At 54.2% G+C, this 70,309-nt stretch overlaps 1 protein-coding gene across 1 annotated transcript; it reads left to right on the forward strand.

Annotated features, from left to right (window-relative positions):
• The first annotated feature begins 544 nt into the window (after positions 1-544).
• CAPN8 (calpain 8) lies at positions 545-43,216 on the forward strand. The gene is made up of 21 exons (XM_036277519.1): positions 545-781; positions 3,847-3,916; positions 14,730-14,848; positions 15,258-15,391; positions 15,886-16,054; positions 16,966-17,049; positions 18,658-18,743; positions 21,046-21,120; positions 21,843-22,003; positions 24,671-24,846; positions 28,087-28,098; positions 31,176-31,387; positions 32,270-32,306; positions 33,108-33,176; positions 35,533-35,590; positions 37,018-37,082; positions 40,080-40,148; positions 40,557-40,635; positions 41,136-41,252; positions 42,132-42,190; positions 43,193-43,216. Exons 1-21 carry the CDS (start codon positions 545-547, stop codon positions 43,214-43,216), a joined length of 2,112 nt encoding a protein of 703 aa, XP_036133412.1.
• The last annotated feature ends 27,093 nt before the right edge of the window (positions 43,217-70,309 follow it).

The following is a 70,309-nucleotide window of genomic DNA, read 5'->3' on the forward strand; positions in this document are numbered from 1 at the left end:
AGGCTTCATGCAGAGTTGGAATGATGTCCAGCCCGGCTCACTCTGATCCCCTCTGTGAGTCGCTCCTTTCTGACATTTTTATCCATCTATCAAATACGGAGCCCCGCTTTTCTGGCGAGAAAGGAGACCCACCGAACCCCGTGCCCTCGTCTTGCTCAGAGCCCTGGTGGACTCTAACCTCAAGCTGCAAAGCAGTTTCCGGTCTCAGCCCAGGGGCTGGAGGCAAACAGGCCTTGCAGAGAGGTGGGGACGTCTGAGATCCTAATGAATCCCGGGTTGGTGACCTGGGAAGGGCCTTGGAAGGTTCCCAGCCTCCACAGCGCCTGCTGAAAGGCAGACAGGGAAGGTGGGGCATAGTCATTGGCACCTTGGTACACATTTGCTCCTGGCCATGACTCACTTCCCTCGGGAGCAGGGCCTCGGGTGAGGTGTTTACCAGCTCCACCTCCCCTCCGAGCTGCCTTATAGCTCCCTCCCGGCGGGGCAGACACAGAGAGCACAGAGCAGTCCTCCCTCCTGCACCTCACGGAGCCCACCCACGGCCATGGCAGCCCTGGCGGCCGCGGTCTCCAAGCAGCGGGCAGCAGCTGAAGGTCTGGGCTCCAACCAGAAAGCTGTGAAGTACTTGGGCCAGGACTTCGAGACCCTCAGGCAGCAGTGTTTGGACTCAGGGGTTCTGTTTAAGGACCCAGAGTTCCCAGCGAGCCCATCAGCCTTGGGCTACAAGGACCTTGGACCATACTCTCCCCAGACTCAAGGCATTGTCTGGAGGCGGCCCCCGGTAAGGAGTGGGCTTCAGGATGGAGGGCCCTCGCTTCTTCAGAAGTAGCGGAGGGAGAAGGCATGGCTCTGGAGCCTAAATTCCTAGGCCCCCAATTCCTAAACACCTCTCTCCCTTTAAACATCTTTGTCAGAGGTGGTGAAGTTAGAGGGAAGAACACGCGTGGTCTTTGGGACCAGACTGGTCAGATATGAATCCTGGCTCTGCCTGTGTGGTCTTGGGCAGATAACCTCTGTGAGCCTCAGTTTTGTCATCTGTAAAATGGTGCTCCTGGCACCTTGTTCTTCAGGGTTGGTATGAGGAGTAGAGATGAAGCTCAGAGCATAGTGCCTGTCCCATCGCAGGCACAGACTGCACGGTGGTCATTGCTAGGACCCCTGGGCCGAAGCACAGATGAACAAGTCAACCGTTGCTAGACGTAGCCATTGATGAGGGGTAAATGGTGACATCACTGCTGAAAGGTGCCGGGTTGCTTAAGGTCAGGACTGTGTCATTGTTCCATCAGGGCTGGGGAGTGGAGAGGTGGGGGTTGTGGGGCTTGAATGCAGATGGGACTCAGGGGCTCCTGGATGCTGCCACCGGTACGACCTCCCAACTCGAAGGCAGAGAATGGAGAACCATCCTCCCAGAACCCATGCCCACGGCCTACAGCTCTGTGACCCTCGCGGAGTGATTTAACCGCAGGCGTAGGAGGCCGCTCCGCAGAGTGGCTGTGGAATTGAGGCTCTGTTCCTGTGGCGACCACGTCACAGGCCTCCTAAGAAAGCACGTGCAGTGGCTTTGGGCCGGGGAGCCTTTGTCTTCTAGACCATGACGGGAAAAGCAAGTCATGGTACCTATTATCTTGGTCATGGTTGACCAAGGAGGATAAACAGATAATTCTCTGGATGGTCAAACCATCACTTAACTCCTTACTACCTCTACTCCTTCATGTTCATTCGGTCAGTTTTGCCCACAGTGTCTGCCTCCCTCCTGCCCACTCAGGTCCATCTTCCTGCCCCTCTTGAAACGTGGCATTTTTCTGGGATGTTGGCAAACTCAAGGTTGGGGATCATGGTTTTGTATTCTAATCTCAAGAGCTGACAGAGACATGTCATTTCAATGAACAGTTTTTTAAGCCTCTGTTTTTTTTTTTTTTTCATTTTTCTTTATTGATTTCAGAGGGAGAGGAAGGGAAAGAGATAGAAACATCGATGAGAGAGAACATCGATTGGCCGCCTCCTGCGTGCCCCCCACTGGGGATTCGGCCCACAAGCTGGGCATGTGCCCTGACCGGGAATTGAACCGGTGACCTCTTGGTGCAGGGGTCGGCGCTCAACCTCTGAGCCACACCGGCTGGGCTAGGCCTCTGTTTTTGGGCCCAGTACTGGTTGTGCACTGTTGGGGAGGTGTTTGGGGCGGGTTAACTAGGCAGACATTCGAGCTGGGGTGGTGGAGGAAGATCACGACAGACGAACGGCGCAGGTGTGAGCAGAGGCCTGCGCCGTGGAAGTGGGCTCAGAGCAGGACACCCGGAGAAGGGCAGTCGTAGTCCCTGCAACTGGAGAACAGTGAACACGTGGGAAACAGAGACGAGGCCGAAAATGTCAAACGGGGCTAGACCCGAGGGGGACGGGTGCCGGGCTGTGTGTGGCCACGCCGACGGGGATGTTGACAAAGACGGTGGCATCTCTGGGTTTCCTGAATGTGCACAGCCAGAGCCCTGGAAATGCCAAACATGACTGTCAGCTACGGTCTAATGCCCTGGGAGCAATGTTTCCAAGTTGCCACTGTCACTGAGAATATGCAGTGGAAGTCCCTCCGGCCTGGGATGCCTTGCTGGTGCCCATGTCTCCCTGGGACCGATTCATCAGAGGCTGATACGAGCAAGGCTTGAGCGATTGTGCTATGGAGTGTGTTGAGATCCTTACCTGAATAACACTCAGCATTACTACTGAAAAGCTACGACTCCCTGCTGGTGTGGCTCAGTGGCTGAGCATCGACCCATGCACCAAGAGGTCGCCGGTTCTATTCCCGGTCAGGGCACATGCCCAGGTTGTGGGCCTGATCCCCAGTGGGGGACATGCAGGAGGCGGCCAGTCGATGTTCTCTCTCATTGATGTTTCTACCTCTCTCTTCCTCTCCCTTCCTCTCTCTCTAAAATCAATAAAGAAAAAAAAAAGATATGACTGTTATTCAGGAAGAAAAAGATAGTGTCCCCAGTGGGGGTGGGGGTGGGGCTGCTGACCTCTTTCCAATCACTCTGTGTGTCTGATCTGAGTGCCAGTAGAAAGTTAGCCATGGAGAGAAGACTTCGGGAATGTTCTTCAGGCATGTGCTGAGATACCACCTCCTTACACATCCGAGGACATCCTGGGGCCCCTGAAAGAGTCATAACGTATTAGTCACGGTGTTTCCTGGTTGTTTCTTCCCCTGGGGGGGCATTTTGAATTATGCTCAGAAAAACATGTAGTAAAAGGAACGTTCCGTCTACTTTACTCCCCTCAGCACCGTTCTGGTGATGACATTTTAACTCGTCCCTGGCTTTTCCAGACTACTGTCTTCTGAACCAAACTCAAAAGTTCAGCCGAACTCGGTAGACTTACTGGAGATGAATCAAATGAGCTTCCGTCCCACAAGCTGTGTGGCATGGTAATTGGCTCTCCAGCTCAGGGGAATGATTTGGGAAGTGTCAGCATATTCCTGAGGTAGGAGTTGAAGCCAGGGTTTGGGCGATGTCACCGGGAGAGAATGCTTAGGGCTGTCTAATGCTGTGTGACATGGGATTACTGCAGAGAGCGGGGGCCTGGCCCAGGGGTTCCCTGATTCCTAGGGTTGAGCCGAGCAGAAGAACCCTTGAAGGAGATTGATAAGGCTGTTTAGAGAAGTGAGGAGAAAGTCAAGAGCGAGGAAGGATACAGGAGAGGAGAGAGGAGAGTTTTCAGCAGTAAAATGAGGGGTGTACAGTAGACAATGTCTTAGGTTGCTTTGAGGTCTGAATTCAATGTCTCTAAAGTCATCTTTACCCTTCTTGCCACCATCCCTGGGTATCTTATGACTTGTGTTTTGTCCCAAATTGCCTTCAGGAATTGTGTCCCAGCCCTCAGTTTATCATCGGTGGAGCCACACGCACAGACATTTGTCAAGGTGGTCTGGGTGAGTAACTGGACAGTCCTATTTGTTCTGGGGCAGGGCAGGTGTGTTTGTGTAATGAGTAACATCAGATGAAGCTGTTACACTTGACCGACGTAGTTACCTTTAAGGGGAAATAATTTGCCCTATTAAACGGCCATATTTATGCAATTAGGAACTGTCAAAATAGATGCTTTTAGAATTAGTAGAAAACAAAGACCCTGTCTTTCTAGCCAAGCTTTCTTTCACGGGGCCGGGATCCTAGGATGAAGAAGAACCTTCCCCTCTCAACCTTCACATTCCCTCCAATCTGGTGCAGTTAAGCTTTGGAAATAATTTATTTTGTTCGGTTTGGTAAGTTCTAGCCTCAGGTGTCAGAAACCCAGGTTCTCAGGCCTAGTGGATTAATGCTCTTGACCCCCAAGCCCTCCTGATCCCGGGTCTCATACTTGAACTGGGCAACACTGGCACTTTAGGGCTAGCAGGGCTCCGAATTGATTTCACCGCCATCCAGTGGCAGCTGCAAAATGCGGAACTAACGAAAGGAAAGCAAATGGGGAGACAAAGCCTACTTGGTGAAAATCACTAAAACAAACAGAATCTCAGCATCTGTACAGACCTCATAACCTTTATCTTTCGGGAGGGCCCCCCTTCCCCTTCCCTCCTCCCCTTCCCCCCTTGTTCTAGCCAGAAAAACGTTTTCACCCTGCTGGAAAACATTACGATTTTGAAAATCACAGGGCACTTTATTTTAAATGCTTCCAATGTTCTCTCCGCTAATGAGTACAACAAATACCCCCTGAGCCAGGGCTCACCGAGGCTGAGCACAGAGCAGAGAAAATGAGTCAGGGTGGTGCCATTCCTTCAGACCTCAGCCCTTTCTTGTCCTGGGTGAGTGTGGTGGGCCTTTTATTTCCCGAAAAACGATTCTCCTAATTCCCCGTGTGTCGTGCGGACGCGCAGCGCCCCATCTATGCTTTTAGCAGCTCCTTGTTAGCGCTGTTCTAACTTTGGACAAGGTATTTAATAAGTGTCCTTTAATTGATCGACTTGGATGGAGCTTCCTTTGAACAGTTTGAAGCAAGGAGAAAAGAGGGTTTCCGAAGAGAGGCCCGAGCGTTACCATGGTGAGTGTGCGTGGCCGATGGATGGGCCGGTGCTGCAAGTGTAGGAAATGAACCCAAACCAACTCTCAGAGTCCAGCTCCCACCAGGCCATGGCGCCGCCCTGAGGTGGTGGTTTTCTCTTTGTTGTTGTTCTAAAAAAAAATCAGTATCGTTATAACCTCTTTTTAAATTTATTTATTTATTAAAAAATGTTCACCCTGGCCTGTTTGGCTCAGTGGTTAGAGCGACAGCCTGTGGACCAAAGAGCCATGGGTTCGAATCCCGTCAAGGGCACCTACCTCGGTTGCAGGTTTGATCCCCTGCCTCAGTCAGGGTCATGTGGGGAGCAACGAATCAATGTGTCTCTCTCACATCAACGTTTCTCTCTTTCTCTCCCTTTTCTTCCTTCCACTCTCTGAAAATCAATGGGAAAATATCCTCGAGAGGATTAGTAACAACAGTAAAAGCATTCAACTACAGTTGCTATTCAACATTATATGAGTTTTAGGTGTTCAGCATAGTGGTCAGACATTTGTGTAACTTACAGAATGATCCCTGACATGTCCAGTACCGTCTGGCACCGTCCGTCGGTATCACAGTGTTATTGACAATGCGCCCTGTGCTGTGTTCCGAGCTGGTGGTTTTCAACGAACAGCAGGGGAAGGGCTGTTGAGTCCGACTTCCTGAGGGGGCCAGGCTCTTGGGACGGGCTCCAAGGGCCCGTCGACCAGAGGAGCCTGAGCAAGTACAAAGTGGGTGCCTCGGCATGCCAGGGTGCAAGCCCGTGGCTGGGTCCAACCACCTGCGTGGCTGTCGGATCTGAGCCAGGACCGGCTCTGACCCATGTGGGTTGTGGCGAGATTAGGAGGCGAGATTCCCCACCCAAGAAGAAGGCGGCGGCGGTGTTTGTCTAATCAGGGCGTGACATGGATCAGTGTTGGTTCGCAGCTTTGCTGGCTTTTCAGAGTGGAGTGCTGTGCAGTGGTTACAACAATGAGTGTTACGATTTTTTTTTTAATCCTCACCCAAGGACATTTTTCCATTTTTTGTTCAGATAGAGTGGGAGGAAGAGAGAGAGAGAGAGAAACATCGCCGTGAAAGGGACACATGGAGTGGCTGCCACCCGCACGACCCAACCAGGGCCGGGGACAAACTGCAACCGAGGTACATGCCCTTAGCGGGAACCAAACCCGGGTCTCTCTGGACCTCAGGCCGATGCTCCAACCGCTGAGCCAAACGGGCCAGGGCAGTATTGCTATTTTTTAACAGTTGACCTATATAATGAAAGGGACACCGTTTTTATGGAGTTTTATGCTACCATATTTTATTATTATTCTGAATACACACTGTTTAAAATGAAATTAACTGGAAGTTCACAGTGAGAATCTGCTCCATCGCTTGCTGCCCTGCGGCCACTTAAAAAATTCTTTCCAGCCCTGGCCGGTTTGGCTCAGCGGTTAGAGCGTCGGCCTGCGGTCCAGAGAGACCCGGGTTCGGTTCCCGCGAAGGGCACGTACCTCGGTTGTAGTTTGTCCCCACCCTGGTTGGGTCGTGCGGGTGGTAGCCACTCGATGTGTCCCTTTCACATCGATGTTTCTCTCTCTCTCTCTCCCCTTCCCACTAGATCTGAACAAAATATGGAAAAATGTCCTCAGGTGAGGATTAAAAAAAAAAAAATTATTTCCATGTTTTTATGCAGTCAAGCCAATCTAAATACACATTCTAATTTTTTAAATCCTTACCCAAGAATATGTTTTTAGTGATTTCAGAGAGAGAGGAGGGGGGTGGGGGGGAGGAAAATCGATCAGTTGCCTCTTGTACGTGCCCCGATGGGGATTGAACCCACAACCTTTCTGTGTACAGGATGACGCTCCAACCAACTGAGTCACCCGGCCAGGGACATATTCTAATTTTTATCCCTTTAAAAAAATGTTGTTATTGATATTTTTAGAGAGAGAGAGGAAGGGAGAGAGAGATAGAAACATCAGTGTGAGAGAGAAACATGGATCGGCTGCCTCGTCCACACCCCATAGGGGATTGAACCTGCAACTTGGGCATCTGCCCTGACCGGGAATCGAGCCAGCAACCTCTTGGTGCAGGGTCAATGCTAAGCTACTGAGCCACACCAGCTGGATTTTGTTGAGGATTTTAGCACCTATGTTTCTCAGGGATATTGACCTATAATTTTCTTTCTTTGTAGTGTCTTTATCACAAGTCATTGAATGGATATTTTTTGATGTAATCGTCCCCAAACCAAAGCACCCCTCGGGTCCCCAGGCCTGGCTCTCTTCCCCTGGCACACTGAGGGGCAGTGTCCCGAGCAACCCGGCTTTCCACCCTCTGTCTTCTTGGTAAAGCCCATATTCACCAGGTCTAGCAAGGGTCACATACACAGTGTCCCACTAGGGCCGCCCCATATGGTGGTGGAATAAATGATGTGTGACCCCCTGCAGGACACCCCTGTGGGGGCCCATTTCCAATGTGTGCTCATGGTTGGCACATCACTCAGGAAACTGCAGAGACCTCCCTGGTCCCTCGACTGCTGCTTCCAGCACATTCTGTCTCCCTTGCACACTGGCTCATGCGTGTCCCCAAACTCCTCGAGGCCTCTGTGGCCAGTGAAACAGACCCTGTCCTGTGCATGAAATGCACACGTCTCTGGCTCCGTGCAGCCCACACAGTAAGCCACACCGTTGATCCATCCACCTGCGGGGAGACACCAAGCCCGGTATCAGTCCTGCCTCTGGCTGCAAAACTGCATCCGGACTGGAAGCCACTGTAGGTGTAAATGGGCCTAAAGGATGTCACTGTCCAACCATACCAGACCCTGGTCTCTGAAAAATGAATGTCAACGCTTGCTGCTTGCTGCTTGCAGGAAGAGGGAGCAGATTTTCTTCTTGAACAAACGAGCAACAGAGCCTTCCAGAATCTAGACAGAGATGAGAGGGCTTTCTGAATAACAAATGCCCATTGTTTATCCTGACTTCTGATCTAGTGGTGGTTCATTTTCCACGCTGAGCGGGGTCAGCAGGGAGGTGAGATTTCCCGTGAACGGCGTGGGGAGCGCTGGGCTTTCTCTCTCCAGCCGCCTCCGCTCTCCCTGTCTTATTGTGTCTGCTCACCTCCTCTCCTCTCTGTCCCGACCTGCTTTCTCTCTTCACCCCTGTGACTGGACGCGTCCTCACCTTGGTTGCCGTCAGTGAATAGAGTTTCGTATTCTGTATTCTTGTTTTGAAAAGGGAACAAAGGGCCCATTTTACTCGTCTCTGAGGACGGCACTGACAGAAGGACTTAAATTCAGGTGACCTCTGTGTTCACGCTGCTTCTCCTGCATACGTCAGCATCCCCTCCGAGGGGCCCACCGCCCAGCCCCATGGGCGGCGCGCAGGCTCGGGCAGCGAGACTGCTGTCAGCATCTTTCAAAGCACTCTTCCAGAACCGTCTGATCTGGGGCCTCCTCCAAGGGCAGTGTGGAGTAGATCCGTTCACTAGGACTGAAGGTTACTCTGAGTGAGCAATCAGGGCACGTCGGAGCACGGACAGGACCAAACCCGCTGTTGGCATCTGGACGGCGCAGGGTCGCACCTCCGGGAAGCAGAAAGGCAGCAGATGACTGTTCTGTGCCGGCCAGTCATGTGGAGCGTTTGCTTTTGCTAACAGGGTCTTATCCAACCTTTGGGGTTCTCCTCCTTTGTGGCATCTCTTGTCCCTCTGTCTTATTCCTAGTGCTCAGTGTCCTCAGGGTCAACCCCTCTGCCACCCTGTCCTGTCTACTATGAGGAAAGGGCCTAGACAGCCTGGCCCCTTGGCCTTCACCTGCTGAGGCCACAGGGTCCAGGGAGCCGGGTAGTGTCTCTGGCCTCCGGGGCCACCACCTTATTTCTGCGGAGGTGCCGGGCCGTGCGGAGCCTCTCTCCAAGGTAGGGCCTTTCAGGTCACTTCTGACAATTTCATACCAATGTGATTTTAAAAACTCCTTTCTTTCGGTTAATCCATACCTGAGTATAGTTTCCCATTGATTTTTAGAGAAAATGGAAGGGAGTGAGGGAGAGAAAAAGAGAGAGAGAAACATGGAAGTGAGAGAGACACATCGATTGGTTGACTCCCAGAGGACCCCAACCAGGGCCGGGATCAAATCTGCCACCCAGGTACATGCCCTTGACTGGGACTCGAACCTGAGACCCTTTGGGTCGCAGGCCAATGCTCTAACCACTAAGCCAAATCGGCCAGGGCCCAAAGTCTTTTTCTTTTTATTAAAATTTTTTTTTCTTTATTAATTTTAGAGAGAGGAATCTGGAGAGAGAGAGAAAGAAACATCGATGAGAAAGAACATCGACTGGCCACCTCCTGCACGCCCCCCCACTGGGGATCAGGCCCACAACCTGGGCATGTGCCCTGACCGGGAATCGAACTGGCGACCTCTTGGTGCAGGGGTCGATGCTCAACCACTGAGCCACACCGGCTGGCCCAAGGTGTTTTTATTATGTAAGCATTTTCTGCAGGGGCCCATGGAAAGTACAAGCCCATTGCCCTCCTCCAGCGAGCTTCGTTCAGCCAGGGAGGTGGGACTTGTCAGCAAAGCAAAAACAGCCGCAAGAGTGTGTGAGCGTGTGATGTATCGAAAGGAGGAACGAAATGCGGGGGGCTGGAAAGCACGTCGGAGGGGCTGCGGAGAGGGAGGGTGGCTGGATGGCTGGGCACTAATGTGCGGAGCTGAAACAGCGCCTGTGCCTCAACCCGGCAGCAGCCTCACAGCGAAGCGCAGGTGAAGGATGTCTCGGCTGCAACCGCATATGGAAGATGGATGTTCACGCAACAACCTCCTAGTAGCAAGGTCAAAGTCTTTGCGTTACACTCAGACGTGCCATCGGCAAAGCATTCTTTACTCTCCGAGACCATGCGCAGCTGGCTGGGAGCCCCGATCGACGGTCGACTAGCCAACTGAAGGTGTTCTGGCCTCTGCCTGTTTTGGATAAATGTTCCTCAGTCACTCCGTTTGATGGTTTCTTGCTTCTTAAAGGTCCCTCTATGGCCTCCCCAAGAGAGCGCCTGGATACAAGGAAGGGCACGTGTCCTTGGGGCTATGGGAAAGGGTCCTTGTGTGACCGGTGATGCCCCCTGGGTCCTGGCTGGTCTCCTGGAGATGTGATTGGAGTATCTGGAGTATTGTGTGGTCTGTCCTGGTACTATCAGGACCCAGCGGCCCTCTCCTGGCTGACTCAGGCCCACCTCAGTGTACAGGGACACGTCATGTCCTCCATCCAGTCCCTGACCTCCCTCCCCTCCCAGAGTCACCACAGCAGTGAGACCTGCCTTTTCGTCCTTACCCTCTGTGTTCACCATCTGATAGCGGAGGGAACACTAGGGGGCGCTCCTCGCCACCGTCTTTCACCTTCTATCTGCTGCAATTTTTATTCTGCTCCCAGAGTCCCCAGTGGGAAGCAGAACAAAAGTCCTTTCTGCTCTGGCTTCTTCTTGGGGTTGAAAACTATTGTTCCCCCTTTAGCCATTGTTTGAGGTGGGGCCGGGGTTCCAATATCTACAACTTCTCTTTTCTTCCCTCCTCTCTGTAGCCCAGAAGCTTCTCCGCCGTCTCCCTCGGTGCTCAGGTATTCCCTTCAGTTACAGCCTGAGTCCTTGCTACCTGGGCCTATAACAACAGTAGGTTTTCAGATGGCCACACTTTGATTGTAGCATCTAAAGGGAATTTTGTTTCGTTACTCCTCACCCAAGAATATTTCCCCATTGATTTCTTGGAGTGGAAGGGAGGGGGAGAGAGAGAAACATCGATGTGAGAGGGACGCATTGATTGGTTGCCTCCTGCACGACTCCGACTGGGGTCGGGGATCGAACCTGCATCCAGGTACATGCCCTTGACGAGGAATCAAACCCATGCCCCTTCCATGGCCAATGCTCTAACCACTGAGCACACTGGCCAGGGCTAAAGGGGATTTTTGAGCTGAGAGATTCTGTTGCTGTCAAAGCCTGGCTCAGGATTATTATTTCTTGGTTGACTTACCGCTTTCCTTGAGCGAGGACTTCATCGTTATGGTCAGGGTGTTCTGTTTTCTGGAAGCCCTCAAGCTACTGATGCAATGGGTGGGGGTCCCAGGGGATAAAATCATATATCACTTCATTATTTTAACAAATAGGAAACCCATCACATATATAACCTAGTCAAGGAGCAGGAAGCACAAAGCTCAGGGGTTCCCAAATTCCCATGGGGTCAGTGACCCAGGAGACTCCACCTTCGCTCCCTGATGGGACAGATCTGTCGCGGGGGAGGGACTTGTCTGTCAAGATTATTTCTCAGCTTTTTTATCCACGTTATTTACCACTCACCTTGGATCCAAAGGCATCTTGTCTGCTTTTGAAACTTTAAACTGTGTGCAAAGATCAAAGCCGTGTCCCCACTGAGAAGCACCCCAGCAGTGTGCCGCGGGCTCCCAGGCGGGTCCCCCAGACAAGCTCCTGAAATAGTTCAAGCCACAGAATAAATGTTTATTCTCCCAAGGGGACCCTTTGAAGGGGAACACACTCATTTGGACACATTGCCTACAAAAAGCATATTTGTCACGACGGTCTGTTCGCACCTTACGCCGTCACTGGCAGGGATCCAAGCGCCCGCGCCCGCCGCTTCTCCCTGGAGCCGCGCTTGCTGAGAGAGCCAGGTGGGCCCCGTGAGAGTCAGGACCCAGGCAGATGAAGAGAAAATGAAACTGTCCTCCAGCTGGGCAGCCCCATTTCGCATCAGCAGCCGAGGGACATTCTGTTTGCGTGCCGTGCATTGTAATGTCTAAGGAGTGTTCTGGGTGAGCTGAGAGCAAGAATGTCTGGATCAGAAGAGAGACAGGCTGTGCCCCGTCACCAGGGCCGTGTGGCTGCTCTGACCTCTGTGTGAGGCCACCTGCCTCGGAGAGGGTCGCAGAGGAGTGGCCCCTCCATCCCCAGCAGCCTGTGCCTCTGTCTTCCCTTGTTAGCCCTCTGCTTTGGAGGCAAAGGCCCTGCTGGTGGCGGAGGTGGAATCTGCCAGGTTCACGCGTGTCCTGGCTGGGCTCACGTCTCTGACACCAGCGAGATTCAGGGGCACACCTACGTCAGGTGCTGTTGGGAGTCGCACAGGAACAAAAGATGCTTCATTGATTTATTGGGTCATCTGCTTATTTATTTTCATTCATCGGACATTCATGGAGCCCCTACTGTGTGTCAGCATCTGCTGAGATGAATGGATGAAAGGGCTCACACCCTTGCTGCAGGAAGCGATCATGGGGTGGAGACAAGTCATGTCAGGTGGCTCAGGAAGGTGCTGGGGCTCCGAGAAGGGAGCCTATGGGGAGCCGTGCAGGCCAGGGATGGGCTCAGGGAAGTTTCTGATGCATAAATGGAGTTTTGAGTCCAATCTGGCTGATGACCATGAACCGAGGCAGCTTGTGATCTCTGCGCAGAGAAGTACAGCTAAGGTCTCCAGGAAGCACAAAGCAAAAGGGGTGACTGGTGGCTGGAGAGTGGGCGGCATCAGGGAAGGCTTCGTGGAGGAGGAGGGAGATCCGGCAGGTGCTGTTGCAGGGAGGACTCTGCAAACAGAGGGTGCAAATGAGCAACAGCACCCCAGAGTGGGAAAGACGGGGCGTGCTTCCTGATACCCAAGTCCGACGGGGATCAGCTGCACGTGGATTACGATGGGAGGAAGGCTGGAGAAATGGGCGGAGCCATACTGTGAAGGGCCTTCACATCCTGTTAGTTTTTATTTCAAATCCCAGGCAGTGGAGGAAGTTGAAGGTTTTGAGCAGAGCAATGCGCGATCACAGGTGCTAACGGGAAGGACACCGGAGGACGACGACATTCTGTTCCTTTACTTACTCTTTGGAAGTTGCCTGTTAATGTGATACTGCCCCCACCCTTGGTTCTTCTTTAGCGAGAGGCGACAAAACCCATGACTGCCTGTGCCAACCCCTTCTCCCCCGGCCGCCAGGTCTGGTCTCACCAGGGACCTGCTGCCATCGGAGGATGACATTTGTCAGTAAGGTGGAGCCTGGTGAGAGAGGGGGTGAGGGGCAGGGTTGCCTTCTAGATTGTGTGTTGGAGAGAGAGAGAGAGGAGAGAGAGAGAGAGAGAGAGAGAGAGAGAGAGAGAGAAAAGGAGAAAGAGTAAGGGTTTGGTTGGGGAAAGGAGTTAATTTGTGCCCAAATCATGAACCTCTTTGTTGGGAGAAGGGCAGACAGAGCGAACGGCTTTCCAAGATGACCTGGTGATGGAGTCGTTCCGAGCAGATGACGTCCTCCGAGGTGGGTTCATGGGCCCCAGCGTCCTTCCTGCTGGCTCAGGCAACCCGAGTGCTCACAACCTGAACTCTGGGTGCGACTTCGGCCAAAGTGCTAGAGCAGAGGTGGTGCTGGACCAGGTCCTCGAAGGGGCTCTGAAAGGTGGAAGGCGCTTCCGTCTGAAGGGTGTTGTGGGATTCAGAGTTTTATAATATGGAAGAGGTGATGGCCGAGACACACAGGTAGTGTTGGAGCCGTTTGGATGGAACGAGGGGGAGAAACTTGTTCACCAAACCCTAGGCTCCCAGAGGCGGAGCTTTGGAAAGAGGCAGCTGTAGGGCCAGAAGGAGGAAATACTCCTTCACACAACGAGAGGCACAGGCGAGTGCCCTGAGATCTCAGAGCTGGTGTAGAGCGTAAGCATGGGCGAGAGAAGGGTTGTCGTCAGTTCCAGGACGATAGATCCATTCTAGGGTGTGGAGGCAAGAAAGGGGTGTCTGGGCTTGTGCTAATCGCTCGATGTCAACCCCAGGGGGGACAATGATGCCTTCCAAGGAAGCCCCACTCTGTGGCACAGGTCTGGAGGCCCCACCTTGCAAAGAAAGGAGTTTTCTGTTTTCTTCTCTGTAGTGACCAGGATGAAACCTAGAATTTTAACCTCTAGACTTTTATTTCTTCTGCCTCTGTTATGATGATGTCATGCTAATCAATATCTCCAGGCTGTTATAAGCCATGAGGCATCAACGCTGTCAAGGTGAGCTCTGAACACAAAAGGGAAAGCCAACTTTCTGTCAAGTAACATCACGCGGGTCCAGGAACACACACAGTCACCCCCCCTCCCCCCGCCACGGTCACTCACACATCCTGGGCTGGCAAGTAGATTTGATGTTCCCCCCAACAAATGTTTTATCCGGTTGCTAATAAGGAACCCAATAGACTGATTTTTTTTTTTTTTTTTTTATCCTCACCCAAGGACGTTTTTCCATTTTTTGTTCAGGTAGAGTGGGAGGGAGAGAGAGAACCAGAGAGAGAGAGAGAAACATCGATGTGAAAGGGATACATCGAGTGGCTGCCACCCGCACGACTGACCAGAGCCGGGGACAAACCGCAACCGAGGTACGCGCCCTTAGCGGGAACCGAACCCGGGTCTCTCAGGACCGCAGGCCGATGCTCTAACCACTGAGCCAAACCGGCCAGGGTGATTTTTTTTTTAAAAATTTCCATCATCTCCCACTGGCCGAGTGCTTTGGAGATGTGAGGTGGTCAGCATTCAGGGGCGATAGGGAGGCCTGTAGAATCTCGACCCGAGGACACGACTTCCGATGAGGCAGCAGGAGCTGACTGCTGCCCGCGACCTTGAGACACGGAGAAAGAGAGACTGACCACTGACTTAGAAGGGAGTGTGGAGGGTCAGAGACAGCTGGGACCCTGCAGGCCTGGCCTGACCAGTGTGTCCCCGACCCCGCGCAGGTGACTGCTGGCTTCTGGCGGCCATCGCCTCCCTGACCTTGAACGAGGAGCTGCTCTACCGGGTGGTGCCCAGGGACCAGACTTTCCAGGAGAACTACGCGGGGATCTTTCATTTCCAGGTATTGTGACCTGCTCAAGCCCTCGACTCTGTTTTCTATGCAGCCAGATTCCACTCAGTCTGAACAGTCCCTCCGGGTGGTCCCGACGCGCGCCTGAGCGTGGGGCCACCGCTTCAACACATCCGTCCAGTCTCACATCGGCCCCGCGTGTCCCCAGGCCTCACGGGGAGCGAGTGTCGGGAGATGTGGGTCCCAGTCACACTGTCACCACACACTCAGACACGGGACTTGGTGCTTCCTGACTTCCTTAGCGTCTCCTCTGTGCACGGATAAGTAAGACCCTGATCCTGCCCTTGAGCTTGGAATTCCCTAAAGGTCCAAGGCTTGAACACTGGGCATCCCAGAGGCTCCTCCGGGTGACGAGACCACTCCACCCGCCCCTGGTTCCCTGAGCAGCGCTGTCCCCCAGTTCTGGCAGTACGGCGAGTGGGTGGAGGTGGTGGTGGACGACCGGCTGCCCACCCGGGACGGGAGGCTGCTCTTTCTGCACTCGGAGGACGGCAGCGAGTTCTGGAGCGCGCTCCTGGAGAAGGCCTATGCCAAGTGAGTGGGGGTGGTTAGGGGCCAGGGGACCCCGCAGTCTTCCTGGAGGGTCTCACTTGCCCCTCCCCCCAGCTCCAAGTGTCACGCCCAAGTCCTTCCCAGCACCTGGACCCCCACACGCTGTGTCCCTCGGTGACTAAGAGAACAGACATTTGGGCCGGGGGCGTCGGAAGCTCAGCTCCGTCCCACCTGGATGTGTGAATGGGGACAAGCCCCTCGGCCACCTAGCCACTTAGCTTTCTCCCCTTTGAAACCCCAAGGGCAGTTTGTGAATGTTGAAAAGAGTGATAATGAAGAGGAAGAAAACAAATGCACCCAGATACCAAACTCCTCTTTCACCTTTCAGACCACACCGAGTCCTAGCACTGTCCTTGCCCCCCCAACAAGGTCCGCTCCCTGGAGTCCTGGCACCGCCCTTCCCAACCCCCACCCACGAGGTCCGCTCCTGGGCTGCTTAGGGCTGTGGACGGCGCATGTCTTCTTTCTTTCAACAGGCTCAACGGTTCCTACGAGGCTCTCTCTGGAGGGTCCACAGTGGAGGGCTTTGAGGATTTCACGGGTGGCATCTCTGAATTTTTTGACCTGAAGAAGCCACCAACCAGCCTGTATCAGATCATCCGGAAGGCCCTCCGCGTGGGGTCTCTGCTGGCCTGCTCCATTGATGTGAGTCCCCTTCCTCGGTGTGGTAGGAGGGGACTGGACGGGGCCAGAGCACAGCCTGGGGCATAGTGGCAAATCCAGTGACTCGTCAGTCCCAGCACATGGGAGCTGGTTAAAACCTAATTAGTGGGTAGGAACTGGGGTTGGTCTCATTGTAGGAGCCCTGATTTCTCCTACTGATAGGGCCCCTTTGGTAGTGTGGACAGTGTCCTAAGAACAGAGCCTTGACCCCTGCATCCCAGCCCTACTTCTGCAAGTTGGAAAACAAATTGACGAGTGACAATACTTGATGGACTTTGAAAAAGCAAGAGGTTCTGAAATCAGGGGTCACACCCTGTCGGGGATGGTTGGCTGTATGGAGGACCAAGGTGGTGTGAAGACTGGAGCTTGGAGCCCCCCAGCCCTGTTCTGTTATCACCTGCTCTTTCTCCTTCTCCTCCCTTTACCTGGTGACCGCAGACCTGTGAATGACACGCCCCTATGAAAGTCCTAGCCGGCAAAGTGTGTTTTTGGTGGAAGAGTGACATGAGCCACGGGGGGTGGGAGGGCTGTGGAACAGGAAGGATGATTGGGGAGCTCCATCTGTGAACTTGTCATGGATAATTAGTCTCCTTCGGGCAGCATGAGGTCACTCTTGGAGAATAAATGACTTCCCAGTTTCCCGTGACATTTTAAAGGCTGGTGCTCATCTTCCAGGCTTGGCCGCCTCACAGCCCCAGCCTAGAACTGCAGGGCTCATGAAAGAGGGGTTCAATGGAGAGGCTCCATGTACCTGAGTTCATTGTGGCACCTGCACCCCCTGGCCCATGCTGAGGTCCCCGTGGCTGTGTTCGTGGAAAGCGTTCTAGGACCAGCCCAGACAAGGTCAGGGTCAGCCACCTGAGTGGACTTGATTCTCTTTATTCTCAACCCAGGTCTCCAGCGCAGCTGAAACCGAAGCTGTCACCAGCCAGAAGCTGGTTAAGAGTCACGCGTACTCTGTCACTGGAGTCGAGGAGGTAAGATCGGGCAGGGGAATGCGAGGGTGATAAGTCATGATGGAACCAGAAGTCCAGGGCATCCCTGGGAGGAAGAGAGGGGCTGCCCTGGCTGAGGTCTCTCTCGGGCTGCACAGGACCCCGGGTACCACACAGGCGCGGCCACCCTTGTTCCCGGGCCCGTCTGACTCAGCCACTCAGAGGCGGGGACTATAACCTCTGAGCTACAGCTTGGTGGGCTCTAGTGAAATGCAGGCTCTCCCCTGACATGTGGCCGGGAAAAGGGAGAAGCATCTACAGCAGTGGTTCTCAACCTGGGGGTCGTGACCCCTTTGGGGGTCGAACAGCCCTTTTACAGGGGTCACCTAAGACATAACAGTAGCAAAATTAGTTATGAAATAGCAACGAAAATAATTTATGGTCGGGGGTCCCCACAACATGAGGACCTGTATTAAAGGGTCAGGGCGTTAGGAAGGTTGAGAACCACGGCTTCAGAGGAAAGTGTGGACACTGTCAGTCGGATTCTACACTCGTCCCAAGAAGCACGTTTGTGCAGGTCAAGCTGTGGAAACCCACAGGCGCCCCACAGAGAAAAAGGCCGTGGAAGCTGCCCCGACTGTCAGGGTGGGCACAACAACAAGAAATGCAGGTGTTCCTCGCTCTCTACAGTTGTCATTATTTTTACTTACTGTATTCCACCAACACCCAAAAGGGGCTGGATGGGGTTTACAATGAACGGCACACCCACAGTAAGACCCTACAACTACAGTAAACTACACTGGACAATCTGGGCTAAAATCTAACGCAATGACTGAGAAATTAATTTTGCTTTGGGTTTCCCGATGGCCAAGGCGAAAAGGGAAGGGAGTCGGTGTCTCACCCGGTTACTTATTACAGTGACACGGTATTCGTTACAGGTATTTGTGTTTCATGAATATGTTCTTTAATGAAGTAAATTCCAAATATGAGCGTGTGTAACCACTGGGCTAGGGCGTGATGGAAGGTAGTAAAGGGAAGTAAGACCATGAAGACCCCACAATTCATGGCGTTTGTCTGAGGCTCACGGTGACTGTTCAGTAAACAACAGTGGAAGACGGTGTGCATGGATTTATGGGTATGGACTTTGGGTGCCCAGCCTCTGTTTACCTCTTAGTAGCTAGGTAGTCATGGATTAACCTCTGTGAGTCAGATTTTTGAGCTGCAAAATGAAGATAATAGCAGACCCAGCTCACAGGATTGTTTCAATGAGGGAGGAAGGCATTTGCAATGCTCAGCGCCCTGCCTGGGTCACAGCGCATGCCCGTGGAGGCCGGCCGCTGTGCTCTGAGCACGTGCTGGGAAGGCATCTATTATCATGCGGCCTCATATGAAGAATCGAGTCAATCCTAAAGTCTAAACCCAGGTTAAAGCAGACATAAACTAGTTTTTGTGCTGGATTCACTATTTACTCAACCAAATTGTGAAAAATGGAGCCGTTAGCCGAGGCCCGAAGACACGGGTTCAAGGCAAATAAAAGTGCGATTGGGGACATTTGAAGAATGGATTTGGTGAGCGAGTCTGAGGTGCAGACAGGAGTGCAGGGCAGCAGGAGCCCACGGTGCCATCGCTTTGTGTGTGTGACCCTTGCAGGTGGATTTCCGCGGCCGTCCAGAGAGGCTGATCAGACTCCGGAATCCGTGGGGCGAAGTGGAGTGGACAGGAGCCTGGAGTGACGAGTAGGTGCTGCCCTGTGTCCCCCAGCCCTTGCCTCCCTGGGCGGGAAGGCACCCCGCAAAAACACAAGCACGATGTGGCGGACGGTGTGGTGAGCTCCGCACTGCTTTCTGTCCTCAGAGCACACAGCCTGTCCAGAAAAGGGTGGTAGACCATCCCAGGCTGGGAAAAGCAAAACAAACCCACCGGGCGGGAGTCTTTGATTCTGGGTCTCGGCCTGGCATTTGCAAGTTTCGCAGCTCTGTTGGATTTGGCTTCGAGCTGCAGGGTTTGTCTGTTGTCTGACCGCCACACTGTGGTGATCCGGAGGTGAGATCGATCAGTCACCACTGGATTCTTTCCACTTCGCAAACCCTGGTCACTCTGACAAAGGCCATAGCCCTCAGCGCCAACAGGAAATGACCACTTAGAAAGGGGAACTCTCTCCTGGGAGCCAACCGGCCGCAGCCGGCAGTGATGAATGGGGTGGCGTGTGCTCTCCCCAGGAGCTCCCGACAGGTGGATATTGATCTTTCCCGCAAAGTCATTAATGACCAGAGAGGATGCCCTGACCGGTTTTTCTCAGTGGTTAGAGCACCGGCCCAAGGACTGAATGGTCTCAGGTCCGATTCCCGGTCAGGGACACCTGGGTTGTAGGTTGGATCCCCGGCCTGGTCAGGGTTGTGTGGGAGGGAACCAGTCGATGTGTCTCTCTCACATCCATGTTTCTCTCTCTCTCCCCTCCTACTCCCTGCCACTCTATCTAAAAATCAATGGAAAAATATCCTTGGGTGAGGATTAAAAAGAAAAGGACCAGAGAGGCTCTTCTTAGGCAGGTCTCTCCTCTGGGGAGGAGAAGCCCACGGGAGATGGTCCCAGGACTGCGGTGCCCTGGAATCCAGGTCCCGGAGGATGGTGAACGCATGGAACTGTTTCCTTCAGGTCACCCGGCTGGCATGGCGGTGGCAGGTTGTCACCGGGAAAGGAACTAGAACTCACCAGTGTCACTGATGAAGAGCCACCAGCAACGGGATTAATAGCACCCCCCTCCCAATGCATCCTTAAACCTGCGTGTACCCCATGTGCTGTCCTTAACACCATGATGCTACTAGGGTTTTTGGAGGGAACTTGATCACATTTAAAAAACAAATTTTTTTTCTTGAATTAAGGGAGAGGGAGAGAGAGATAGAAATATCGATGAGAAAGAACATCAGTTGGCTGCCTCCTGCATGCCCCCCACTGGAGATCTGGCCCACAACCTGGGCATGTGCCCTGACTGGAATTGAACCAGTGACCTCTTAGTGCATGGGTCAATGCTCAGCCACTGAGCCACACCAACCAAGCTAAATTGAATAACTTTTTCATCAAAAAGCCAACTGGGAGATTTAGATCAGATCTAGAGTTTCCCAACTTGTCCCTCAATCTTTGTTTATAACAAGCACCTTCTGACAGGTGGTTCTGATCTGATTAATGTTTGATGGATTAAAGAGGCCCTGGAGCTCTCCTGCCTGACCCCTTGGGGCTCTCAGAGGCTGCCGTTGGGTGCGCCCCAGGTTTCATACAGGGAAGGGGGTGTGCTCACGTTTTGCTGACAACACTCAGGAAAGAGATTTTAAGAAGGTGGATCTTGATATCACTCCGTTATTTAGACATTGCATGCATATTTCAGGAAAACCCACCTTGTAAAGGTCGGGTAGCTGGAGATGGCATTTGAACAAAGCTTGTGGATATTGCCATGGAAAGGCCACCAGCAGGCAGCCCCACAGGGTGACGTTACTTCAGGGAAATTGCCGTAAAACCATCTGGTCGTCATTCCCGCAGGCTCAGGAAGTGGGCCACGGCCACGTGCCCAGAGGTGGTCGGACCCTCCCGCAGTCTCTTCACTCCAGACCTGTAGGGCCAGAACCACGGCTCACTCATGGACACGGGCGGGCCTGCCTCTCTGGGACGCGTTCTCGCGTCTCCCCTCTCGGACGTCCCCGGGTCTGAGTCCTAGTGAGAAATGTAAAGCTTAGCTGGAGACTGAGACGCAGGCAGGGTCGGGCATCATGATCCAGCCAAGTGTCTGGGGTCATCCTGCTGGTGCTCATGGAGTTCATGTCTGCAGCCTGTACCCCCTCCCCAAACAGTGCGCTCCCTCACACCGTCTGTCCCGCCTGTCCCCCAGGTGTGCGTGTGCGCGTGTGTGTGCATGCACGTGTTCCATTTCTCATCTTTCGGGCGACGTTTAGCTGCAGTAAACAGTTTGCATGGCAACAATCCCTTCAGGAATGGCCTCTGCTTCATTTAAACATTAAAAAATTTCATTTACTGTCCCCCCCGCAGTGCCCCAGAGTGGAACGACATAGATCCCAGGCAGAAAGAAGAGCTGGACATAAAGGCGGAGGACGGGGAGTTCTGGTGAGCGAGTTGTCTGCAGGAGGGCTGGCTAAAGCGGTGGGTTCACTCCTGTTCGCACGTGGGGCGAATCTCTGGGTGTCCCAGAAATTCGGCGTGGTTCCTGGGGGACCTTCATTCTTCTCCCCCATTACCCTGGCCCGATTCCGCCTCTGGCCGGGGTGTCTGAGGCGCTGGAGGCACAAGACCTGGGCCCTCAATACGGATCGACCCTCACCTGTCCTCCTGCCTCCGTATCTTTCCAACGAAATGAGAGCAAGCCTCTGTACCTTCCATCTAAGGGTTAGCGCACCATCTAGAGGGTAACTTCCTTTGCGGGCGGGCTAAGGAAGGTAGTGAGGACCTCCCCTGGCCTATGACGTGGCTGAGAGGGCATCTGTCTGCTGGACATCAGTCAGACTGAAATCGGAGGAAACCCCTCGCAGGCTCGCTGGAACCAGCCCAGGAGGCAGGAGCGTCTTCGGATGACCCCTGGGGTCTTCCCGGGACGCGTTCTCCCTGCTTGGCTGTGTAGATATGTTTGAAGGGCTGCCTGGTGAGAACAGAGAAGCTAACGGCAGCGAGGAAATCGAACGGCAGCCTCTGTGCGTCTGCATCTGTGGGCTGGAGAAAAGCTGAGCGCCAGCCCTTGGCCGGTGCCGGTGCCCGGTGCCCGGGAGGATGCTCCCGTTGCCTGCGCAGCCCGGCCTTCTTGACGGAGAGCCCTCTGGCCCCTCTGCCCCCAGGATGTCTTTTCCGGATTTTTTGAGGCAGTTCTCCCGGCTGGAGATCTGCAACCTGTCCCCGGACTCCCTGAGCAGCGAGGAGGTGCACAAGTGGAACCTGCTCTTGTTCCACGGCCGCTGGACACGGGGCTGCACGGCCGGCGGCTGCCAGAACTACCCAGGTGAGGCGAGGGGCGGCCTGGGCGGCCTCTCTGGCTCGTCCTCCGGAGCTGAGTGTCTTTATAGCGTAATCTTTGGGCAACGCCTTGGCACTCTGTTCTCTGGCCTCTGGGCACTGCTCGGGGCCTGCTCCCCCAGGGCTTGGGAGGCCAGGGGCCCCCTCCCCCAGGATGGACCAGGCCTCTGCAGCCCCCCCCTCCCCTGAGGTCTGACAGCAGGTAACACAGTTCTCCAGCTTCCTGTGTGTCCAAACGGTCCCTGCTTCACCCACCTGCCCCCCGAGGACGTCTTCTTCACGCTCACCGTGTCTTGGCACCGTGCCCTAAGCCTCTGTCCATTCTCGCCTGGCCGAGGTGGCTGGTACCCGTCCGCTGAGCTCTGGGATGGAGTGGCTCACGGCGCGTAGAGGGACAGCTGCTGTTTCAGCTGACTGCACCCCAAACAGCAGCCACTTCTCTGAGTGGGGGGGGGGCCTGACCCTGCGGGTCATGTGTGACCACACCCAGGGCCTGTGAGTGGCCATCCCACCCTCCCGGGAGTCGCTGGAGCTCCATCCCTGGTGGGGACCATCTGGTGCAGACCCACTGCTTCTGCACTGACCCTCATCTTACTGCAGAGGTGGGGAGCCTCCCGTCCCAGGCGGACACTAATACAACACGGACAGGCTCTTCCTAGGTCGCATCAGCCCGCGCAGCCCTGCAGGAAGACGCCCCGGAAAACCCGAAGGAAGGCGACCCCGCCTTCTCCGCTGCTTCCCACCTCCCCAGGCCCTGCTCCCTCCCGCGCTGTGGTGACATGTGATTGGCTACTGGTGGGGTAGGCTGGGCTGCTTTCTTCACAGAGCTCACCGCGGGCTGTGCTCCGTGGGCTGTGCTCCGTGGCCTGTGCTCCGTGGGCTGTGCTCCGCGCCGTGGAAGCGGCATCATAATAAAGTCCCACTTGCGTGCAGCCTGGGTCTTGACCAGCTCTCTCCTTCATCCTCCATCCATCCAACCCAGAGCTGAGCAGAGAGGAAGGAGGCGAGGTTCCCTCCCGCCCCGGCACTCCGCCTGCCAGCGGTGGGACCCCGGGGAGGGGCCTTTCCCAGCTTCAGTTTCCCAGTCCTCCCTCGTAAGTGCAGTGAGGACACCCACCTCCTGCAAGGCTTTGGAAGTGGGGAGTGTTTTACAAATGGCACGTACGTTGTTATGGCCCGTTCTCGCCCTCCAGTTCTACTGAGCAGTAAACAGAAAAATGTAGAGATTGCACTCATGTTGCACGTGGGAGAAATTAAAATATGCTGGCTGTTAGGGAGCTTGGAGAAAGTGCGTAGGAAATCCGCAGGGATCATCTGGGGAGGCTCCGAGCTGCAGGGGGCGCCCAAGGTGTCTGCATGTGCCAATCACTCCCCCATCTGTGCCGCGGGAGGAGGTGGATGGTGTGTGCCCTTCGGTGACCCTGTGAGTACAGATTACAGAACTGTCTCGGTCTCCTCTGGAACCGGAACATATTTGGCTATAAAATCCGCACCCTTGTGTCTGAAATACAAGAATCGGGAAGTGGAGATTCTGGGAAGGTGGAATTGAATAAGTAATCTGATTGCTAAGGAAAAAATAATAATCAGTGGCTCTTGGTCACCTGTGAATGCCTTGTTCATTCATCGATTTGGACTCTTGTTTAGAGGCTGTAAGAACTCCCCCCTCTCCACTCCCCTCCCCCCAGGGCGTATCATTATTGAAACTGGTGAGGCCCTAACATGGAGATTGCTGTCAGGCTGCCTTCTTCAATTAGGCTCTGCACTCGACTGTCACAGAACTGCTGTGTGCCTTGGGGTGACCTATGCAACCCCTCTGTGCCTTGGCTAGTGTAGTCAGCATGTTGCGAGGGTATTTGAGAAAACCCGATTTGAAATGAAGCCGTCTTTTGAAATATCCATAGGTGGTGTGACAGGCATACTTCTTAATTGCCAATTATTATTTCTCATGCATTATTAAGTGACTCACTCTGGAAGGAAGCATGTCTCATCAGCGGGCTGCAGCACTGAACCATCAAGTGAGGTCCCTGGGCTGAGAGACGGATCAGCAATTAGGGCGGTTTGAGGCTGTGATCTGAAGCTGGGGCCTGTCTGGGAGAGAACCTGCGGCCATTATGCAGCACTTTTCAGGGTGCAGAGTGGTTGTCTTCTCAGCCTGTCTGCAGGGGCCTCCTAGGTAGCGCCCCTCCTCTGGGCTGTGCCCTCACGTGTCCCTGGGTCACGCTTTTACCCAGAGGTCTCCCTTCTGCTAGAAGGTGGGTTTGTCTTCACAGACGAGGAGCTGAGACCAAGGGGTGTGCAACATTTCTCCAGGAAGAGCTGAAAGTTACTTCTTAAGGGGGAGGGTAACAGAGCGGGGGACTGTGGGAGACCGTGAGCATCCCCAGTCAAGCTCTCCTGGGCTCCCCGTGGGTCAACTGGACATGCGATAAGCTTCCGAACTCAATGGGATGTTTCCGCGGGTGGGTGGGTGGGGGAGGGAGTTAGGAGAAAATGCCTCACCGTCCTGTAAAGGGAACTTGCTGAGGCTGGTTTACCAGGTAGAGCTTGGCCAGACCTATGCTCTCCTTGGGATGACTGAGGTTCTTCCCTCCTGTTTTATTCTTCCGGTCTCCTCACTCCCCGTGGGGGAACCACCATCGCTGGTGACTTCTAGCCACTTACTGGACCAATCCGCAGTTCAAAATCCGTTTGAACGAGGTGGATGCCCACCAGGACGAGGGCACTGATGAGCCCTGCTGTACGGTGCTGCTGGGTCTGATGCAGAAGAATCGCAGGCGGCAGAAGAGGATCGGGCAGGGCCTGCTGAGCATCGGCTACGCCGTGTACAAGGTACTGCCGAGCTGGGTCGGCCGTCCCTGCGCGCCTGCTGCCTCGGGTCAGGACACTCTGGCCAGTCGTTGGAGCACATCTGTCCTATTGCGTGACTATTTCTAATTAAGCCTCCTCTTGCACACCTAAGTGCCTGAATTCCACAGGTAGAGATTCATTCCTATGGCTTAAGTCTCTGCTGTGAACATGGAGACGTCATTGATTAAACTTTGCCTGTCGTTGAAGGCTCAGTGTCAACATGCTTATTCGATTCTTTTCAAGTATAGGCTTCTCGGGGGACAGGAGCCAAGAATGTGGGGTACAAAGCCTTGAGGTAACATAGAGAATATGAGGGCATCACAGAACAGGGGAAGGGAGTCTGGACATAGGAGCCACGGACAAACACCCCTTCCTCCCTGGACTACTTCAGGCTCTTGTTGGGACGCACAGGGCGTAGCCTGAAGTGAAGGATGCTGCTTACATGGCCATTTGCGGTTCCAGTGTCTCTGGACTGGGCGCCACAGCGGACGGTGGTGTCAGGCTGCGTCCTGGCTCAAGACGCCAGTTTGTACTGATGACCACCTTCTGCGGAGTCCACAGCCTGACAGATACGTTAAAGCTAGGCCTCTGGATCTCGACAAGCCTGGCCAGGAACCCCCTTTTTTATTTATTATTATTATTTTTTATCTTCACCTGAGGACATTTCTGCATCTATCTTCAGATAGAGTGGGAGGGAGAGAAAGAGGAAGAGAGAGAGAGAAACATTGATGTGAGAGAGACACATTAACTGTTGCCACCCACACGACCCCAACCAGGGCCAGAGACAAGCTGCAACCGAGGCACGTGTCCTTAGCGGGAACCGAACCCGGGACTCTCTGGTCCGCAGGCCGCCTCTCCAACCACTGAGTCAAACCAGCCAGGGCGGGAATCCCCTTTTTTATACAGGCAGAGACTCCTTATAACCAACTCTGGAGGGATTCATAGTGGTTGTTTTAATACACTTTTGATAAAAATGAATTTCTTGGGAAAAACTCAGTTCTAATCAGGAAGACTCAGAGCTGGCTTAGATGCCCGACGTCTCAGCACACACCCCTGCAGTCATTTAGAGAAAAAGAAGCGAAATAGGAAACCAGTACGGGAAAGGGCAGTTGTTGAGCGGACCCGCCTCCAGCCCCCTTCTTTCTCTTAGTTCAGAGCGCAGGGCCTCAGAGCAGGGTGTGGGCACGTGTGAGCATCTCATGTTGGAGAATACTTGCTGCTTGACAGCAGGAGAAAAGGATCCCAGATAAATCAGCTAATTCTCTGCCAGCTCAGCCCTTCCACCCCACCTCGAGGGTAATGACACCAAACCAGAGTCCACTAAACAGGCACTTGTGTCTGCGTCCGCTCCGCTGAGGTTGTAGGGAGTACCTGGTGTTGTGGGGAGTACCTGAGGTTGTAGAGAGTACCTGTAGTTGTAGGGTGTACCTGGGGTTGTAGGGAGTACCTGAGGTTGTAGAGAGTACCTGTAGTTGTAGGGTGTACCTGGGGTTATAGAGTGTACCTGAGGTTTCAGGGAATACCTGTAGTTGTAGGGGGTACTTGGGGTTGTAGGGGGTACCTGGGGTTGTAGGAAATGCTTGGGGTTGTGGGAGTACCTGGGGTTGTGGGGGTACCTGGGGTTGTAGGGAAGGGATGTAGGGATTGTAAGGGGTACTGTTCTTTGACCCTTTTAACTGCCTCCTCTGGCTTTAACTGTCTACAAGCTGGGGTCTGGTTTGAGGCTGAGGACCTATTTGGTGACTGTCCTGTTGTTGTCCTATCCTTCGGGGACACCAGGCTCATGTGGGGCAGGCCTGTCACTTGCATTCAGGATCCTGCATTTCAAAGATGATGGTCCATTTCCATCCATCAGAGGACAAGGGCGGGGGCCACCTCCGGGTGATGGCTTGGTCCCGCCCTCTGGGTGATGGTGACTCTGGCAGTGGGGCAGTGGGTGTGGCAGGGAAGGCAGCAGGGAGGGACAGGGCAGTGGGTGTGGCGGGGAAGGCAGCAGGCGGAGGGACAGGGCAGTGGGTGTGGCGGGGAAGGCAGCAGGCGGAGGGACAGGGCAGTGGGCAGTGGGTGGGCGGGGAGGCAGCAGGCGGTGGGACAGGGCAGTGGGTGTGGCGGGGAAGGCCGCAGGAAGAGACAGGGCCTGCCAGGGTGCCGGCCTTACGCAGGGAGCAGGGAGGCAGATGTCACGAAGACCCTGCTGTTCCGGACAGCCGCGGCCTCTGCGTGGATGATTTCAGCTTTAACTCCAAGTTAGAGGAGTCACGGGGCCTGGACTTCTCGACTTCCGCCGACAATTACAAACTTAGGCTGCGGCGTGAGGAGGCCAGCTGAGTCATTAAATGAGCAGACTTTCCCTAATTTAATTCCCCCAGAGTCTTAGGCAGCAGCTCACAGACAGCCACACACAGCTCCTCTGCAGATTTTCTGGGCCAAGGGGCCTGCGGTGGCAGGGACAAAGGGGATAGTGACAGGGGCTCAAACCCTCTTCTGACCCTGGGCCTGGAGGGCCGCCTGCCTCCGTGGGTGTCCTGTGGGAGCCAGTGTTTCTAGACACAGTAACAGAGCCCGGCTCTACCTAGTCCCATGAAAAAGGAATTCACCAGCTGTGTCCCCAAACCCAGGGAAGGACGGGTGCTCGGGACAAGGGACTGGCCTTTCTCAGGGCCCTGCCCTGCACACCTCTCTGCTGTCTGTCTGCCATTCTCCTGGTCCAGCTTTCTTCCCAGCGTCTGAAACATCACAGCATAAAAGAAGGGCCTGCTTCCCTTGTTCAATCCCCAAATCCTGGAGATGTCTCTGATGGACTCACCGTGGTCACGGTCACGGCCTGTTCTCGAAGCAGTCAGTGTGGCCACGGGGGGTACACTGTGGCTCAGGCTGGCTGAGGTCCCCTTGGTCTATAAGATCATGCCAGCTCTCGTTTACACCCCGAGGTTATTGCTCTCGAAGAGTTTGGGATCCTGGTAGCTCACACAACTAGAAAATAAAGTAAAAAAAGAGAACCTTTTTCTTCCTTTCAGATTTCTAGGGCTCGGTAGTCTACAGATGGCCTTGAAGTTCGTCAGTGACGTTCCGGTTTTAGAAATGCTGACCAGTGTCTCACTCCAGCGCTGTCCCCTCCCCAGTGGCCCAGCATGGCCCAGTCTGTGCAGGACATGGGGAGGGACGCGGAAGGGGGAGGACTTCGGCACTCTCAGGTGACCTGATGTTTTCTCTGCCCTGTAGGTCCCCAAAGAGGTATGTGAGCGCCGACAGATGTCCTTCCTTTGGTAAGACACTGTGGCTGCCTTCGCAGTGTGGCAGCTGCTGCTCCCACAAACAGACTCCCTCCGACACATCCGGGGAGCAGGTAACCCTCAGAGCCCGTCAGGACAGTGCTGGCTCCCACCGTCCTGCCAGCAAGGGGACAGTGGTGACCCTGGCCCCCGTGTCCTGGTGGCTTGATCCCAGCAACGTGATGATAGCTCAACTCGGGCCCTCTTTACCTCGCTGGCAGAATCAAGGCCCTGCTTTCCCACGACACTTCATGGTTTCGGCGCCCAGCTTTTCCTGCGCCTCCCCAGGGATTCATAACTGGCTTAGGGAGACATAGCATCTTTGTCATAATTACATCTGGGATTTCCTGTCGCCGTCCCAGGCTGCAGTCAGCTCTCCCATCTGCCGTGGCCAGTTGGAGGGAGGAGCCCCGGGCAGCACCAGGGCTTGGTGGGTGCAGCCAGGGTGGGTCCTGCCTGTGCCCTGAGCTTCCCAGGGAGGCTCCGGCCACCCAAGACCCTGAATTAGGACACGAGGACTGGGAAATAATATCTTGTTTTCATGCCTCTTTCTGAAATGTATGCGGAGCTCACACTTATTTCAGTGTTTACTATCAGAAGGGATTTGGGTCTTTATTGAGAAGTTTGGGAATGTTTTCGTGACCAGAAATATATCACAGGAACAGGACTTGTTTCTCTCAATGAGCCTGTGGTAACACTGGTTTCCTTATACAATTTTCGCTTAAAGTTGGTTTCTGAGAACCTATTAATGGCATTAAGTCAGGACTTACTGTATATCAGAATCTCTGGAGTGCTTCCAATGTGCCACCTGAGAAAGACTCATTTGCTGTCTGGGGCGCCCCCAGGTGGACGCAGGGGCACTAGTTAGGTAGAGGTGTATTTGCCCTGCTCCAGTCTTACCTCTGCCCTCCTGGGTGCTCAGACTCGGCCAGGTGTGCAGCAGGTGGTGGTGAAGCCCCAGCTCATGTACTCCAGCCTGCATCGTGTGCCAAGGCTGCAGACTACTGGTCTACCTCCTGTTGCTCACGAATGGGTGTCACTGATTATGGAGGTAACGGGCAACGGTGTAGGTGTGCTGAAGAGCACCCATCTCCCCTCTGCTGGAAAATGATCAAGTCCAAACCGGAGTTCCGTCTGGACGATGGTGGTCCCGCCAGAAATGTCCCATTTATAGGAGCGAGGTCCTCCGCACACGTGAAACTCTGCTCCACAGCGCCCCCAGTGCCCTCAAAGTGTCGCTGTGGAGCCTGTGCCGAGCAGGTGCTGAGGTCTTCAGTCACTAGTTGTCCCATCACTACCCCAGACTCCCCTGGGGGCTTGCAAGCCCGGATTGCTGGCCCCAACCCAGAGTTCCTGAGTTGGGAGCTCCGGAGGGGGCCTGAGAAGCTGCATTCTAGCAAGTTCCCCGGGGATGCTCATGCTGGTCCTGGGCCCACATTTTGAGAAACATCCTCGGTTCAACCTGCTCGAGCCCCACCCTGTCACCCCTGGTGGAGCCATGCCAAGGGAGGACACCAGGGCCAGAGGCCTGGTGGCACATGCCTGGTGGGGCAGAGGGGACCCAGGTCTTGCCTCTGTGCCTTCCAGTGCCCACTCTGGTCTCCCAAACAGGGCCTCTCTAGTCTGTCCCACCCCTGGCTTCTTGCTCGAATTCAGTTGACCCCGTTCCCCGCCAACCCGAATTAGGGTTCCCTTCCCCACTTCAGCTCTGAGACTTCCCCGACGGTTCCGTGTCCTCCCCTGCTGTCATCAGGGACAGCAGGAATGACGTTGAACTCCACGATGCTTAGACCTTGGCGCCGCCTTGCTGGTCACCCCCAGCATTCTGCGCAGTGTGGAAATGTTTTCGGGGGAATCCCTAGACTGGTGGCCGCCCTTGTGCCCAGGTCAGCATCCCTGTGGAGTCCGGGCCAGGGCAGGGAGGCAGGTGGCCCTGCTTTCTCCCCTGCTTAGCAGACTGGTGACACAGGAGGGTCGGTTGACTGTAAGTGGACACGGTCCCGTCTGCGGTGGGCATTCTGGCTCTGGGTCACACTGATGTCACAGCCCTGGGAGCTTGTCAGCACCTGCCCTCTGTCACACGCATCTTGATGGAGATCAGTCATAGGATACAGGGCAGGGGAGGCTTAATTACAGCACTAACAACTCCGACACCTGTGTTTTTGAAGCATCCGTGGTCACTAATTAGCCTGTGTCACATCAACAGTCCCCCTCTCTGTCCAGCACACAGAGGGTCATGGAGCGCATCCTCCCCTCCCCGGGGAGCGCCGAGGCCCGAGCGAGGCTGGGCTGTGCCCCCGCCTGCCTCCTTAGGAGCCGCCTCTTTGCCCTCCCAGCCTGCCGGCCCTGGCCACCGCGCAGAGCAGTTTCCCCGGTGGGCAGACCCTCGCGGCTGCTTTCGCTCGAGGACCAGCATTGATTGTTTGTTTGTTTGTTTGTAATCCTCACCCGAGGACATTTTTTGATATTTTGTTCAGATAGAGTGGGAGGGGGAGAGAGAGAGAGAAACATTGATGTGAAAGGGACACATCGAGTGCACAGGGACAAACTGCATCCGAGGTACGTGCCCTTAGCGGGAACCGAACCCGGTCTCTCCGGACCGCAGGCCGATGCTCTAACCACTGAGCAAAACCGGCCAGGGTGAGGACCAGCATTGAGACACCTCTGCGGCCACGGGCCTGTACTGGGCGCCCAGTACCTCACCCCAGCCACAGCCACAGAATAAGAGTGTCGGGGTCAGCGTGGGTGACTCACAAGGACAAATACCCAGAGAGAAGCTGGGCACCCACCCCACAGGGACCCTGCGGTTGGACACTTCGTTTAACCAGGAAGAGGGCTAAGGGTCTGGCCAGGGTCACAGAGTCAAGGTCAGTGGATGGAATGGGGCCTGGAATTGGGTGGGTTCACAACAGAACCCAAGGCCTCCTGATTCTTGGCCCAGGGTTAAGTCTCCCATCCTGCAGTCGGAAACATGAAACCAGCTTGGCCCTCGCCTTCTGGGTCCCAGGGGAATTGACCCTGACCATCCTCTCTGTGCAGCTGGAGAGTCACACAGATGTGCACCTGGGCCAGCGCTTCTTCCTGGACCACCAGCCCTCGGCCCGTTCCGGCACCTATGTCAACCTGCGGGAGGTCTCCGCCCGGGTCCGGCTGCCCCTGGGGGAGTACCTGGTGGTGCCGTCCACCTTCCAGCCCTTCCAGGACGGCGCCTTCTGCCTGAGGCTGTTCTCGGAGAAGAAGGCGGGGGCCCTGTGCGTGTCCTTCCTCTGCATGGGGAGGGGAGGTCTGGGTGCCCGGGCGACGGAGGGGCGTGGCCCTGTCACTGTGAGTGACCCGCCCTCGGCTCCCAGCTGATGCTCCCCAGAAGAAACGTGTAAAACACCACAGGTCCCAAGGGGCCTCACTGGTGCTCCCTCCTGCCCCTCCTCGGTCTACGGGACACACGGGGAATTTTCTTTTAAAAAATAGTCAAGGCTGGAGAGAAGAGACACCAGTAAGAGCCCGCTGAGGGTTTTCCTCCCAGCACGGTGGACATGTGAGTCCTCTCCTTACTCACACACACACCACACATATACGCACACACATGCGCATGTACACACACGCATGCACACACGCACATGCACACATGCACACACACACACATACCTACACCACATGTACCCTACATACAGAAACGCACACAGACACTACAGCACTCACCACGTCCATGTAGACATGCACACGTGAGTTTGCGGGTTCAGTCCCTGGAGGCCGTTCGACAGAGATTCACAGAGCTTGGGTCTCAGGAGAGAACAGTGGTAAATGGGGCAAAGGAAGGAAGAATTCTCCAGAGAGTGGTCCACCAGGGCAAACATTCTAGATCCCATCAAGGGCCAGCTGAACTTGGCAGTTCTTGTCTCTGGTCAAAACAAAACAAACAACCAAGCAAGTAAAAATTCCGACAACTCTGGTGGGGTGGGGAGGGACCCTGGTTACATTTTTGGTTTATGCAGTTTGGGGCCAGTAAGCACTGAATGCAGGTTTTGGGTGGGAAGCCAGTTCCCCAGAAGGGCCAAAAACTTCCTAAAAGGACCTAGCCATTAGCTATATTTTCACTTACTTATATTTGGTTTATCTTTTTCTTTATATTTCAGGGAAGTTGGAGACGTGGTGGCCGGAAGTCCCCATGAGGTATGCCACCAAGCCCTGACACTGTTGCCTAGTGGCTATTCAGCACATCTCATTGATTCATGGGATCTCTTTATATATGAAGGATGATCCTTTATACATGAAGGGCTTTTCATTCATCAGGGCCACCACATTTTCTAGGCCCTGACTCTTCTTGATAAAAATGAGACAGAAGCAGCTACTCATCTCCCCCACCCCCCAAAGCGGGGGTCTTAGTGTTGCCCCCCTCCAGTCATCCAGACCCGCAGCTAGAGCACTTTGTGTGAACAGAGAAGGCACGGGGTGAAAGAGATCCGGCCTCCCCCCACTCTTAGTCTGTCAGGGGACAGATGATGGCGGCATATGAAAAGGTGAGGGATGCTCACGCAGAAGCAGACCTGGACCTGCGTGTGTGCGGTCTAGGGGTGCTGGAGTAACTGCCTGGTCTGGGAAGGCTCCCTGGAGGAGGTGATCCAGAGCAGATGTTGGAGGATGACATGCACAGGGTTTGCACAGAGTACTCCCTGCACTCTTCCCTCGTGTCCTCAGATGATGTGGCTGCTCCATGAGGGGCAGTGTCATGGGGCACACTGGGCACGGGCCAGAGGTGCGGCAGGACTCTTCAGGGGCCGGTCCAGCTTTCACCACGGCATGTGTGTCCCCAGACAGACTGAGGTGTCTGCCGCGGCTGCTGTCCTTGGCTGGGTGGGTGGGGGGCAGACCTACTGAGTCACCTGGCAGATAGCTGGCTCCCAAGCTCCTATGTCCTCGGCTGCCTGAGCCACAGTCGAGTCCCGTGTTAACTCTGCGTTGTCCTGCTCTCAGCCGCACCCCGGCGAGGGGGCCCGAGACGATGGCCAGTTCCACAACCTGTTCGAGAAGCTCGTGGGGCAGGTGAGTGGAGGGCAGAGGCAGCCTCCCAGACGAGGACAGGACAAGCGTCCGGACACTCGTCATTTCAGTCTGTGTTCCCTTGAGTCCGAGTGGAAAGGCGAGACCATGGGTCCCAGGACCGCAGCTCCTGCCTGTTGCCCCTGCGTCCCGGGCATGAGGCCTTCCCCTTGGGCATGTGGATGGTGATCCTGGTCCTGACCCCGCTTTTCTCACTGTGTGGCCTGTCTCTTAAGAAAGCAGAAAATCTGTACTGGCCAGTTTGGCTCAGCGGTTAGAGCGTCGGCCTGCGGTCCAGAGAGACCCGGGTTCGGTTCCCGCTAAGGGCATGTACCTCGGTTGCAGTTTGTCCCCGGCCCTGGTTGGTCGTGCGGGTGGCAGCCACTCGATGTGTCCCTTTTGCATCGATGTTTCTCTCTCTCTCTCTCTCTCTTCCTCTCTCTCCTGCTCTATCTGAACAAAAAATGGAAAAATGTCCTCGGGTAAAGATTAAAAAAAGAAGAAAGCAAGCCCAGGACACGGTTCCCCTGCAGCCACGAAAGGACCCCTGGCGACGTGAGTCGGTCCGTGTTGCCAGCGGAGGCTCAAACCAGCACTTTTACTGACGAAGCCTCGTGGCCTTAGCTGCCGAGGGGGCACATTTAATACGAACATTAGAAACAGCAGGAAAATAGAAGCTCACGTTTGTACACTAATTCTTCGCACACCTTATCTTTTCTCTCCAGGAGCGCGGGGCAGCGTGGGGCACGTCCCCTCTCTGGGGGCGAAGGGACAGGCACAGAGAGGCTGGGGCACAGGCCTCGAGAGGGGCAGGCCAAGGTCCCAACACAGACTCGCAACATCCCATTTCCTTCCTGGCAAGCTAATGGGGAAAACAGTCTCATGCTGGGGGTTCCGGGGGTCCTCAGACTTGTTGCTGGACCACCCTGGGCCTGATGGGACCAGCTGCCCTCACAGGAGACACTGCTCTGCCCGGCTAGCACCCCGCTTGGCTTTTTTCCTTTTTCTTTATTGATTTTAGAGAGAAAGGAAGGGAGAGGGAGAGAGAGAGAGGAACATCGATGAGAGAGAACATCAATTAGCCGCCTCCTGCATGCCCCCCACTGGGGATGGGCCCACAACCTGGGCATGTGTCCTGATCGGGAATCGAACCGGTGACCTCTCGGTGCATGGGTCGATGCTCAACCACTGAGCCACACCAGCAGGGTGACCTCATTTGTTTTTAATAGAATTGCTGGGCCGGCTGGGGGAGAGGATGGGAGAAGTGGGACCACCCTGGGGACAAAGGATAAAACCACACTTCACGAGGGGGAAGTGACTGGGCTAAGGTCACACAGCAAGTAAAAGGCAGAGTCATGATTGGAACCCAGGGCTCAGTCCGGCGCCCCTCCTCTGTACCTTATTTGTCATCCTGTCTGACATCTGTCCTCCAGCTGAGGCTTCTGGAACCCATCTTCCCTCTGGCTCTGTGTTTATCCCAAGGGCCTGCGGGAAATCCCAGTCCCCTAAATCCCTGCTCCCAGTATGAGCTGAGCTACTGATTGGAAGGGCCGCTCCCACAGGTGCAGCGAGAAAAGCAGGTGCTTTGGGGTGAGACCGACTTAGGTTTTAAGATCCAGCTCGCCACTTGGCAGCCGTGAACCCCAAAGCCGTGATGTTGCATAGAGATCGCAGATTGCGTGTGTGTGTGTGTGGAGTTTAGCAGTTTGCAAAATCATAGCGTCTTTAAGCCTAAAGCGGATGAAGTCGTTCTGAAAAGCTGAGAGTATTCCACATCGGGGGTGTGGCCATCGGTGTTGCTCCTGTTATCTGAGACCCACCACCCTCAGCTGTGGGTTAAGCTCGCCCGAGAAAGGCAGTGCCCACCCCGGCTGCCTCTGCCCCGGCCGCACCACGCTCATGCCATGAACGCACACCACCCCCAGGCTGTGGGAACCCCAGGGAAACAGAACTTGAGTGTTAAAAGATGTCATCGGCCCTGGCCAGTTTGGCTCAGCGGTTAGAGCGTCGGCCTGCGGTCTGGAGAGACCCGGGTTCGGTTCCCGCTAAGGGCATGTACTTCGGTTGCAGTTTGTCCCCGGCCCTGGTTGGTTGTGCGGGTGGCAGCCACTCGATGTGTCCCTTCACATCGATGTTTCTCTCTCTCCCTCCCTTCCTCTCTCTCCCTCCCATTCTATATGTACAAAAAATGGAAAAATATCCTCGGGTGAGGATTAAAAAAAAAAACAAAAACAAAAGATGTCATCGCCTTTTGAAATCACAGGGCCCACGGTCCGGGTGTCTGACCCTACATTACTTTAGCATCTTGGAAATCTTGTCGGGGCCTGAGACATGACATGGTCTGCATTTCTCTTCCCAGGGTTCTGAGATCGGTGCCAATGAGCTCAAGACCATTCTCAATGAGACGTTTTCCAAACGTAAGTCCTTTCTTGGGGCTTTTCAGAAAGTCGTGAGAGCCTAAGAAATGCCGGGTTGGGGGTGAGGGTGGGGGTAGGTGCTGGGCCCGGAACCCCAGACGGGACAAAGGGGCCTTTGGCCTCCAACCCCAGGGTCCTGGTTCCCTCTGGGCCGAGAGAGCATCAGCAGGCAAGAGGAGATGGGACGGGGTGCTGGAGAGGCGGGGAGCCTGCTGGGCCCTGCAGGACAGAGTCTTGAGTCCCGGGAGGAGGAAGCTGGGCTGACAGTGACCTAAGAGGATTCTCCCACAAACAGTTACCGCGGAAAACTGCGGATTGAACCCCTGGAGGGCACCTGGGGGGTGGAGTGTGGGAAGGATGGTTTGACTGCCGCAGCCCAGGCAGTTCCCTACCTCATGCTTTAGCAAGTCCTGGGGGCTGTCAGGGGACCCAGCTGCCCCCAGGAGGAAACCCTCACTGTTCCCCTCTGAACCCCAGCCTCATGGGAGCTGGCACGGAGCTGGCTTCCTGTCTGGCCCAGCGATGGGTCCGGTGGAGTCTTCCAGCTGGTTCAGTGACAGGCATGCTCGCCCTCTGTAGCAGGACGCAGGGCACGGCTGGCGGCCAAGGGCAAGTCCTTCCAGAGCCGGGGCAGAGCCTGGCTGGATCCCCCCCTCCCCCTCCAGCTCTCACTCCTGCCTTTGCGGAAAGAGCTGGAGGAGGGGAGAGGGCCACTGGGTCTTTGGCGCCTTCTTGCCTGGCTCCCAGGTGTGGGCAGGTGAGGGTGCAGGCCAGGATTGGCTGCAGCTCCAGGGAGAAGCCCCCAGTTAGCCACTGGGGACAGCTGCTGTGAGCAGGTTAAAAGCACAGCTTGGCTGTGGAGCCAGATGGCCTGTGTCTGACTCTCAGCTCTGCCCCCTACTGGTCGTGAGATCTTGAGCCAAGTATTTAACCTCTCTGGGCCTCGGTTCCCTTATCTATAAAATGGGAACGGTGATACTAGGTACCACATGGGGTTATTGTCAGGGGAAGCTGGACAGTGCTTAGGACAATACCTAGCCAATAAGAAACAAGCCGTTTTATTTTATAAGAACTTACCATATACCAAGCACTGCGCTAAGAACGTTACTTATATGATGTCATTTAATCCCAGCCAGTGTTTGGGGGATTCTGGAGGGTAATAGTTGGCTGATGTCCCGTGGCTCGTGAGTAGCAGAGCCGAGGGTCAGACGCTGAGCCCTGACGCCGGTGCCACCAGTACCACCGCCCCAGGTGTGGGGACAGCGGGGGGTTCTGCCGGGGAGCCCGCCACGGCGCACATCCCTTTCTGTGGGGATCACACTTGGCTCCACTCTCTGGCTGGAGCCTCTGGTGGCCTCTTGCTGTGCAGATTATTCCCCCTTGTGTTCAAACAATCCTGAACCCCCCTTTTCTATTAAAATTGTTAGGAACAGACATAAAATTCAACGGATTCGACATCAACACTTGCAGGGAGATGATCAGCCTGATGGACGTATCCTTTAAACGGCGCATTACTTGTGCTTTTCTCTGTTTCCAACAACTCTTCAACCTTTCCCCGCGAGGAGGGCGAGGGGCAGAAAAAGGAGGAAGGAGGAGGGACCAGCGTGTACTGAAGGGGTGTCAGTGTCCCGCTTAGCTTCGAAGAAAAATGTCATCTCATGTTTGCTCCTCAATAGGCTCGAGACGATCTCTATTTTACGGGTGGAGAAACTGAGGCAGGCAGTGTTTAGTGACTTCTTTATTTATTTATTACAAAAATTTTTTTTTTCATTATTGATTTTTTAGAGAGAGAGGAAGGGAGAGGGAGAGAGAGACAGAAACATCGATGAGAGAGAACATCGATTGGCCACCTTCTGCATGCCCCCCACTGGGGATTTGGCCCACAGCCTGGGTATGTGCATGACGGGGAATCATATCAGCAACCACTTGGTGCACGGGTCCATGCTCAACCACTGAGCCACTCCAGCCGGGGAAAGTGACTTCTTTAAACTCCTGTAATTTAGGAATTGTGGGGCATTTGTGCCTGGCCTCCTGGTTAACCACAGTACCCCTCCTTCCAGGCTGTATTTCCACTCTCCTCCCTCTGCCCCTCCCCCTCCCTGCCCATCCCCATCCCAGCTGGTCTTTGATGCCAAGTCTTAACCTAGCCCTCCCATGGCCACTACCAACAGTTTTATCACACGAGATGAAACCTGTTTGTTTTCTCTGACCCAAGTTAACCCTCACTCCAGACTTTAGGGTACGTTCAGAGTTTTCTAGGCAGAAGGACAGCATAGAGAGAGAAGGGTCAATGTCAACTCCTTGACACCTGGCCTAGTCTAGGTCCAGTCACCAGGCTCCATGGGGCGGATGGTGAAGCAATTTCTTTAAAAACTGGAGCCTGGAGGGCTCCCGTCAGCTCTTAGGGCCTCAATCACAGTGCGACCTACTGGCCTCTGGGCGAGAGGAAGGGTGTTTACTTGCGCGGGGTCACGTGGGGTGTCCTGGCCAGCCGCCCTGCGTGCTGACCTCTGCTGCGGTCATCGGCACGCGGGGGCGGGGCTCCTCTTCTGGCCGCAGACCTTCAGATGCCGGGCCCTCAGCTCCGTGTCCTCCCGGCCTGCGGATCCACGTTGCTGCAAATGGTTCCTCGATCGGACCACTCTTCTCAAACTTGCGCGCGGACTTCAGTTTAGATGTGAGAGCGACCTAGTCGCCCCACGCATCCTTCCCGGGGTGTTGGCGTCGCGCGTGGCTCCAAGGGGGCTGTCGACTCTGTCATTCTTCAGGAGTGTCCGTGCCCCAGTTTGGATGGTGGGGGGCAGTGGTTCTGAACCAGAAATGCCCAGGGAGACTTTTGTAAAAATAAAAACTGGATTGAGCTATAGTTCACATGCCACATGAGGTGCCCATGGAAAGGGTCCAGTGCAGTGTTGTTTTTGGTGTATCGATAGTTTGCAAACATCACAACCCATTTCAGAGCATTTTTGTCACCTCCCAAAGAGACCCTGTGCCCATATTGGCAGTCACTCCCCATTTCCCTCATTCCCCCCTGGCACCCCCCTCCCCCAAACATAGCCTGTCTCTCTAGATTTGCCTACTCTGGACATTTCATTTCATAGAAGTGGGATCATACAACATGTGGTCCTTGGTGACTGGATTCGTTCACTTGACGTGACATGTCAAGTACTGCAGCAGGTGTCAGTACTTCATTGCCCGCGGGTTTTAAAAACACAGTTGGCCTAGTCTTACTCCTGGAGATGCCGAGTCAATAGGCCTGCATGAGGCCTGGTTCTTGCAGGTAATTCCATGTGGACCAAGGACCCCTGGTGCCCTGGGACAAGGGCTGTAGAACAGGCATCCAAATTCTGGCTGCCCCACTTATGAGGTGTATACATTTGGAGAACTTACTAAATGCTCTGAACCTCAGTTTCTTCTCCTGGAAAATGGGGCAACAATTTGTAGCTCCTATGACTGCTGTGAGGATGGAATGAGATGCAAGGATACTGAGTGCTTAGACCAGAGCAGAAGCTCCCCTTGCACACGACTCTTCTGAGCTGTGCTGGTGGAATCGCTGGTGGTCGGGGTGGGGTGGGGTGTGTGTGGGGGGTGTTGAAGGCTGTGGTGCCGTCAACACATCGGGCGCATCAGAGAGACAAGAACATTGATTTTCTTAAGGCTGAGGTTTACGCTTTTGGGCGCGAACACGACTTTTTGCTTGGCTAGTTGAAGGAGGTGAGACTGATGGTCTGTTCTAGAATTATAACATCTGTGCTGTGATACGCTGGGGTTTATCGATTACTTGTGATTCTGAGAAAAAGGTAGTTTCAGGGACTTAACTTCATGCGTAGGTACAGTTCAAAACCAAATCCCCAATGTCTAGCCCAGGGCTCAATAAAGATTTGGCCACAGAGGGTTCCACAGAACTTTCTGCCTGTTTTGGTTGAGGGTGGCCCATGAGCCACTGTGCTCCTGAGCCCTGGTGTCCCGGAGTCAGTGTGGAGAAGCTCGGAGCTGCCCTGGGGCACGTCAACCAGCACGTGGAGATTGTCATGGCTGAGAGCTTCCACCCGGTGCTCCTGATGACTCTTCTGATAACATTTTGACATTCTAACCAACCAATTATTTCCATTATCAATCACAGAAATTTAAATCTGGAAATGAGTCTACAGATCATATAGCTCAACCCTCTCGAAAACCCAGGTTGACTCAGGCGTTAGATGCTAATGAATCATACTGCTAGAGGGGTGGTTAGCCCCTGATGAGCCCTTTGCTTCCAGCTCTGTTTCTGACCTCAAAGGAGGTCCTTAGTGAGTGTTTGACTCTTTAGTCTTTACTTGAATTTGTTTCCCACCAGCCCTCCCCACCATGACCCCCAGGGCCCTGCTTACATGCAGACACGGATGTTCACCAAGGCCTGAAGGCACTCATTGTGCAAGATCATAAGAGACAGAAATCCATAAGACATGTAGACTTTGGTCTTGATCATGTTGGCCTTTAACATGCCAAGAGCAACGAGACGGGCACCTTGGAACTCGGGGAATTCAAGACGCTGTGGTTGAAGACTCAGAAATATCTGGTAAACTCTTCTGTCCCTGATGGGCATCCTCTGGGCTCTGGTCCCTCTCCCCTCGCCCTCCTGACACTCACACCTAGTCTAGTTCATGCCCTACTTTGACTAGCTCTCTAATCGTGGTCAAAACCAACACAGAACGTGGACACGTTATTCAGGAAGCACCACAAAGGCAACGAGAGATGCTCATGCCAACACCTTCCCTGAAAGCCCTACCATTCAGAGGGTGAGGGGGCATGCACTGGCCCTTAGCTCAAACTCTTCTCTTTGTTCTGAAAAATTCTTGGGGGTGTCAGTGAGGCCTCCTCTTGAGGGTGTCCCTGGCCTTCCGAGGAAGCGGTGGGGTGGAGGGAGACAGCTCTGGAAGGGGCCGTGAACAGCTGTTGGCTACCTGAAATTTCTCTCCTGCTTTAGGAGATCTACCTGGAAAGCGACTTTAATCACTCGGGGACCATCGAAGCCTACGAGATGAGGACAGCCCTCAGGAAGGCAGGTGGGGACACCTCCTGTGGACAAGGTCCTGGGACCTGGATGGGCTCATTTTGGTTATTTTGATGATGTCTGCTAGCGATCATTGGTGGTAGTTATGTTGGATGTCAAAGATTTGTTGAGCAACTTCCTCATTGAGGAAGGAGGGAGTGTTGCTGGGGTCTGGATAGTGAAGCACTCCAGGCTTTTCCATGGGCTTCACCTGTCCCTGGGAGGTGACAACAACCGCAGAGGGTGGGCAGAAGAGGCAGTTGCTCGCCTCTTTTTTTCTTGCTGAGACACATGTGATACGTAGCTGGTTAGTATGGGAGCTACAGGCCTAGTCTAGGACCAGGGAAGAGGCTAATCCTTTGCGAACAATCTCAAATTGGACGATCAGACCCTTCTGGTGTTTCTTAGAGGAGGCAGAGTCAGGCCTGGCCCGGGAGGTCAGCACCTTGAGTTCTGTTGGAGGCAGTGAGGAACCCTCCACTCCACCTGTGACCCAGGCCCCTCTGCCCACAGGTTTCACGCTCAGCGACCAGGTGCAGCAGACCATCGCCATGCGGTACGCATGCAGCAATCTGAGCGTTGACTTTGATGGCTTCATTGCTTGTATGATCCGCCTGGAGACCCTCTTCAGTGAGTCACTCTCAGCTTTGACCCCATCCCATTTCTCCCGAGGTATGGGGAGGGGCAGGAGGCAGAACAGACAGGCTTTGGGAGCCATGGCACCCTTGGGCAAGGCGCAGCAGAAACTAGGTGCTGAGGAAGCCCAGGCTGGCCGTGCCCAAGGTCAGGGGCTGCCTTTTCTTGGACCTGCAAAACTGCCACCAGATCACTGTGCACCTACTATATGCTGTCACTGGCCACGGCCAATGGGTCCAGGTAATGGTCCTTAAATGGCTTTGAGTATCTATTCACATCTCCATAGGGGTCATATAGAGAGCAGGTGTCACCTCCCAGGGAGGGGACATGGGCCCCTCTCTGGAAGGCAATGAATGGGTGTTCTCCTGACCTCTTGGGCCTTGGCCTCATGCTAAGCTATCCTGTTAAGGGAGAGAGGTTTCTTTCTACTGAGGGCTGGGAGTTGGTCGGTTCTGATGGGAAATGTTCAGGCAGCCAGAAACGAAGTAAAGGACCAGATTACCCACGAATGGGGTGGCTGTCATCTGCTCCATGCCCTCCCCGCCCTCCTCTGCCCCCTAAAAGAATGACAGTTTCTAGAAAAGAAAGAATTGCAAGTTTTCAGAGCTTCTGAGGGTGGGGATGACAAGGGTACCATCTCTGTTAACAGCTGGAAGTCTGTCCATCTGGGCGGGGGGCACCTGCTGCCCCACACCCTCACCCTGGGCACTGGAGCTAGGTCTAGGTATTCAGGGTCCCTGCAGCTAGGTGGCAGCTGGGGGGGTGTCGGGGGGAGGGCCCCAGGTAGGGATGAGGTGGACAGAGGCAGAACTCCGACTGGTCCAAAGGTTAAGAACATCCCTATCTAACCTCATTCCGTTCCTGGTGTTCTAGAGCTGTTCAGTCTCCTGGACAAGGACCAGAGTGGCTTTGTCCAGCTCTCTCTGGCTGAAGTAAGTGACTCAAGTTTTGATGAACTGCTTGCTGATGGTACTTTGAAGTTCTTGAAAAGTATAGGTACCGAGTGGTGTTTATTCATACTGACCTGTCTTATTTCCACGTGGGTACGACACATGTTCTATTGCGGGGAAGAAGATGATTGTCATGCAGGCTTTTAAACATTTTAAAATCAATCAATCAATCAATTAACTAATATTCTTATTATTATCATTAAGCTACACTTACATTCCAGATAATTTCAAGAATGCAAACCCTTGTTGATGTGAATGGGATTGCGGGCGGTGGGTCCAAGGGAAAGCGTGTGCCTTCTAGGATCAGATGTCTCAGATTGACATGTAGAAAGACATTAGAAACAAAAATTAAATTACAACCGAGTAGAATGAAGATGCAGAATGAACGAGTGGCCCGCTGTGTGCAAGTCACACAATGTCTCACGTCGACAGTGCCATAGCCCTTCTGTGGGGGCTGCAGGCATGTACAGCGGAGACCTCCACCCGCCTGAGGGGATGCAGCGGGGGGATGCAGTGGAGGGAATGTCCCGGGTCCGAGGTTCCTCTTGAAGACCAGGTTATCTCTGGCTCTGCCAAGTGGTCTGGACACAACCACTTTCTTTTCTTCTCCGAAGTGTGAATGCCCTTGACCCCTTCCTAGCGATTGGGGAAGGCCGTCCTAGCAACATATCTGTGGAGGCCGGTAGATGCCGGGCAATAGTGTTGAACCGGACATTGAGTGTATGTGTGCACGTTTTTTACATGCGTGAGCACACACGGCTGGTTTGGGCAGTCCCTTTGTGTCTAAGCTTTTCCTAAGCCACATGTCTGCGGTGCTCTGGCTCAGGGGTTGGTGACTTAGTTAGGGTTTCCTCTTATTGAGCAAGGCATTTACTGGGGGACAGAGATAGACGTGCTCACATTCGTGGGGGGCAGGAAATGCCTGGCAAAGTCCCGGTGGCTCCCAGAGGAGCAGCCAGCTCACCTGGTGTCCTTATTTTGCAGTGGCTGTGCTGTGTGTTGGTCTGACCCAGGGTTTGGACATCGGTGACGCTCCCTGCCAGCCTGCCTGCCTCTTTTCTCCCTCTCTTTACAATTTTGTGAACATTGATCCTCAAATGGCATTCACTGGTCACTCATCTTTGCCTTGCCTGTCATCGTTCCCTGAGATCCCGGCCTGTCCCTCCAGAGCTTTGGGGGAGTCCAGTGTCTCTTTCAGCAGCGTTGAAGTTGACCCCAGGACCCAGTGGAGGGACAGAAATGAATTAAAGTTGTGAGCCAAAATGCTTTCTGCCTTTTTCTTGTGACTTGCAATCTGGAGGGTGCCCTGGGCTTTTCTGAGGGGAAGGAGGCACACTTGGGAAAAGACTCGGTTCCAAGCTGGAAGAAGGAAGCTGTGGGTGACTTCCTCGGAGGAGGGGCTGCCTGCAGATCGAGCTGCTACCGGGCGGCCACCTTCTGGGAAGGACCCAGCTCCAGCCCTCCAAAGAAGGGGGCAGGGTGGCGGCTGGGACGACAGGCCTTTCGTCCTCACGTCGGACGAGAGACGTTGCCGTACTGAGCGTGTCGGCGTCCGCTGAGTCTGAAGGAAGATGCTTGCTGAGGGGACTTCTTACCTGACAAATAGCTGGAGGGGAATGCAATTCGGGTTAGTTTTGCTCACAGCTGAACACAGGATCTTCTTGTTGGGAAGAAAATAAAGCCTTTTGTCCTAATGGGTAGATCAGGGCAGAGCTGGTTCTCATACACAGACCTCAGAAATGGAGTGTGGAGGAAGATAAATGTCTTAGCTAGGGATGCTGTAGCAAAACGCTAGAGACTGGACGGTGAACCAGGGACATTTATTTCTCACCATTCTAGAGGCTGGACATCCGAGATTGGGGTGCCAGCATGTTTGGCTTCTGGTGAGGACACTCTTTTAAGTCCCAGACAGCTGACATCTTGATTGCGTGCTGACATGGACAGCACAGAGAGGGAGTGAGCCCGTCTGTGATTCGTGGAAGGGCACTAATCCCATCCACGAGGACCCCACCTCATGACCTCGTCTAACCTAATCATCTCCCAAAGGCCTCACCTCCTAACACCACCACATGGGGGGTGGGTTCAACATATGAATTTGAGGGACACAGACGTTCTGTGCATAATGAGGGACTACTGGCCCTGGCCGGTTTGGCTCAGCGGTTAGAGCGTCGGCCTGTGGTCCAGAGAGACCCGGGTTCGGTTCCCGCTAAGGGCACGTACCTCGGTTGCAGTTTGTCCCCGGCCCTGGTTGGTTGTGCGGGTGGCAGCCACTGGATGTGTCCCTTTCACATCGATGTTTCCCTCTCTCTCTCTTCCTCTCTCTCCCTCCCACTCTGTCTGTACAAAAAATGGAAAAATGTCCTCGGGTGAGGATAAAAAACAAAACAAAACATAATGAGGGGCTACTGGAGAGAAATGCACCTGTGCCTTGGCCTCTCTCTGTCTGATGAAGGGTTCATTTCGAGTCCGGCAGTGGAGCTGGGTACGCGTTTCTCGAGAAGCAGGACTCATCACTGTGACCAACACCTTCCCTCCTCCAGGCCCCGTGGGAAGAAGTGGGGTGAGCTCTGGGGTCTCACCCCTGCAGGGAGAGTTCAGTCCATTCAATGGCACAGAAGGAGATGTATTTGTTTTGCCATCTGTGGGTCCCCGAAGAAAAGGGGTCCTTCCTTGTTCAGTCAGGGGTTCGAGGGAGCTTCACCAGCAGACTCAGCCCCTGTTGGCCCAGCTGGAGTTACTCCGATGCTCGTTGACTGAATACCAGTCCCCACACCACCCCGTTCTTTAAAAACAAAGTGCTACAAACCAATTCTCCCGTACATTTCAAATATAGCACAGCTGCCTAATTTTAAAGTGCGATGTAATATTCAATGTGCAACTGGCAGTTTTATCTTTCAGCTACTTTAGGGGATAAAGTGGTAACCAGAAGAACAGTCTCATTACAAGATGGCATTTGCTTTGGGGGTCTCGGTCCCAGGGAAGGGTCGTCCTGGGGACTCCTCACTGATACTGCCTGGGAGCGAGGTTAGGTAGCCCAGCGCTACATAGACTTCCTCTCAAACACCTGAGAAGTTGCTGTTGGCTCCTTTCTTCTCCCCAGATTAAGGCAATAGGAGGGGTCCCCTTTTGGTGTGGCGTCTTCATTGGCCCTAGAAGTGGCCACATCTCAGGAGAAATGGGTCCCTCCTGGAACCCACAGCTCCTCCGTGCGGATCTCCCAGGAAGGCCCCATCCCACCCTGTGCTTGTCCCGTTGGATACAGAGCACAACTGGTGGATGCCAGAGGGGAGGGCGGCTGGGGGTGGGGATGGATGGAAAAGGTGAAGGGGCATGGGAGTACACACCTGCAGTTAGAAAGTAAACAAGTCACAGGATGTAAGGCACAGCACAGGGGACATTGTCCATACTATTGTAACAACTTTGTACGGTGATAGATGGTAACTGGATTTATGGGGCGATCACATCATAAGGTACAGAAATGTCGAATCACTATGTTGTACACCCGAAACGAATATAATACTGTTTTCAACTCGACTTCAGGAAAAACAAGCCCTAGCCACCATCGCTGCCCGACTTGCATGTTCCAGTCGCGTCGTCTGGGTGCACAGTGTTTTCCTGGAGCCTAGACCGGTGCCGGGCACAAAGCAGGCACCCAGTGGATGAAAATTCTGTCCTCTGCTTTGCAAATGGCGAGGCTCTGCAGAAGAGAATGGGTCTGTGTGGGGTGCAGAGAGCAAGTCAGGGGGAAGCCCCAGGTGGAAACTGCTGGGTGACTAGAGAAGTGGTGGCACCTTTAGGGTCCGCTGCTGAGCTGCTCCCCCCCAGGCCCCTCCCCTCCCCCCAAGGCCAAGAGCAGAGGGAGTTGTTATCTTTGGTGGGCTGACTCCTGGGTCTGTGCAGAGAATCCTGGGGGAGCCCCTGGATTCTCCAGCTTCTGTAAGGACAATAAAGCAACTTGGTGGGAGCTCCAGTCAGCCTGGAGAGACAGCTGCAGGGTCTGGGTGGTCCTTCTGTGGCACCCTGACCCTCCCCAGCCTGTAGAGACCAGACATTTCACTTCTTCTTTTTTAAATTTCTCACCCGAGGATACTTTTCTATTTATCATCAGATAGAGTGGGAGGGAGGGATGGAGAGAGAGAGAGAGACAGAGGGAAACATCGAAGTGATAGAGCCCCATGGACTGGTTGCCTCCTGCACGACCAGACCAGGGCTGGGGATGAACTGCAACCGAGGTACGTACCCTTGACCCGAATCGAATCCGTGACTCATTGGTCCGCAGGCCCATGTTCCAACCGCTGAGCCAAACTGGCCAGGGTGACCTTTCACTTCTTAAAGCCACGGTGTGTTGCCTCATAGCAAACGTGAGAAAACACGCGCCATCACGCAGCCCCCAGACCCAGCTGAGACCTCCAGGGACACGGGGGGGGAGGCGGTCAGGGTGCGCGCGATATTCTGGGCCATTCCATGCTCACAAGGCCATCTCTCGCGAGTCCCCTTTCCTGCGAGGGCTGAGTCCTGCATTTGCTCTCTCGGCACATCCGCCTGCCCGGCCAAGGCTTAGGGTGACTATGCGGACCCGCTGAGGCCGGGCCGGCGGAATCGGGCAGATTCCACCAGCAACAGGGCTCTTCCCGCCCAGGTCCCACCACGCCGGGGGGCTTGGCAGTCCGGCCCTGCAGGGTTATGCTTCTCTGCCCATCGCGGCTGGCAAAGGCTGCTGGGTGGTCTTGCTCTGGCCCCTGGCCCCTCCGTGCTGCCAGTTGCTCCTCTGAGTTGGGGCACTGGGTCCAGGGAGCTGTCTTCTCTCCCCTGTTCCAACGGCTGGCCAGCCTCTCTGCCTGGACGGGCTGACCGCCTCTCCCTTCACGCCGCCAAGCTCCTCAGACGCCCAGCACCTGCCAGCTTCCCGCGGTTTCCTTCCTTGCCAGCCTCCAGCCCGTCACTGCTCTGGCACAGGACCCGCCAGCCCCCACACTCCGGCCCACGGTTTGCTGCTCTTTCCCACGGGGCCCAGCCCCCAGCCCTGTCTCCTTCACACAGTCCCTCTTCCCCTTGGTTTACGGGCTGGGCTGACCTTGGGAAGTCACCTAAGCCACGGCGGGCAGCCAGATGCCCCCTGACCTCTCTGCACTTCAGAAAGACAGCACCCAAAGGCCCTACAGCGCTCCACATGTTAGCAATTCGACCGACCACTTTTCAGTATCTGACCGTATCCGTTGTATCACTTTTGGCCAAAGTAAATCGCAGATGACATGACATTTGCCCTGTGTTCTGCGTCTCCAGGAAGAACATGTTATTATCCAGGCACAGCACTATTCTAACCAGCAACATGAACAGTAATTCTTTTTCTTTTTGTTAATCCTCACCCGAGGATATTTTCCCACTGACGTTTAGATAGAGTGGGAGGGAGGGAGGGAGGGAGAGAGAGACATCGATGTGAGAGAGACCCATAGATTGGTTGCTTCCTGCACGACCTGACCGGAGCCCGGGATTGAACCTGCAACCGGGGTACATGTCCCTGACTGAGAATCGAACCCGAGACCCTTCGGTCTGAGGGCTGACAGTCTAACTGCTGAGCCAAACTGGCCAGGGCAACAATAATTTTTTTTTTGTGGTATGTGCCCCTAGTGGGAACCGAACCTGGGACTCTCTGGTTCGCAGGCCGACGCTCAACCGCTGAGCCAAACTGGCCCGGACGCAACAATAATTCTTCAGTCACATCTAACGACCCATTTACATTCACACCTCCTTGACTGACTTGGAAATGTATTTTATAGTTGGTTTATGTGAACGGGGATTCCACCGAAGTCCTCAGCTTGCCCCTCTTTACTGAGAACAACCTCTCCTTTTCTCCTGCTGCAGAACATTCAGGAATCGTTGGGCTTAACGAAGCATGTCGGCCCTGTGAGTCTGGTGTCCGTGCTTCTCAGTCTAATGAGGTCTCCTATGAAGTGCCCGTCCAACTCGGCTTCCCCAGGGCTGTTCTGGAGGCAGGTTTATGGGGCACTGGGGATGGCACAAGGGTGTCTAACGTCCCCTCCCATGTGGTTGTCATCCGAGCACGCTGTCCAAGAGGCAAGACTCCTGCTGGCTGCTCCAGGCCTGTCCGGGCTGGAAGCTCCCCTCGGCCCACACCCGTCTGTCTGTGCTCAGGCCGTCTGGGACCCTCCTTCTGCATCCTCCCCCCGCCTCTCTGGTCTCCCCAGGAAAAGCCTGGAGAGGGCTCTGCTCGGGCTTCTTGTTCGTCCCCAGAGCAGTCACTCTTTACTGAGAACAACCTCTCTGCTGACAACAGCCCAGGAGACAGAACCGAGGCCTTGGGAGCTCTTCTGCGTGTTAAAGAAGCAGCTCGCTGGTGGAGAAAGGGGAAGATGAGGCAAAGCCTGCACTCTAGACCTTTCCCCAGACACTGGGGTCCTCTGGGCTGGAATTCCATGTCGTTCATCCAATTAAACATGAATCACCACTACCCCGCTCCCCCTTCAAGCACGTGTCTACCAATTTCCCAGACTGTCAACTCGTGCCTCAGCTTCCTCATCTGTGAAATGGGTTAGTAATGCGTGCATACCCCACGGGGTCGTCGTGGGGGGAATGAGACACACGGAAGCACACAGAGTAGTACCCACGCCCCAGGGAACGTGCCAGAAACGTAAGATTGTTGTTATTGTCACTTTGCAGCAGTTATTAGAGGCAGAGTTTGGGTCTCCCGGATGTATTTTGAGCTTTGCTTCCTGGGCCTCCCTTTGGTCCTGATTAATTTTAGGTCCAAGACAGAGGAGCCTGAAGTTCAGCAGTATTTCCAGTGTGAAAAACAGTACACGTGGAGCCACTTGGACATGTCAGAGCCACCGTCCCAGAGGAACTGCCGGCACATCTTACTGCTCAAACCACTGACACATGAGAACTGGGCAAAGTACCCTTCGGATTGGGCCTGACACCGCATTATTGCCCAGACGACTGTTTGCAACGACAGCAAGAGAGCAGGACCGATGGCTACTGGATGGGTTGGAAAGGAAAGACCTTCTGGAGAATTCGCCTCGCTTTGTTAGCTTGTCTGCATCCATAGAAGCACCTTCCTCCTGTGGACGGAATAGTTCCTCTTCCCCGGCTCACAATACCCCTGCCTTCGCCTTCTCCTCGGAACACTGTTTGGGTTACGGTCTGACTCGCTGCGTCCGGATACAGAGGCCTGTGGCCTGTCACGTTGACCTTGCATTTTAGGCGGACACCGGAGTCCATGTACCAACCAAGGGCTCCTTTCAGCCAGTGAGGAGGGGGGCGCCTGTCCTGAGCCTGGTGAGGACAGGCCTGGGGAGGCCACTGTCACAGTGAGTTTGCTTCTGAGCTTTCACCCCGGGGAATGGCTGTTAGGACACGCAGGAAGGCGGTCCCCCGGGAGTGGAGAAGGTACTGTGGCTCTGTGGATGGTGTGAACTCTCCGTTTTGGCCGTGGAACTGAACTGAATTCGACCGGGAAGAGAGGGTTAGACGATTAGAGATGTTACCTAATGATGAAATTCGAGTCAAAATGACCCTGCAGTCAGCAGGGACTCCCGTGGATGTGCACAGTGGGTCACCCGGTGAGCACGGGGACTCCTGCTTGGCCCCGAGGCTCCTCCTGCAGACCGGAGTGGATGTCCCCTCACTGACCTCAGGGCTGGAGCCTCGCTCTCCAATTCCACTGGGAAATGCAATCAACACGTGTCTTAAGCACTGACGACACGTCGGGCTCCGTGCTCACCCTGGGAGTTGCAGGGAGGAGATGAAAGACCTGGAAGACAGGCTGCCGTGTCCAGGAGCTTCCAGTCTGATGGGGAGACAGGCTCATGGAGGAGTAATAACAGTTTGCACCAGTGTCACATCAGTGTTGGAAAAGAGGTACAGGAAGTCGGGCCCTTAGAGCAGAGAGAGGTTCGTGGCGCAGGCTTCATGCACATGGGAAGGAATTGGACAGCTGGGACTTCATTCATTCACTCACTCACTCATTCATTCAGTAAATATTTGTTGAGCATCCTCACCTTCCAGGTGTGGTGCAGACACTGGTAAATGAGAGAAAGGCGTTCCGGATGGCGGGAGCAGCAGGAGGGAACGCCACAAAGGCGGCGCAGGGAAAGAGCCAGAGCTGTTTGGAGAGGCCTGGGCTCTTCTGGAGGTCGCCGCTGTGGTGACTTTGAGGCTGTCCCTGCGGCCGGCAGGTCAGCCTGGGCAGGAAGCGGCTATCTCCCTTCTTCCTTGCTTATTCCTATTGTTTGTCATGATCCTACTTAAAGTAATTTTCTTTCTGTACCAGAGGGAAAGCGTTTGAGGCTCTCCCCCAGACAGGACAAGATCCTCGGGCTCCCCAGGTTCAGGCTGCAAGGTGCACCCCTCCTCTGTTCCCTGGGCTGGAAGGACCCCCCGGGCTCTTCGGGCAGCTGAGAGGCACCTTCCACGCTGCTGCCCAGCCGTGGGCCAAAGCACCTTGGTGCAGTCAGCTGTGGCCTCTGTGGCTGTCTTCACCCCCAGGGTGAAGAAGAGGGGTCGACCCCCAGAGTCACAAATGGCCCTTTATGGGGACCATCCCTGGGTGAGCCCAGAAATGTTCCCCTGGAGCTGAGAAGCAATCCAGACGCATGACCAATGAGCGCCATAGGGCTCCACTTCCACCTGCATTTTTGCAACATTTACTGCTAATTAATTTCCGAATTACACAACAGTGCACTTTCTAATTACTCAGGGGGAGCACAAACAGCTATAAAGGGGTTGTTATCTATTGCACAAGTGATTCTAATAGATGCTCTCCCAGAAATGAGAGGGGAAGGGAGGGGGTGGGCCAGGGGAGAGGGGAGGAGGAGATGGGCAGATGGAGTGAGGCTGAGAAGGAAACTCCCGGCTGCTGTCTGCAGGAGCTCAGCTGTCTGGGGACCTCAGCCACCCTTCCAGGAGACACGCAGCCGACTCTGGGCTCAGATAGGAAAGGCTTCCTCGGGAACGGTGCCAACTGTGCCAACACCAACTTGGAAATGTAAATAATAACAGGCAGACACGATGCAAACATAATTATAGCCTGACATTAATGAGGCGAGAGACTCACTGGGGACCAGCCACGTTTTCACGTCCCAAAGTCCCATTTTGCATTGTGGTGGTTAAAGCAGAGACTCTAGTTTCTCTCTCTTTTCCTTTTTTGTTTTGTTTTTATTGCGACATGGATTTTATTTTTATTTTTGTATTTATACCAGGTTGAATAGCACATTAAAACGAGTGCTTTCGTGTGGTGTTGGGATCTCTGGATTATCGAATGTTTATTAGGCTCATGAAACATTACCGAGCACCTACTACGCACAGGGAAGTATGCTAGGCAGTGGGCTATAGACACGGCTGGTCATGACGTGCTATGATATGATCGTAATGTGATAGGTTCCCTGCCTGTGGGTATGTCACTGTAGTCTGGGGAGAGAGGACAGATGTGGCCTCAATATGAGGTGATGGGACAGTGGTGGAGCTCTCTCTGCATCTTGGGGTTCACACAAGGCTACATGGAACAGAGGAGAATGTGAAATAGGAATCCCCTCCAATCTTACCTAGATCCTGAGGACCAGGGAGCCCTCCTCCGCCAACATCCTGAGTTGGGGACATTATTCCAGTGTCTGTGGAAGGGGCAGCTTCTGCACTGTATGCCTTTCAGACTCGAGAGTGTCAAGCTACCGCCACAAGGAGGCGGGTTTCACTATCGTAGGAATAATTGCCAAGTGGATTCACCTGCTGCTAGCGCCCTCTGTTGGTGGAGTCTAATATGGAGCCAGAGGATAACCAGACATAGCTAATAGGTTCAGAAGGTGGGTGGTTCCAACATTAGGGCCTGGCTGCCCCAGAGATGTGCCCCTTGGGGATCATCCAGAGTGTGTCCTACAGCCCCAGCACTTGCCTGTCGTTGGGCTCATCTGTTGTGGCCTCTGGGCTTTCCAAAGGACAGTTCCCGAAGGGGCCAGCTCTGAGCCCGTAGGGGAGGCTTGGTGGTAACCCTGAGACTCCCCATCCCCAGCCAGCGAAGGAAGAGGTTGCACGTCAGCAGGAGACTCATGGCAGCTTCACTGTGAAGGTGGCCGTCATTCTAGGGCTGGGGGTCAGGGGACTTGGCTGTGTCCTCAACTCTCTGGTGATCTCTGGGGCCTCAGGGCCCATGAAAGCCACACAGGGAGCCCACGTGTCCTGGATCCGTGTCCTAGCTCTTGTGGGCTGTCGTGGAGGGCTTTGTTCCATGGCTCTTTGGAGCATCTCCTGGGTCATGCTGGTTCCCGGGTGATGCTCCTGAGGGCAGAGAGGCCGTCCTGAACTGGCGTCCTCCCCCACCGGGCCCTCCACCCTGCCCTGCAGCCTGCGGCTCTGTTCTGCATTTCAAGTGGGTTGAGATGATTGTTAAATTTGAATCCAGTGTCCACAAATTTTTTTCATTTTCTTTCACAGGCTGAGTCTCTGGAGCCCAATATGCAAATTTATGGAAAGCAACATGCAAATAAGAGTCTAGGAGAGCAAACCTGCTGGAGAGGAAACCATGAACTGTCAGGGGACCCAGGCTCCCTGCAGGCTCAGTGCCCTGCCCCCCCTAGACCCTCCCCCCCAGTGACTTTCCAGGCCTCAGTGTCCTTATCTGTAACCTGAGAGTTGACTAGAGAGTCGCTCAGTTTCCTTCCCACCTCCCCAACCCGCCATTCTGTGTTTGGGAAAATGATCCCAGTGTCTATGGAGGGAGGGGCTTCTGCAGTGGACGCCTTTCAGCAGGAGGGTCCTGGGCTACGGTGGGAAGCTAGGAACCTAGGGAAGTGGGGTCCCTTCCAATGGCACTTCCTCATCTTTACCCTTGTTTGGCCTCTCCATCCCTTCAGCTGCAAAATTAACAAGAGTAACAGCTAACAGCAGTTGAGTTTTCTATGTGCCAGAATGTCTATGAACTGTTTGATGTAGTATCTCATTTAATCAATTGGGCATTGGGGCTGAGAGCCAGGGTTGTGGAGGTGACCACCTGGCTGCAGGGCCCAGTTCTGCCACTCGCTGGCTGTGTGACCTGGGCCACCTGGTCATTGTTTACCTTTCTTCTTTTTTTTTTTTTTATCCTCACCCAAGGACATTTTTCCATTTTTTGTTCAGGTAGAGTGGGAGGGAGAGAGAGGAACAGAGAGAGAGAGAAAAACATCAACGTGAAAGGATCACATCGAGTGGCTGCCACCCGCAAGACCGACCAGGGCCAGGGACAAACTGCAACCGAGGTACGTACCCTTAGCAGGAACCGAACCCGGGTCTCTCTGGACCGCAGGCCGACGCGCTAACCGCTGAGCCAAACCGGCCAGGGCTGTTTACCTTTCTGTCTCTAAATTTTCTCAACTGAAAATGGAACAATTATTGTACCTGGTAGGTACCATCTTTAAGCCCAACCACAACCCTTGTGATCAGGATGAAATAGAATGGTCCAAGTGTTCAGAGCATGGTATATGCTCCGTTAAAATCTAGCTACAAACACTACAAATGATAGCCCTCTCAACACTCCCATCAGCAGGACTGTTCCTCTTCCGACGGCCGGGAAATGGAGGCTCAGAGAGGTAAGTGTAGGTGACCGGCTGGCCCAGCAGCTAGGACAGAGTGTCATGGCCCGAGGGGCTTGTAGACAGCAGCCATTTATGCCTCATCATTCTGGAGGCTGGGAAGTCAGGGTGCCGGCATGGTCGGTTCTGGGGAGGGCCCTCCTCTGGGGTGCAGACTGCCGTCTTCTCAATGCATCCCCAGTGGTTGAAAGAAGGTGTGGGAGCTCCCTTATCAGGGCGCTAATCCCCCTCAGGAGGGCTGCACCCTCATGACCTAATTATCTCCAGATGTTCCACCTCCAGACAGCATCTTATTGGGGTTAGGTGTCGGCACATAAATGTTGAAACAAACATTAAGTCCATTGCAGAGGCCAAGTGGAACTCAAGCCTGTGACTGTCCACACGTGTCCACTCCACTCGGTGCTCCTGGAATGGTCCTCTCTGGCCTGTCCCTCAGCCCAGGGTCCAGGTCCAAGGAGTGTGAGCCCTTGTCCCCTCCCCTCAGGGTCCCATCCACCTGTTCTTCAAGACGCTGAAATTGAGAGAAAAGCAGTTGACTTGTTAATTCACAGGCTTTTTGACAGAACCAAAGGAAAACGTGAGGACAAGGCCGGCCAGTGACACCATCTGATGCTCCGCTCAAGACCAAGGACCAGAGTGGAGGGGCTGTGGCCCTACAAAAGGTCACTGGTGGACCTGAGCATGCTGCCCAGTCACAGACGTCATTTCCCACGGGCTTGAGCATCGGCATGGACCTATGTCAGCACCGGTGAGCTTGTCTGTACCCACTGCACACACACACACTCAGGTTTGTCTATAGTACTAATGAATTCTGCAAATGTAATAATCAGCAGCAACGGAAACGTCAACCAGAGCTAATTCTTTCCGGAGCACAATGTAATTAATTTAAAATGACTTATTTAGTAAAATGGTAACAACGAGGCTAATGTTATCTCCCCAGATGACAAGCCTATTAGTTGTGTGGGGCCTTCGGGGGGGAGCAGGTGGCCCCAGAAGAGGACGGTCACCCAGCAGGCTGCCTCTCCGCCCCCTGGCCTCTGCCTCGCCCTGTGGGATGATGCTTCTGCTGCTGACTAAGACAGAGCCGTGGGGGGAGCCCACGTCCCTTGTGCCAGGGCCCCAAGGGAAGCCCACAGCAGCCGGGGGATCCCACTGTGTGTGGAGGGAGGGCTGGGTGGCTGATGAACCTGCTTGTTCAGGAAGAGTACAGGCCCCGATGGGAATGATGGGGGAGTCTCACAGTGAACCCCAGTTACAGGAAGCGTCTTTGTTCAGGCCTAGATTTAACCTCATCGCCACCTCTGGCCGTGTGACTGTGGACCAGTCACTCAACCTTCTGGTCAGTTTCCTCGCCTGTCAACCGGAAATGGCAAAGCCAGCTGCTGCTGCCCGGGGTCGCCGTCACCCCCGCTGCGGTCTGAGACAGCCTCTCTGCGCACACTCTGCACTGCGATCCTGGAGCTGCCCCGACGCTTCCTTTCGTCTTTCGCTTCAGCTTTGAATTCATGCTAGCTGGTCTTACAACAATAGTCGCGTAAAGCTCCTTAACCCGCTTCTGGAACAAAGCGGAGGCTAAGTAAGTTATGAGTGGTTGTGAGGATTCGATGGTAATTGCCTGTGTTTTCTGGGTGCTTCCTCTCTCCCCGAGGGGGCTCCATTGTCTGCTTCTGCCCCCAGGGCCACATGGAGGGCTGCGCGGGTGGACCCGAGCCCCGAGCAAGCAATGAGGCTGCAGGCAGGTGAGGGACTGTCACCTCTCACGCAGGGTCCAGGGGGCCAGCCAGCTCTTCTGTGTCATGGCTGACCAAACCAAGTGTGTCAGCGCGGGTTCTCAGCTGCAAGGTGACATTGCCACCAGGCCACTAATTCTAGCCAGATAGCAGCTTTGTCCACGGGGCCCAGACTCCCCTTGGCACAGAAGCCGACTTTGAGAAATTGGCACTCTGGCCCCAAAATCAATGGTGGGAATGATGGGGGCAGCCACGGAGAGAAGAGTCTCTCTCTCTTTGGGCAGAAGTTTGTTTTCTCAAGCCAGATACACATGGGGGATTAGGAGGAGCCAACACAGAGAACGTGCACACAAAATCCCAGCACAAAGCCAGGATGTGTAGGGACTCAAAACTCAGGCTTGGAGTCAGACAAATTTTGAATCTCCTTTCCTAGCCACGGGACCCTGGATGAGTGACTAATTGACGCTAAGCCTCAGTGTCTTCCTCTGTGCCATGGGGTCCCGGTGGCCCGTGCGGGCCTGGGTGGCCCTGAGGATCAGATGCGCTGATGCACGAACGGCTCCGGGATCAGGACAGGCACAGAGCGGACTCCATCATCGTCAGCTCTTCCCATTATGAAAAGCAAGAAGCCCGTTCAGAACATTAGAAAGTTAGTGACTCCGATTCTCTGACTGTTGCTCATTTCTGACAACCTGATGAAGGTTAAGAGATGCCAGATTGCTGAAGAATTTCGGTTCTCGGAGCTCCATTTGAAATGAAAATTTAAAATGTTTTGAAGTAAATGCTGTTACATTTAAAAATATTGTGTGACCAGGGACTCATTACCCAATACAATCATTTTAAATGCAAACAAATGAGATATAATCTGTTTTTCTCTTTCCTCACACCTACAGGAGATTTAGAAAATACAACCTCCAGCCCTGGCTGGTGTGGCTCAGTGGGTTGCGTGTCGTCCCATGCACCCAAATGTTGCTGGTTCGATGCCTGGTCAGGGCATGTGCCCGGGTTCTGGCTCCATCCCCAGTGGGGAGGCACGCAGGAGGCAGCCAATCAATGTCCTTCTCTCATACTGATGTTTCTCTCTTTCTCCCTCTCCCTTCCTCTCTCTCTAAAAGTCAACTAAAAAAAATCTTTTAAAAAAAACAAAGTCCATGAGCAGCAGGGGCCAGGTTGGGCCAGGCTGTCGTGCTCAGTGGTGGGATTCGTGGGTCTGCACGTGTGCTGTGGGGGAGGATGTGTGCTGTGGGTTGGTGTGTTGGGAAGGTAAGATGGTACCAGCTTTATACTCTGGTCCCCTCCCTGGCCCTGTGGGGACAGCAGAAGTACTGCCTGTATAGGAAAGGGAGGTCAGTGCCCAGGGGTAGAGGGCCTTGAAGTGCAGGGCCTTCTTTCTGCCAGCCTGGAGCGGTGGAAAGCATGATGCTCCTCTGTCTGGAGCGTCCCTGCCTTTGGCAGCACCTTCTCCCCAGAGACCCCAGACCCAGGGCCAGGCCGCCGCGAGAGGCTGCCCTCAAGGGCTTTTCTTTTCTGAACTTAAGGATTGTTGCTCTACGTTACTATAGAGTCATGTTAGTTTCAGGTGTACCATAGAGCGACTGGGCATTTTCACGTCTTACAAGGGATCACGCCACTTATTCTAGTAATTATCTGTCACTCGGCAAACTCACCACAATGTGATGAAGTATATTTTCCTTCACCTTTTACTCCTCCCAGACCTCCACTCTGGCAACCAGTCCTTTGGTCTCTGTGTCTATGACTCTGTTCGTTTGTTTTGAGGGTTTTTTTAGATTCCACATATAAGTGACCCATGTGGTATTTGTCTTTCTCGGTCTGAGTTATTTTATTGAGCATGACACCCTCTAGGTCTAACCATATTATCACAAATGGCATGGTTTTATTATTATTTTTTATTCCTTCTCAATATGCCATTGCATAGACGGGGTGGGGGAAAAGTAGGTTTACAGTTGTTCATATAGAAAATAATACGATAATTAATAAATAATAATACAAGAATAAAATCTGTGTTTCACGTACAACTGTAAACATACTTTTAAAGAAATATTTTTTTTTAACTGATTTTTTTAGGAAAAAAGGAAGGGAGAGGGAGGGAGGAAGGGAGAAAGAGAGAGAGAGAGAGAGAGAGAGAGAGAACCATCAATGTGAGAGAGAAACATCAATCAGCTGCCTCCCACACACACCCCAACTGGGGATCGAGCCTGCAACCTGGGCATGTGCCCTGACCAGGAATTGAACCAGTGACCTTTCAGTTCACGGGACAATGCTCAACCAACTGAGCCACACTGATCAGGGCCTATAAACCTACTTTTGCCCCTACTTCACCCCACCCCCTGGTACATATACTACCTCTTCTTTATCCATCCATTAAGGGTTTTCAGGGCAATGATTCTCAAAAAGGAGGGTGGCTGGGCCAGGACTGTGTGACACAGCCTTTTCAAGTCTGCTCCATTACTTCCCACTTGTCCAGCTGATGTCCAGCTCCCAGATTTTTGTTTTGTTTTCCTACTGAAGAATCCTTGTGGGGGCAGGAGGTGTATGGGAAATCTCCATTTTTCTGTGAAGTTAAACTACTCTAAAAAGGGATCTTAGCCCTGGCCGGTTTGGCTCTGTGGTTAGAGCGTCAGCCCATGGACCAATGAGTCTCGGGTTCGATTCTGGTCAAGGGCATGTACCTGGGTTGCGGTCTGTGCCCGGCCCTGGTCAGGTCGTGCAGGAGGCAACCCGTCGATGTGGCTCTATCACATCGATGTTTCCCTCTGTCTCTCTCTCTCTCCCTCCAACTGGTGATAAATAGAAAAATATCCTCGGGTGAGGAATAAGACAAAAAAAAAGTGATCTTAATTAAAAAACAACAACAGCGCTCAGTGGAAATGAGTAGCCAACCATACAACAGGCAGAAAAGGGACTAAACCCTCCGAGTACCAAGGGGATAAAATAGCCTTTACTGTCCTTTCCGTGGGGTTAGGGAGGGAAGAATGTTAGATGCCTGTGTTCAATCCTCTCTCTTGACCCAGAAGTCTGTCTTCTGCCTCTTTTTAAGTTGGTGAGTAAAGGTGCTTCAGAAATTATTCATTTCACTCAGTTTCTAACTTTACTGGCCTATAACTGTTCACACATTTCCTCGCGATGTTGAAATAGCTGCCATCTCTGTAGTTCTCTCTGGGTTTGTTCCCACTGAAACCTATTTGTATTCTCTCTCTGATCAAATCTTGTGAATCGAGTTTATTTTCTTATCAGTACGTCCAAGCCGTGGCCCGTTCATGTCTCCTGTCCGTACCGTTGTAGAACAGGCCTGGCCTGTCACCAGGAAGGGAACTTTGTGCTGGACTCTGCTATAAGCTCAGAGCTAGGACGCCAACGTGGTCCCACGAAAGGTGTGTGTGCTGACTTCTCGTTCCATCTCTGAGAGCTTCCTTCACTCTCAGAACGAGGCTGGCTCATGCCGTCTGACCGGAGGTGGACGGGAGGCGTGGGTGCGGCCGAGTTTGGCCTTCAGCTGCTCTGGAAAATGACGTCTGTGTGATGCTCAACACCATGCTGCTGGGGAAGAAAACGCCCCTTCGAGGGCCCACGGGATTCAGAAGTAAAGAATTAGAAGCCGCAGATGAGATGGTAAAATAATGGTTGTTGCGGCCCGTGGACCAGGGGGTCTCGGGTTCGATTCCCGCTATGGGCACGTACCTCAGTTGCAGTTTGTCCCCGGCCCTGGTTGGGGTCGTGTGGGTGGCAGCCACTCGATGTGTCTCTCTCACATCGAGGTTTCTCTCTTCTCTTCCTCCCTCTCTTGCTCCCGCTCTTTCTGAAGATAAATGCAAAAATATCCTCGGGTGAGGATAAAAGAAAAAATAATAATAATGGTTGTTCTATCGTCTCACATTTTTCAGAGAATTAAAGGCAGTCATTGGTATTCACATCAGAGCTGCTCTAATATCTTCAGTGAATGCTCTGCTGGTTGATTTTTATTTTTATTTACTTATTAAAATGTTTTTTCCTTTATTGATTTTAGAGAGAGGAAGGGAGGAGAGAGAGATAGAAACATCGATGGAGAGAACATTGACTGGCCGCCTCCTGCATGCCCCCCACTGGGGATCGTCACACAACCTGGGCATGTGCCCTGACCGGGAATCAAACCGGTGACCTCCTGGTGCATGAGTAGATGCTCAACCACTGAGCCACACCGGCCGGACATCTGCTGGTTGATTTTAAATCACAGGCACACACCTCCGCTGTCTGCATGTGGCAGAGGGGACGTGAAGGTCAGGGACAGGGTCTCCGCTGACATTTAATTCTCAGAACTCTGTGGGTGTCCTACTTCGGGACCTGCTTTCCTGACATGAATTTGTGTGTTTCTGCCCCTGGTGATAATTTTCCCCGCCATCTATAGCATTGTATATATATATGACCATCATTTACATGATTGGTTATTTATGTGTCACTTTGCAGAGTGCTTTAAAAATACAATTGCTATTCAGTTACTCCGTACAGCTCCCCTGTGAGGGAGCTCATGTCTGCGCGTCGAGTTTAGAGGATCCGGAGGCACGAGGCTTCCTGCGAAGGTGCCGTAAGAAGTCCCGAGCAACACTCCTGGCTGCCATCCCTGGGCTGCCCACGGGCTCCGAGTCTCTCTGTGCTGGAAGCTTCCACTGCAGGAGACATTTGCAGTTCAGATGGGAGAGACACAGGGATCAGAAGGACCACGAGAGCAGGCAGCTGGTGTCTGGCCAGGGCACAGTACTCAGGAAACCCAGGGACACACCTGTGCCAGGAACCCAGTAACTTTGGGGCAGAAGAGTTTATCTCTATGAATGATGACTTCCCTGAGGACACTCTTCTGGGATGGTCCATGGGCTGCTCTCGTTTAGACAGTCACTGACTGGACAGACATTGGGTCACGCAACCGGGACAGGGGTGGGCCCTCCTGTCCAGGCAGTCGCAGGGGTAGGGAGGAAGGAGGGAGGTACACGGGTGTCCTTGGTCCCTGAAGGCAAGAACTGCTCCTGACAGGTGGTTGCCGCTGAAGTGGGCCCAGTAGGCTCCGTGGGGGCAGGTCCAGCCAGGGTGGCTGGTTAAAGGGACAGGCAGGAGAAATGAGCCCAGACTCCACAGCAGGAGCTGTACCTTCTCCTAGGCTCTGAGGCTCGGCTCTCTGTGGGGGCAAATAAAGATGGGTCCAAGCAAGTAGGGGGTTGGGGTGGGGGTGCATCTGTGGTTCCTCCAAGGAACCGTTCCGAGCTGGCTGATGCTCTGAGTGTGGGGACTCCTGGTGGGACCCCCTGCCCTCATCTCCCCTCCCCAGCTGGCAGACCTGTTGGGAAAAGAGAAGAGTGTCCCGCTCGCTGCCCCCAGGGACCCCACGGCAAGTGGGGAGACGGGTAGGAAGGGAGATGGGTCGGAGACCTTGGTGCTGGCAGCAGCCGTGTGAAGTGAGCATCATCAGCCCCATGCTACAGGTGGAGAAACCAATATTGAGTGGCTCTGCGGCTTGTTCAAGATTTTACAACTATTAGGGGCAGAGAGGGTCTCAGGAGCCTCTCCGGGAGCCGCAGTACCCGCGTGTCTCCAGAGGGGCTGTGCACCTGCGGGGAGGGGCGTCCAGCTTGGACCCAGTAGGGTCTGCACTGCTCCTCGGGCTAGCATATTCACTGTTAAAGCAGGACTTGTGCTTGTGAGGACTGCAGGGCTGCTAGTGTGACCCGGAGCGACAGAGGGCCACACTTTCACCCAAGCAAGGGAAGGTGGGCTCCTGGAATACATCGAAACGAAACTGGGAGACAAATACAAAGTTGCTCATTTGATGTAATGGTCACGCAGACCTGCTGTCTCCTCCAGATGGTTAGTTCACCGAGGGCGTGTGTGTTTCATTTCCAATCCCCCAGAAGTTGTGCCGGGACATTGTCGTCACTCAGAACGTGTCTGGGTATGAGCAAAAGGTAACATGGTTATGTCTGCTTCTTCAAATGCTCCTTGTGGGGGTGGAAGGGAGATGGAGGGCAGGTGAGCACGGAGGCTGTGATCGGGACCTGGATGTGACATGATGGGGCAGGGAGCAGGGGGTGGCCTCGGGGCACGGGAGTCATGGGTCCCCCGGACCTGGGCAGCGGGCTCTGCACACGGACTGAGAGCCGAGCTGTCTGCGGCAAACACAGAGGTGGCCGCACTCTGTTCTTGAATCCTGGGGTTCATCTCATCGCCCCCATCAGCAGATGGCCTGACGCTGCTGTGCCCTTTCAAAGGAGACCCTCTCCACCCACCCAGCCGGGACCCGCGGGTACCATTTGTACCTCCCCAGGAAAACTAGACCCGAGGAAAAGCAGAGCTGGGCAGAGCCGACTCCAGGACCTGCCTGTGACGTGGGCACTTTGTGGGGGACCTGGTGTGTGTGACCTCAGCCTATTTGTCCGCACACAGCACCTACCGCCCGCCGCAGGACCAGCGCTGGCAGAACGAGGCTCCTGGGGACAGTAACCTAACAGTAACCTAACCAGGGCGTGACCGGGAGTGTGGCTCACAGCCTGCACGCAGCACCCTCTGAGTAAGCGGCGTCCGGGTTTGGAGGTGGCTCCTGGCTTCGTGTCATGGTGCGCCGCCTCCCGTCCCAGCGCAGGTGACTGATGGCCGAGGCATGGATCTTTACTCTGGAGCAGGCATTTTGGTGGACTTGGGAGGTGAACCAAAGCTTCGATCAAGAAGAGCTGGCAGGTGAGTGAGAGCAGGTGAGGGAGGGAGGGAAACGGTGCGGCAGAGAAGGGAGGTGGGATCCGTGGGCTGGGGAGGACCAGGTGGGTCTCCCTGCAGGGTCTGGGGCTTGGACAGTGATGCCCCGCGGAGGGCCGGGGTCCTTTCGGAAGGAGCCTACAAACCCAGACAGGCCTTTTGGAGAAAGGTTTCCTGCCATGGTACATCCCCAGTGTGGCCCCAAGACCGAGCTAGCCCCAAGACCGAGCTAGCCCCAGAGAGGCTGTTTGCGGGAGATTCCGGCAGGGCTGGGAGCCACCCTCCTGGACGGGCAGGAGCCCGCTCCTCCAGGCATCTCGACTGCCCCTTGCTCCCAGGCCCCGCCTGCAGCCACCTCCATCCGAGAAAGGGTGTCCCGCTGTCACAGGGGAGTGAGACATCTCTCCCTGACTGCCTTGCAGGTGTGCCCTGCTGGCCCAGGGCTGTGTCTTCCCTTCTGGAAGCTCTGCCCAGTAGCCTAGGGGCAGAGGGCGGGCGGTGTCAGCCGGGAAGGGCAGAGAAACACCACTGAAGTCACCTCTCCTCTGCTTCTGTCTCCTTTTCTCTTTGGGTAAATGAAAAAGTCAGTGTGGCTGGGCCGAGAAATTAAGCAGAAAATCAGACTAGTACGCAGAGCAGTTCTTGTAGGAATATGAATTCAGCTTAATAATGGTGTTTGGGCTGGGTAGTGGGTCTGGCGTGTGGAGGCCCGCCAGGGCACTGGGTTCCTGGCTCGGTGGTCACACTGCAGATCGAAGGCATTCACGACACTGCCTGAGCCTGCTTGCCCAGGTCACTATCGTAAATGAGAACTTATTCCCAAAGGACCTTATCTGGTCCAATAAACGCATAAAATTATTGAATTTATTAACATCTAAATTAAAAAGTCTGAAAAATGGAGTTCTAATTAATCAGCTTGCAAACAGCTACCCCCAAGGATAAGATAACAGAGTCGTTAGCAACAGCGAGTGATCGCAGACATATTATATTTTAAAACAATAACATTTTCACAGCAGTGCCTATCTGAGGACTTCAAAGCCACCCCATAAATGTTAATTATTGAAAGACTTTCTGAAACTGAAGCAGATAATTACTGTTTTCTCGGGCTTTCTAATGAGGAAACAGCACGGGGGGTGCTGAGTGTCCTTGCCCAAGGTCGCGGTGCAGGCTGGAGACTCTCAGTTCTGTGACCTTGCTCCCCCCTTGGCCTCTGACCCCTGGCTTTCCGGTTCCTGCTCCGTGTTTGGTCACCGATCTGCCTCCCACTCTCACCCACTCACCGTCGTGTGTCACACATGGGCCTTGTTGTTGGTTTCACTAGCCTCCCACCAACTGGTCCCTGGACAACAGCCTTCCCAGGTGGGAGCCTCCTGCTGCCCAGGTGAGCTGTCAGATTCCCCTGAATGGCCTCTCACTTGTCAGGGAAACTGCCAAGGGCCTGCTCGCGGCGCCTGGCGTGGCCCTGCACCTGCACAGGCTGGCGGGAGCGCTCAGCCCCTGCCCATCTCTGTAGGAGTGTTGGTCCTTCGAGAGGCTTTCTGCTCCGCTCCAGTCCGCTTTCTCGGTGTGTCTGGCATCTGGTGTTCTGTGCTGCCTTCCTGGGGCGCTGTCCTCCCCCAACCCCGAGGGCACAGGGCCTGGTCCCCCCTCTCCAGCGCTTTGCTGGGAGCTACTGGTGGCTCACTTACCGTCGGGCAGAATGGAGGTAAGATGCCAGAGACCTCGCTGTCCTCCCTGGCAAAACCATCGTGCCGGGCCCTAAATCCCTTATATGCACGGGGGGCCCAGGCGGCGCCGGGAAATCAATGTTGCGCGTTCCCCGTGAGAATGATGGACGGGAAGCTGAGCCCTATGTAGACAGTGGGTCACAGGAGTCTTTATATCTGACACTTCAACTCACTAGCACCCAACCCCTTACGGAGAGGCAGGCAGGACTAGTTCTGTTTTATAGATAGGGAAGGAAACCAACATTTTCTGAGTTATATTGTGTCAGGCGATTTATATATGGCATCCTGTTACATTAAGTATGTTTTTCTTCTTTTTTAAATAAGAAAACAGATTCTCAGAGAGGTTAAGAAATGCAGCTAAGCCCTGGCCTGTTTAGCTCAGCGGTTACAGCGTCGGCCTGCAGACCAGAGTCACAGGTTCAGTTCCCACTAAGGGCACGTACTACGGTTACGTTTGTCCCTGGCCCCAGCTGGGGTGGTGTGGGTGGCAACCAGTCGATGTGTCTCTCTCACGTCGATGTTTCTCTCTCTCTCTTTCTCCCTTTCTCTCTCCCACGCTTTCTGAAGATAAATGCAAAAATGTCCTCGAGTGAGGATAAAAAAAAAAAAGAAAAAGAAAAAGAAATGCAGCCAGGGTCACATGGCTAATAAATGAAAAAGTCAAGATGTGGACTTAAAAGACTATCTTCCTTTGTACCTGGCCCTTCCGGCTGCCCTCCATAGATGGGGGAGGGGAGTCCTGCGACCTTAGAAAAGCCAGTGAATCAGGCAATGGAATGGGGACAAGAGGCCCAGGGCACCCCAGCCTTCTCCACACTCCACTGGGGTGAGGGCAGGACCCACAGGAAGAGCGTTGATGGCACCTTGCAATCCAGCCCAGGCAGGGTGGGATGAGGGGGGACAGGAGCAGCTTGGGGGGACCTGCGTATCCCTCTCTGTCCTGGTGGCGACCCGGGCTCCTGGGGGAGAAGAGGCCCCAGTCCTCCACCTGTGCAGGTGCAGAAAGGCAGAACTTTCTGGGCTGGGCTTAGTCCTCCTCACAAACCACCAACTCCCGGCGGTGGGAGGAATCAGACTCCCGCTCTGTTTGCTGTGAACTGATTAACTCTTCCCGTAGCCATGCCCAGGGCCCTTTATCGTCTACCGAGCTACCTTCAGCTGGTGTTGCTGCGGTGCCTGAGGTGGGAGGGGCGACATGTGGAGCATTCTCCGTGATTCTGAATCCGGAGGGGCTGGGGCCCAAGCCCACCGGTGTCCATTGACCTCTGCTCCAGGCATGGACCCCCTTGCCAGGAGGGGACTGAAGTGACTTCCTGTTTCGTTGCTTTCTTAGTGCCCACTCATCTTCTCCTTCATCCATTTCCTTGGTGCACCACTGCACTCTCTTGGTTCCCCCATCTCCAACGTGGCACCTCACTGGATTGTTGTGGGATTACATGGGGATAGTGTGTTAGACCATCCAGAGGTTCTCAACCTTCCTACTGCCGCGACCCTTCAATGCAGCTCCTCATGCTGTCTGTGGGCGCGTCTGCATGTGGGCGGACCCGCCTGGACACGGACAGGAGCGGGGTCTCGGTTCCTAAGACCATCGAAAATATGTGCTTTCCGATGGTCTTAGGTGACCCCTGTGAAAGGGTCGTTCGACCCCCAAAAGGGGTCAAGACCCACAGGTTGAGAACTGCTGCTTTAGACAATGCCCCGCACATGGTCAGTGCTCAGCAAGAATTAGTGATCACTGACATTATTTTCCTCAGCAGTATTATGAACAATCTCCCTGAACTTCCATTTCCTCAGCAGTCAGGTATGCACAGACATCTCGTAGGGTTGTTGGTGTGTGTGTGTGTGTGTGTGTGTGAGAGAGAGAGAAAGAGAGAGAGAGAACATGAAAAAGATACTAGCATGGCGTTTGGTCAAAGTTGAGTTGTTCACTCGCTCAGACACAGGAACTTGGTGAACTGCCTGTGATGTGGGGGAGGGGAAAGAACAGGGAGTCAGGTGCTGATTCATTCATTCATCCATCCATCCATTCACCCATCCACTCATTCATTTATTCAAAAACTAACTGCTGACAACCAACATGTCTCAAGCTCTCCAGAGTCCCCTGGGCCAGCCAGTGTCTCTCAGGATGTTCCAGGCATGAGAAAGAACCTGGAGCCTAAGTTTACCAGCAGAAAGGACTAAGTAGGCAGAAGGTTGAGGCTAGGGCCTTAGAAAGTCCCGTCCTCCTCCTGAGGGACATGCGTTCCCTCACATCCCTCTACTTTCCACCCAAAAGTAGACTTTTCACGTAAAAGAGAGAGCAACATAATGACTCATTACTTTTTTGCCCGAAGTATCAACATATGGGTCAAGATGGGGTAATGGGGGGCAGGGTGATGGACAGAGGGGCCCTCTGGGGACACATGCAATGTCAAGAGGAAGGTGATCTGAGTGCCTCCCACTCCAGGCCTTCTCCAAATGTCCTTCCCGCCCTGGCCAGTTTGGCTCAGCGCTTAGAGTATCGGCCTGCGGTCCGGAGAGACCCGGGTTCGGTTCCCACTAAGGGCACGTACCTCGGTTGCGGTTTGTCCCCGGCACTGGTTGGTCGTGCGGGTGGCAGCCACTCGATGTGTCCTTTTCACATCGATGTTTCTCTCTCTCTCTCTCTCTCTCTCCCTCCTGCTCTATCTGAACAAAGAATGAAAAAGTGTCCTCGAGTGAGGATAAAAAAAAAAAACAAATGTCCTTCCTATGACCAATCAGAACAGCTCCTTGATGACCAACCAGAACGGTGCTATTTGGACCAATCGGGGACCAGGGAAGGACAGATAAAAGCGGGCCCTCCCTTCGCCTCAATGGCCAAGAGCACTTTGACTTCCATCAGGTGGTTTGGAAAATATTCACCTGAATACAGTTTCTCCTTATACCACGCACCCCAGATTGGGGACTCCTGTGGATACTAGACAGGTGGCGGCAAACTTTTGTTGACAAGCCCTAACAAAGAACCCAGCTGGGAACTTCTGCAACATGGGATCTTTGAGAAAAAAGAACCACGTGGAAAGGAAAGGCATGGTTGACCCAGCCTTCCTTGAGTAGCATCCTCACCTGTTCAAGTCGAAGTCGAAACATCCAGTAAGTACGTGTTGTGAGCTTCCGCCAGAAAAGGTGGGCAGCTGAGGCTGGTTCACCAGTGACTGGCAAAGAGAGCCTGCGGTAGGAAGAGCCCAGGGTGCTCCGAGCCGGGGGAGGGGGAGGGGAGCCGTCTCATTATCATCACTGCCATTTGTCATCATTGAAGATATTGATGAAGCGCCTAACTGAGCCTGACCCTGTGCATGAGTGTGTGTGCGTTTGCTTTTCAGAGCCCTTAAGGACTGAATGATGAGCACACAAGCAAAACAAATATCCATATAAGGCAAGTGTGTCATTGATTCTCCTTTCTCTGCTCTCACAACCCTGACTCTAATTACAGGTGGCTGGTGGTCTGGTGCCAGTCTTCCTGTAATGGCTACTGTATACCTGGCCTTGTCCCCCCAACACACGCAACCTCACAAACACACCACAGCAGCACACACACGAACACATACCACACACGTGTGTGCACACACACAGACAGCCCAAGCCAACGCACCTGCAGCACACAGCCATTCTGCAAGGGGCCTGCAGGTGGCCGCTGTCCAGGGTGTCGTGGGGAAAGATGGAGCTCTTAGGGACCCCGTGGGCTCAGAAACGGAGCAAAAGGAGAAACTGCGAGAAGCAGAAGAGTTGAGGGCAACTAACGGGGCTGCCTGTCACCCCGAGGACGCTCCTCAGGCCCCCAGGTGGGTGCTCACCCCTCCTTTCTCACCACCGCACTCCCAACCAGAAGGGCTGGCCTGCTTGGCCCGATTCTGGCTCAAATTCCAGGGTGGGGGCTCGGGCAGGGTCAAAGGTGCGTGAGTGGGCGGTGGCACTGCCCTCTGGCCCCGAGGCCCCTGCACTTTGTCTCGCTAGTGCCGCCCTCTCACCTCCAAACCGGACACAGGGACGTGTGTCTGCTGCCTTCTTCCTGTGGCTGTGGCGTGACGCCCCCTCACGCAGCAGTGGCCCCGTGGGAGCCTGGGCTGGGCGGCAGCAGGCACGGGCCTCTGTCCTGTTCGACTTGAGTTTCTCTAGACCTCCCTGTTCCGGAAGACGGTCCTCCCTGTGTCCTGCCTGGTTCTGGAAAGTCTGCCTTGTGGTTGGGGGGCAGCGTCTGCCTATTAAAAAACAGACACTGCCTTATCTTGTCCTCCTCGCACAGGGACCCTGGAGGGAAGGCTGGCTCTGCCCTGGCTTCCTAACCTCCCCTCCTGGGGAGTTCTGGGCCGAGGGCAGGGGCCTCTGAGTCAGGGGGCAATCGGGGAGCACAGAGCGCCCGGGGGAGATGCTTCCTAACCTCCCCCCCTGGGGAGTTCTGGGCCCAGGGCAGGGGCCTCTGAGTGTGTGTGGGGAGGGGCAATCGGGGAGCACAGAGCACCCGGGGGAGATGCAGGTCTGGGGCACAGCGAGGAGTAGGGTGACCCGGGGGCCAGGGACTTGTTCTAATGAGGGGCAGCAATGGAGGCTCCCAGCCTGGTGCCAGGAAGGAGACAGAAACTCTAGCCGGAAAGGGACGCCATCCCCTCACCCGAGAGTGTCCTCCAGCCGCACACCCTCCAAAGGGCTCGTGTCCGTCCTTGTCCTTTAAGACCCGCCCCTCTCAAACGCCGCTTTCCGTGAAGCTTGTGGACCCCTTGTGTGACCGTACCTTTGTCCTCTGAACGCGCATACCCTCCGATCCTTCCTGTGGGACTGTCACCTTCAGTTTTGGGTTACAGACATGTTGTATGTGGCTCATATGTGTATTTATTATGTAAATGAATGAAATGTGAACTACCTGTTATTTTATTAAAGTGACGGAGCACAGATTGTGTCCCCGTCATGGTGGCTAAGCTCTGGGGATACCGAGTTGAGAAGAAATGGTCTCTGCTCTCAAGGGGGCTGCAGTCTGTGGAAGAGTCTAGAGTCAGTGATCATACCGTCCATGTCCGGGTAAAATCCGAGCCTGCCCTTAGCTGATCCCAGGCTGCTCCTGTGGGGCAGGGGTTCAGAATCTGAGCGGCCCAAAGCAGAGAGGCTGGGCAGGGGTGCGTCTGTTTCAATCAACAGAAGCCCTAAGGCTGCGCCTACCCCAGGAGTCTGCTCCCTCCCAGTCTCTCCCACATTCAGATCAATTCTCCCCACTTTCCTTATATATTCACAATTTTATCTCCATAAATTCTCCGGGTGGAGCACCCCACGCATTAGCGCCTCGCCCTCAGTGCATTACCGCCCCGATGCATCTCACGCCTTAGGACGGAGGCTCGAAGCCGCATAAATCACCGCACGTCCAGCCTCAGCCTCGTGAATGCGGGGCCGGCGCGGAGACGGAGCCGGTCCTTCCCCTCCGCTTCCCTTGGCCGCCTCTGCTTAGGAAAGCTCGGTAACCAGACTAGGGGGATGGACCGAGCGAGGGTGGGTGTGGTGTGGGGGGACACAACCAGGGAGGGGCAGGATCAGGTTCCAGATGCCCTCCCTCCCTTTTGAACAACTACCTGTTGAGCACACACTGCACAGCACTGTAGGTAGCCCTGAAATTCCAGGTATCAGGTGCTTGCTTGGGTACCCTGCCCTTGGATCTGTGCACCACCCGAAGTCATTACTCAGTGCTGTCTCTGCTGGAGAGCGAACCCCAGGTCACGTGAACCTCAGCACAGCATGCGTGGGCTGACCTGATGAACCCTGGCACACACGGAGCTCCGAAGGGACTGGGACAGTCAGTGGAGGTGGGTGTCGGGGAGGATCATGGGTGACCCTGGCTCGGGGGTCAACACATGGGGGGTGTCTCTGATCAGTAAGAAATGAAGGTTTTTGGACCCTGGTAGACCAAGATGGGGCTCTGAAAAACATACATTTACCCTTCCCTGTACTGCTAAGAGCTACCTGGTTAATGACCGAACTATGCCCAGTTTGGGGGAGCACTTTAGTTCTTTGGACCGCTGTTTTCATAGTCATAAGATGAAGATGTCCTCAATTATTCTGCCTGAGGAATTTATCCTAAGAGAACAACTAAAACTATACACATAAAGCCTCAGCTGGCAGAGTGCACCACAGCATTGCCTATAATGGCAAAATACTGAAAATAATCAACACTGGGAACCGGGCAAATTGCATGATGTTGCTTCACATGATGGTACATCCACGGAATGAATTCAAGTGCAGCCTTTGCCGTCGGGTAGCATTATCTTTATTGATATAGGTCTGCCTGCCTACCTCCCTGCCCAGCTAGCTATCTAGAGACGGAGAGAGACATGGAAA

The sequence above is a fragment of the Molossus molossus genome, unplaced genomic scaffold (genome assembly GCF_014108415.1).
Source record: "Molossus molossus isolate mMolMol1 unplaced genomic scaffold, mMolMol1.p scaffold_m16_p_23, whole genome shotgun sequence".
NCBI lineage: Eukaryota > Metazoa > Chordata > Mammalia > Chiroptera > Molossidae > Molossus > Molossus molossus.

Coding starts and splice junctions, on each gene's coding strand:
- CAPN8 (XM_036277519.1), top strand. CDS start 545: ATGGCAGCCCTGGCGGCCGCGGTCTCCAAGCAGCGGGCAGCAGCTGAA. Junction 14,849..15,257: donor CGGGGATCTTTCATTTCCAG/GTATTGTGACCT, acceptor GCTGTCCCCCAG/TTCTGGCAGTACGGCGAGTG. Junction 16,055..16,965: donor TGCTGGCCTGCTCCATTGAT/GTGAGTCCCCTT, acceptor TTCTCAACCCAG/GTCTCCAGCGCAGCTGAAAC.